At 34.5% G+C, this 72,089-nt stretch overlaps 5 protein-coding genes, 1 long non-coding RNA gene and 1 pseudogene across 7 annotated transcripts; 3 read left to right on the forward strand and 4 right to left on the reverse strand.

Annotated features, from left to right (window-relative positions):
* Positions 1–27,458: 27,458 nt before the first annotated feature.
* LOC133180393 (uncharacterized protein F54H12.2-like) lies at positions 27,459–28,775 on the reverse strand. Its single transcript, XM_061314930.1, has one exon. The coding sequence runs from the start codon at positions 28,773–28,775 to the stop codon at positions 27,459–27,461; it is 1,317 nt and encodes a 438-aa protein (XP_061170914.1).
* A 2,274-nt stretch (positions 28,776–31,049) lies between these two features.
* Positions 31,050–32,493, reverse strand: LOC133180529 (uncharacterized). Its single transcript, XM_061315026.1, has 2 exons — positions 32,406–32,493; positions 31,050–31,791 (listed from the first exon to the last, which is right to left on the reverse strand). Exon 2 carries the CDS (start codon positions 31,758–31,760, stop codon positions 31,053–31,055), a length of 708 nt encoding a protein of 235 aa, XP_061171010.1. The 5' UTR covers positions 31,761–31,791; positions 32,406–32,493; the 3' UTR covers positions 31,050–31,052.
* A 2,252-nt stretch (positions 32,494–34,745) lies between these two features.
* LOC133180530 (uncharacterized) lies at positions 34,746–35,431 on the forward strand. Its single transcript, XM_061315027.1, has 3 exons — positions 34,746–34,881; positions 34,983–35,113; positions 35,369–35,431. Exons 1-3 carry the CDS (start codon positions 34,746–34,748, stop codon positions 35,429–35,431), a joined length of 330 nt encoding a protein of 109 aa, XP_061171011.1.
* A 1,602-nt stretch (positions 35,432–37,033) lies between these two features.
* On the reverse strand, positions 37,034–37,726 carry LOC133180394 (uncharacterized; annotated as a pseudogene).
* A 255-nt stretch (positions 37,727–37,981) lies between these two features.
* On the reverse strand, positions 37,982–39,784 carry LOC133180396 (uncharacterized). Its single transcript, XM_061314931.1, has one exon. It carries the CDS (start codon positions 39,782–39,784, stop codon positions 37,982–37,984), a length of 1,803 nt encoding a protein of 600 aa, XP_061170915.1.
* Positions 39,785–40,721: 937 nt separating this feature from the next.
* LOC133180531 (uncharacterized) lies at positions 40,722–46,192 on the forward strand. Of its 2 annotated transcripts, XR_009720351.1 has the most exons (4): positions 40,722–40,850; positions 41,065–41,130; positions 45,629–45,748; positions 46,076–46,192. It is a non-coding gene; the product is annotated as an uncharacterized LOC133180531 (long non-coding RNA). The 2 variants fall into 2 exon arrangements; XR_009720350.1 differs by lacking the exon at positions 46,076–46,192 and having other exon boundaries at positions 45,629–45,997.
* An 8,377-nt stretch (positions 46,193–54,569) lies between these two features.
* LOC133180397 (uncharacterized) lies at positions 54,570–57,414 on the forward strand. Its single transcript, XM_061314932.1, has 3 exons — positions 54,570–54,723; positions 55,025–55,762; positions 56,405–57,414. The coding sequence occupies exons 1-3, from the start codon at positions 54,570–54,572 to the stop codon at positions 57,394–57,396; spliced, it is 1,884 nt and encodes a 627-aa protein (XP_061170916.1). The 3' UTR covers positions 57,397–57,414.
* The last annotated feature ends 14,675 nt before the right edge of the window (positions 57,415–72,089 follow it).

Consider the following 72,089-nt stretch of genomic DNA (forward strand, 5'->3'; position numbering starts at 1 on the left):
TCTTTGAAAATCTTCTTCTCTTCTCCTGGGTATTAAATAAACTAAGTACATAGTTATGAAGAGCAAGAGTGCCTCTTCCAAAATTATGAAATTCATGGCCCCAGGGTCAGGGGTTCTGGTGTGAGGGTGGGGCTCTATTGATTATGTAGTGAAAATGCATGAATTCTTTGAAAATCTTCTTCTCTGCTCTTGGGTATTAAATAAACTAAGTACATAGTTATAAAGAGCAAGAGTGCCTCTTCCAAAATTGTGAATTTCATGGCCCCAGGGTTAGGGTGGGGCTCTATTGATTACATAGTGAAAATGCATTAATTCTTTGAAAATCATCTCCGCTGCTACTGGGTATTAAATAAAGTAACTAAGTACATAGTTATGATGAGCAAGAATGCCTCTTCCAAAATTGTGAATTTCATATTTCTGGGTCAGGGGTTCTGGTGTTAGGGCGGGGCTCTATTGATTATATAGGGAAAAGACATGAATTCTTTGAAAATCTTCTTCTCTGCTCCTGGGTATTTTTCAAACAAAGGAAATGCATGGTTATGATAAGGAAGAATGCATCTTCCAAAATTGTGAAACTCATGGCCCCTGGGTCAGGGGTTCTGGTGGTAGGGGGGGGGGGGAGAGCTCTGTTGATTACATGTATATAGTGAAAATGCATAATTTCTGTTGATTACATGTATATAGTGAAAATGTATAATTTCTTTCAAAAATTTTTATCTACTACTGGTTATAAACTAAAGAAACAAGTGTATAGTTATGATGAGAAAGGGTGCTTCTTCCAGAATTGTGAGTTCGTGGCCAATGGGTCAGATGTTCTGGTGTAAGGATGGAGCTTTATTTATTTAATAATATGGTGAAAATGCATTTCTTTGAAAATCTTCTATGCTTCTCTGGATGTTCAAGGCAAACAGAGTAAAAGTTTTTATATGCAAGGGTATTTTTACCAGAATATTGAACACCTTGACCATTTAGTCAAGTTTTCTGGTCCTGGCCAGGGCTCTATTAACTTGTATTCTACTGAGCAAAGTTATTCACCTTTGATAATTAATCAATGTACATAATGTATTTGAAAGCTTAATAGAATAAGAGAATTATGCAAGAAAATTTATTGTATAATGAAAAAAGTACTTTCATAGTTTTAATGACTTGGAAATAATAGATGAATAAAAATGTGACAAAAATAACTTATCTTTTTAAAAATAGATGAATAAAAATGAGACAAAAATGACTTATCTTTTTAAATGTTCTTCAAAGGCCAAGAGAGGCCATTGTGAGAAGGAATAATATGGGGTTAAATAATAGACATTTTGTTAATAGTCTGCATGGGAATAGTGATAAATGGGGGGAGGGGGGGGGGGGAGCAGATAGATACTAGACCAATTATTTTGTTGATGCTAATCATACTATTTTTCTTGTTGTTGGACAACAAAGCTTCATTTATCAGTTTATGGATCCTCTAAATTGTTGTATTGTACTCAGGTGACCATTAAGGCCCTTGGGCCTCTTGTCTCTCTGTGAAACGGATCGTAACGAGCTCTGTAGTTTCCCAGATGCTGGAAGAGATGATTCTTGGAGCCACATTCAGGTACGGGACGGGTCATGCCCTTTTCTGGCCAATCATCTTCTTCCTCTTCTTGGCTGAACTCCCTGAATTCTTCCTCCTTGTATATAATTATACTACATTAAAGCTTAAACAAAACTTTTAAAATGTATTGTCTTATTACCTAGCCTAAGGAGTAAACCAACTTAAGAATTTATGCTTCCTTAATATTCCCATCTGGAAATACAAGTTTTCTAACAATTGAAACATATTTACAGAACACATTCTGCAAGTGAGTCCTGTCACTTTCTAAGATTAGGTAGTCAGGTATAACACGGGAAATAGAATCTTGGTCTAACTAACATCTACAACATACATATGTATAACTATTTTCATATCATGAAGCAACTCTGGAAATTTGCTGGCATCAATCTGAGCAGTCTTTTGCTTTGCCTCGCCCTCTTCTGTCACTTTTTGGTGATTTTTGTTCTCTTGTTGGAAAGACTGGTTTAAAATGGAAGATCCCTTTGTTCTTCTCTCTTCCCCTTCTACTTTCTCAGCCCAATTGAAGGGAAACTTTAGTATTTCTAATTTTCATCAAAATTTGTCACCCGTCCGTCGCCAAAATCTAAGAGTCGCTCTCTCATAATTTCCTCCTCCTTGATAATCTCATTCATCCTTTTCTTTCTTTTCTCTAGCTGGTCGTTTGTCTTCTGCATTATTTTTTTACAGTAAAATCTAAAGGTACACAATGTAATTAGTTTTTTGATAAACACAGAGTTTTTTTTTTTTAACTTTTAAAATATTTTTAAATTTTTAAGACCGTCGGATGAGACGTTAAATGATGCCCCGTGTCAAGGATCACAACCCCCTTGCATGCAAAGGATCGTTTCTCTGGTTTTCGGAAAAGAGTAGGCTCACTGAGGGCCGCCAGAGAAACCAAAAATCTTTCAAAACCGGTCATACAGAATTAATGTTCCGCCGAAATATTGCCGACTCGGCTTTAAACCCTAATCAATCAATCAATCTTTCTTGATTTCCCAATACGTTAATCAAGCTGAAGCTGAATTTCAGAATTTGTAGTTTCGTATCCACATCTTTGACCGCCCTGTCTCCGAAATCACATCCATATTTTTCTACAAACAAAAAGATATATAAAATCATAATTTTACTTACAGTTAAGAGGAAAGAAAGCAATAAAATTGCAATTTTAACTCTTGAATTTTTACCGCCAGTATCTCTGCAATATCCCATTTTTATTGTTGTGATCATTGAAAAGTCACATTTATTGTTACGTTCAAGTTGTGTGTGCTTTTCTGACGTCATACAGAATTCTGTGTGCCGTTCAGTCATAAAAGCATAATGTACCGGCGACGCCAATGTTGTGAAATAGAGGATTTTACTAAAGAGTCGCCTACCTTATTAGTATATATATATGTATGTTGTTTTACGTCCTATTTACGTCCCATTCGAGAATTTTTCACTCATATAGAGACGTCACCATATACTGGTAAAGGGCTTCAAAATTTGACCTCAGGGCCACTGAGCAGTGAGGGATCTTTATCGTGCCAACGCCTCGGTTTTTAAGGCCTCATCTGAAGGACCCGCAACTTTCACTTCAAAGTCCGAGCGCATGGCGAAGGAACAGTTGCTACCCATTTTTTATCGACTTAGGTCAGTCGCGGCCGAGATTCGAACTCACGACCTCCCGATCACGGAGCGAGCGCACTACCGACTGAGCTACCGTGAACGGTTCCTTCTTAATATAAGGTGATGACGAAACACTCAATTGTACACTGTAAAACACGGGTATATACAACACACAAAAGAAGAGGTAAACAACGTTGTGAATGTTTGACTGGTAGGACTCGACTGTTAGTGCCAAGAGTGGTATCAGGTAAGAGAGAATAAGCTTATTTTAAATGCCTACCCTAACTTCCGAATGCCTTAGGCTAATGCAGGGATTCTCAGAGCCTATGTCAATAAACGGTATTGTCTGTTCTTTCTAGACACATCCGTTCACTACCCCAAGGAATGTCACATTTGCACACAATTTTCATGGTCGTGCGCTCACAATGCAAATAATGGGTTTGGGAAATCCTTAAAGATATTATGTGCTGATTTGCGTGGTCCTGTCCAAGGGTGTGTTGGGAGATGGGGGTCAGCCAATCTCTGAATAATACGCAATAAATTCTGAAAGACAAAAAAATATAGAAATACTAGGGTAATTAAAAGTAAAATGTATAAACTTTATGAACAGCAACAGAAAACAGTAAACTATAGAAAAAATATGATGCTTTCAGAATCATCTAAAGAGCAGAGATCTCACATGTGAATAAAAAAAAAAGATTTCCGACCATCCACCGTACTGAATTCAAAATAATAATATCGGTAGCACCTGTTTATAGTTATTTACAGGGTTTTTTTGGGGGGAGGGGGGGACAAGATGTGCGCTTTGAGTGATAATGGACTTTGAAGTTTGCCTGAGTGTCTCTAGAATTTTCTTCAAGGAACTCTTTAATAACGAGGGTAACATTATAATGCTTTTATTCTCTCTCTCTCTCTCTCTCTCTCTCTCTTGTAACTTCTTTGCCAAGTGCTTATGAAATGTAAGAACCTTGTAACCTTGATCAAGAAAAGAATTACATAATGGCACAGTAGCATATAATGCAAGACCTTTTGCTTTGTCTGTAAATACTGTATTCTTCTTGCCCGAATATACAAAAAAATCGGAATATACAAAAAAGTATAACCAGTCATATTACAAGCTATAACCCAGAGTTTAATCCAAGATCGGACTGGATTGTCTTTCACAAACTGCTGTATTCAATAATACTTGTGTTTTGAGGCCACAATTTGCTAGTCAACAGCTACTTCTCGGAAATGCTGAAGCAATTCCTTTGACGTGTCTCGGACATTGTCAATTAGTGACTGTATTCCAGTTAGCTTCTCTCATGATGTGAGGAAATATTTTTTTTAATGTTATCAAATTCATTGCATAATTTAAAACAAATTTTAAGTGAAACTGAACATTTTAAAATGTAACCCCCCCCCAAAAAAAAATTGCACATCGACACCAAATGTAAGAAGAAGCTTTGTAAATATCTGCTGGTGGGGCTATTTGGAGAAATAATATTTGCCTCAGGGTTTGACAATGGAGATGATGACCAATACCTGTTCAGTGACTGGAATTTTACAACCGACATTTAAATGATGATGTCCAAGAATCTTGAAAAAGGGGCCAAGGAGACTTTAAACAATACATCAGCAGACTCCATTTCCTCCATTTCTTGATACTAATTTATAGCAATGAATGTTCAGCAAGTAACACATACGCTTACTTATTTTTTGACTGTTGATCTCGATCTTCATCAAAATTTTGTCAATGTAAAATGAAAAGAAGTTTGGATCATTAAACTTTTCTCAGATCTTTGAGTATGTTGTAATATTGGGCCATACATCAGGAGTGAATTTTTGTTTTTCAAAAAAAAAATATGCGGACAAATTCAGTACAATGTGCTCATTCGCTTCTTTTGTCCTTGATGGAAATGAAATCAGATTGATTGATTTTACGTTGTTTCACGTCCCATTCGAAAATTTTTTACTCATATAGAGCCGTAACCGTATGAGAGTTTTCGTGTGATGTACTGAAACTTGCGCTTAAAATTTAGAAAGTCTTGGTAAAGTAAATTTCGGTGTTCATAAATACTTGTGTTGTAAAGTAAACAGTCAACATTCATGAATAAAAGCATTCTGTATGAAATATTTTTCACAAACAGATACTTATACTTACAAGAAGGAAATTCCAAAATAAATCTGCTCCCTTGATCCCGATTTCTCATTGGCTGTCCCAAAATAATTTCCATCAATGTCGGTAAACATGACCGAAAAATCCAAGTCGTGATGTTGACATACACGAAAAATTACCGATATGTGGATTATCCTGTATATTTTTGGATGAGTTCATGTCTAACATAACTACGTTTTTTGAGGTCAGGTAAGTAATATTAATAAAATAGTCATTTACTGATGATTTGAGTAGTGGTATATATGCTGAACTACAACACACTTTATAGTTATTTATTTATATAATAAGATCCGCCCAATTTACTATATATTCTTACCAATTATGCTAATTAGATGAAAGGCTTTCTCTATATATTTATACCAAAGGCTCACAGCAGTCTCCACCCACTCAGAAGGCTTGCTCTATACATTTATACCAAAGACTTACAATAGTCTCCGCCCACTCGGAAGGCTTGCTCTATACATTTATACCAAAGGCTTACAATAGTCTCCGCCCACTCGGAAGGCTTACTCTATGTATTTGTACCAAAGGCTCACAGTAGCCTCCGCCTACTCATTGAGAAAAAGTCATTTTTTAATATATCATCCACTTATATAACTAAGACCACACATCTTAGTGGGTATAGACTACTGTCAGTATTTGGTATACATACATGATTTCATGGATGTGACAAAAGAACAACAAAATTGCAGAATAAATGAAATATATATTGCATATTGATACATACATCACCAAGATGAAAAAAGAAGTTATCCTATTAAATGCACATTATTTTTTAATTCTGGAAGTGGTCCACAGTATTCTCTCACTACGAAATAAAATTCGAAGTCAGCAGTTCAAGTTTTAATGTAACTCTGATCAAAGAGAGATAACTCTATACAAAATAAAATTCATCCGTGGTATAAATATATTCAGTAGTAGTGTGAGCATTACATCACCAGAGGAAAAAAAAAATTCAATTACATACACATTAACTCCTCATCCCAATTCTCCTCGGAGGATATATGGATTTCATTATAATTAGGGAGAGAAGTGTCCCCTTTTTTCGTACAAATTTTGTCACAGTTTTTTTTTTATATCTGGAACTAGTCCATGAAAGTTTTCACCGCAAAAGGGCTCCAACTCCTCATCCCAATTCTCCTCCGAGGATATATGAAATTCCTTATAATTAGGGAGAGAAGTGTCCTCTTTTTTTTGGTGATAAGTTTTTCTCGCTCCAAACAGCTGTCAAAACGTTGTTTGTCCTTACACCGTTTGTAATGCTCACAACCATAACCTCTTTTAATTTTATGGCTATGGTTATAATCACATGAAGTGAAGTTTTTTTAGAATAGATTTGTTGTTTTTTGCACATTTAATTAAATGGCGTGACAGTCTTTCTTTCCAGATCACATGTGTCTCATCATATGGGCAAATAACTATCTCATCTAAAGTTTTGTCATACAGTACCGACCAGACACAACCTAACAGAAAGCGAACCCAGAGCGCACCCCGGGTTCGCTCTCTGGGTTCGCTTGGGGTCCGCTAGTGCTGACCCCGAGCGAACCCAGAGCGAACGCTGAAAGCGAACCCCAAATTCAGTAGCCGTCCCAGAAATCGAACGCGCGTTCGGTGTTGCGTAACAGAGCTGTCAATCAGGATTAGCGATTAACTCATCAGCACGTCGACCAATCAACATGCCGAACAAGTCTGTCAATCAGGATAAGTGAAAAAATGCGTTGACCATCAGCGCATCGACCAGTCAACATGCCAGTTTATAACCTAAACATTGTACAAGCAAAGCGTGTGAATGTACAGTGTAAAAATATTATTAATATGATTTTTCAACATGATTTTACATTTATATATTTTAATTCTCCAGACAACATGCAATATTTACACATCTATTTTCATTATTTTTTATTTTTAACTGGTCTTCGATAAATTATAAAATTTTATTATCTCAAGATACAGTATAAGAACATGTACGTGCTTTGATTTAATTATTTTTCATTCATTATTTCAATTTACATGCACGTTTTAATTTATCCAGATCAACATAGAAATTATCGATCTTAATTATTGATCATGAAAATAAAATAAATAAATGTTCATTGTACAGTATAAATGTGCATTATGTCAATCCGTAAATTGGAGGGGAAAAAATCTCATTTTTTAACTACTATGATATTTTTTTTAAATTAATCTTTTGCCAAAATGTAATAAATAGCTTGATTTATATACATGTATATAGGGAAAGATTATTTTGTCAATTTTAATTATCCTACATGTAGACCTTACATTGTATTATTTTGAATTTTTGTAACTACTTCCAATTCAGTCCCCCCCCCCCCAAAAAAAAAAAAAATCGCAAAAATGCTTACCACTTTCCTTCGCGTCGACATATATAATTATACAGGTTTACATGTTCACGAACCTCTTACATGTACTACGTGTAATTTTCGAAATACTTTATATGGATATAAAAAAAAATACTAGACAGGTACGTTTTCTACTTGTGCATGAAAAGTACACGTAATTCCAACATTAGTAAATTGAACTTGCAAAGATACCTTAATACGAAAACGTACATATATTTTTTCATTACATAGGTACCTGTATTTGAACTTTGTAATTGTCATAATTATTTAATTTTAACACTTCAATAATTATAGTTTCAAAGTGATGCCAAGGTCATCACGGTCGGTAATCATCCACCTGTTTCGAAGATATTGCGGGTGCTAAGAGCAATTGCGGTGGGTTTTTTTAATTGAATTTTGCTAGCTGGATGTATACTGTCTCCATGGTCACGGTATACCTGAGTAAATACTCCCCCTACATTCGATGCCCCTTAAGTTACATGTACCTCGTCTGGGCACGTTATCAATGAGAAATTCAATTTTTATTCTTATTTTTTATTTTTTTTTTTTGATATTTGAATTTGGAAACGTCATAGTTCTTTGGTACGTTGCATGAAGAGTATATGTTTATGTAATTTGCTGCCACCTGAATGCTGAAAATCAGTAAAATAGCTTTACGAGAGAGAGAACACTGTATATTATTTGAAATTAAAATCGCAACAACCGGCTCATAGAAAACAATTCGAGTACGGAGAGGGGTGGGGGCTCATCGAAATAAAACAATAAAAAAAAACATCGGGCGTTATTATCTTAATTTCATCTACTTAATCATGCGAGTTTACAGTTATTGAATTCTTGTTTTGTTTGTTTTCTTTCTTGTTTTTATTTATTTTTAAACATTTAGAATTTGGTTTGTTAACATGCCGCTCCAGTATGTACATGTATGTAGTGGTGGTGGTGGTGGGGGGGGGGGGGGGGGGTGTGGTCATGAACCAGTAAGGAACACAAACTATTCAAAGGATCATTTACATGTATTTGAAAACAACTTAAATAAAATAATATATTCTTATCAGTTTTTGTTTGTTTGTTTGTTTTGGTTTTTTGATTGTTGTTATTGTTTTTTTTATAAGTCTTCCGTTAAACTCGCCTTATAAAACAATGATTTATAGTATGGAACTAAATTATAAATGATCTGTAAAACGAAACTCAAGTTACACTGTATGAGAATTTTTAGTGCTTATTACGACCTACATATACATGTAATGGACGACAACCTAGCTTAAATATAAACTGCTAAATTTATATGAAAACTTAGCGTTTTACGCGTACAGTATGTCTCAGCTATTTTATAGATAAGATCATAATTCAATTATTTGTCTTTCAAACATTTAAATTACGATTTAGCAATTGCAATTACAATTGGAAGTTCCAACTTATTTTAAAACGCATGAATAATGTAAACAAATGAATTTGAAAGTTTTTTTTTTTATTAAGATACTCTTATCAATTTCACTCCATCCGATACATCGAAAATAAATTTAACACCTTTTCTTCTTTTTCTTTCGAGATATACTTAGCTTGTAAGTTAAGAAAAATAAAAGTGATAATTCTACGTCGAATGTACGGTGAAATTCTTGAAAATTTATCAACGTTCTCCATATTGTCACTTACATGTACATGTTTCGATCGCCATAAAAACAGTGATGATCGATTTCACTACTGTATTTAGAATATACAAGGGGCGGGGCTTACTGGCGGCAAGATTAAAGCGGGGTCCGCTTCACGCATGAGTGCGTAAAGCGAACCCGGAAAGCGAACGCCGGGTTCGCTCTAGCGGACCCAGAGCTGACCCCGAGCGAACGCAGAGCGAACCCGAAGCGCACCCAGAGCGGTCCCAAATTTTCTGAAAGCGGACCCGCAGCGGACCCCGAGCGAACCCGGGGTGCGCTTTGGGTTCGCTCTGGTGTTAGGTTGTGTCTGGTCGGTACTGTAATCCATCTTATTTTAGCTGTATGTTATGCAAACAGGAGATGCTGATGCTTATAGGAAGAAATTTTAGAAATTTTGGGGGGAAAAGTCAAAATGGTTACTTATATATTTTCAATAATGGTAATGTCTTTTCAGTCAATGACCATTCAAGGACAGAAAGCATAATGTCAAGAACTGTTTTGGTTATAATGCACATTCATATATATGTCAGATACACAAATACCCTTATTAGCCTTTTATTTTTTTTTATCAGTCAATACCCCGTCAAATGTTCTTAAACAAAGGGATCTAGATTCTGATGCTTATAGGAAGAAATGTAGGAAATTTTGGAAAAACAAAATTAGAATGTTTACTTATATATTTTCAATAATGACAATGTCTTTTCAGTCAATGACCATTCAAAGACAGAAAGCATCATGTCAAGAACTCTGTTGGTTATAATACACATTCAGATATCAGATACACAAATACCCTTATTAGCCTTTTTTTTTATTAGATAGTCAATACCCGGTAAAGTGTTCTTAAACAAAGACCTCTAGATTCTGGTGCTTATAGGAAGAAATTTTAGAAAAACAAAATTAAAATGTTTACTAATGTCTTTTCAGTCAATGATCATTCAAGGACAGAAAGCATCATGTCAAGAACTGTTTTGGTTATAATACACACTCAGATGTCAGATACACAAATACCCTTCTTAGCCTTTTTTTTAATCAAATAGTCAATACCCGGTCAAATGTTCTTAAACAAAGGCCTCTTTCAAATAATTTTTTCACCAAGTATAACATGTCTACCTAACACACATAGTTAGCTCCACCCATCAGACTATACAACTTTATTGTTTCACAGTTATGATTTATGGGACCATCTCTATGTACCACCTGCATTATTATACTCATACTGTAATTTTTTATCAGATAGTCAATGACCATTTAAAACCTTAATTCCAGTATTTTCCATTCAACATATTTTCATCCACTAAACACCTTTCTTTTCACAAAGAATGTCTATATTATTTTAGCATTCTTTCATTTAGTGGAAACAGTATTTATAAACACCCTCATTATTAATTTGAAGAATATAGAATATATGTATATCATTTAAACATTTATTCAAAAAACTGATCTCATCAATTTGTCATATAAACTAAAAGAAGATTCAAAACCATCAAAAAATCACAGCACATGTATATGTTCATAAAATATAATTGGAATTCATCTTTGGCACATCTCTTTGTAAAAATGTAAATAAAAAATAATGAATCACATAAGTACAAATCTTGATCATATTGCAATATAAAAATCAATAACAAATCACAAGTACAAAGATTATATAAAATAATTACACAATGATTGCAATAAAAAAAAAACAAAAAAAACACCTGACTACATTTCTTGTAATTTTAAAAACAAAAGCAAAAAAAAAAAAAAACAAAAAAAACAAAAAAAAAAACAAACCAAAAAACGTATTCCAAAGTGTGACAAGATACACACACACACACAAGAAAGTTTTAAGGTTTTGTCAAAGGTCAACATGTCCAAAAATTTATTTTTACAATAGCTCCAAAACAATGTGGTTTATAAAGTTAAAATTTTTACAGTTTATAAATATATCATTGATTAACAGATAGAAAGTATCACTTGATAACAAATGTTAAAAAAAAATATTTATCGATAAAAATTCTTTCTAAAAAATGCATATATTTCTAAAAAATGCGTCTTCTAAATTCTGTACTTTTAAGTGAAAACCATCATTGCAGAAATAATATATGTTTATCAATGAAGGGCAAGTTGGACTTCGATAGCCTCTTGAAAGTTGTTTTCCCTGTTTATTTTGTCCAAATGTAAAGATTTGAAACCGAAAGTACATTGCAAATGGCGGATTTTATAGGGGTCTTGTCTTTATACATGTCATGCTTTTAATAACAGCCTTTCAGAGACCATTCACGTCCAACTTGCCCTTCATTGATAAACATATAGTATTTCTGCAATGATGGTTTTCACTAAAAGTACAGAATTATGCAGTTGCATTTTTTTTTAAATATGCTAATTTTTTGCATTTTTTTTCTCAAGAAAATATTTTTTTTTAATATTTGTTTTCAAGTTATACTTTCTATCTGTTAATCAATGATATATTTATAAACTGTAAACGTTTTAACTTTATACCTCACATAGTTTTGGAGCTATTGTAAAAATAATTTTCTGGACGTCTTGACCTTTGGCAAAACCTTAAATAACTTGTCTGAGAATAATGCAAAAATAGAATCAATAATAATCAAAATAAGAGCTACTTGAATCATTTTAACAAAATTGCGTAGGTTTAATGTAAATCAAACTATCCATACAATTGAGGGTATGGTAAATGGTAAACACCATAAACAGGTAAACAAGCATTATTGTTACTTTCACCAAGAAAAAAATGTGTTACCAGCAAGCATACCCAAAAAAAAAAAATAATAATAAAATTTAAAAGGAGGAAAATGATGTGCAATGATTGATGCTTATATTTTAAGCAAAGCAAGCATACAACTTATATCATTATTTTTTTTTTATTTTTTTTTTTTTAATTTTTATTTTTTTTGACATCTAAAAGGATACATATAAAGCAAAGAAGTCATGCGATTTTTTAAGCCACATATTTTCTATGTAAATCTCTAAAAGCACGTCACAGAGAAGTAGTGCACATTAAAGAGAAGTAGTATTAACCTCTTCCCCAAAGCCTAGATTGTTTCTTTCCATGTAATTTTGCAATTCTGTTGGGTCCTCTATGTAATAATATAAGTAATTTAACATCAAGTTTCTCTGCTGACGTTTGTAATTTTCTTAATGGCAATATATAATAATGAAACCCAAGCAAGTGATGAACACAACAATGACAACTGAAAATAAAGAAAAAAAATATTCTGCTTAGTATGTAAAGGATTGCAGCATCTTATTTAAAGCAATAGTAAATAATACAATTTAACTGTCATCCTCACCCCTTAACTTAAATGGCTTTGGTATATCAAGTGATAAGAAATTTTTTTAGCCACCCCATAAAAATCTGTCTTTTTTCTAATTCTAACTGGATATCTTCTTTGATCATCAAGTTCCTGTGTTTGTTTATTTACAGTTTCATTTTCACAATTTTGATTATGGAGGTGTACATGTTGCAGTATGGCTATTATTTTTCTCAGGAACAGTTCGACTGATACAGAAATTCTACTTAATACATCATACACACCTAAAAGTGTTCTTCTTATTATGTCAAGTTGTCTGTTTACATATGCGAGAAAGCCAACTACACCGACAAGGAATACACACAAAGTCACAATAAACTTTCATTTCTCAATTCTTGTGCATTGTGCTCTTCTACATCACTAAAATGTGTTTGTTGAATTCCTGTCCTAATTACACGTTTTTTTAGCAAGCAGAGGAGATAAATTCAGAAGCTGCTAATCGATAGACTTCTCAAGCAGATTGATACTACTGAAAGCAGAGAAAATAACACAAGAGTTATTTTGCAATATATCTTATATATAACCTGGAGGTGATCATGGGTACCTATAACAGCAATAAAAAATATCATGCAGGGGTCACATTTACATTGAATGAAATCCTATCCTGACTGAGCCATTCCTTTCACTTTAGTTTCTTTATATGTAAAAACCAATTTAATTGTATATGCAATTGTGAAGTCTCTTAACACGCTGGAGGTGGTAATTAAAGGGGTTAGAGAGGTACATAAATTAGAACTTACACACACAGAGTGTCTTATGATTAGCTCAGGAAGGTTATGGTGAGCTCCCTTCAGCACTTTCCTAAGATTGTCACAGTCATAGTCAATATAATCTATGTAAATCTGTTTAACCGTAGAGCATGATAGATCTAGCGATGACGAGAGGTCAAAATACGAAAATCGTAAAATCATCCAATCTATGCATCCATAGTATGCGCTGCTCGGATACCAGTCACAATTTCCGTGTTCATCACATGCATCAAAGTAAGGGACAGCAGCTTTACTGCAACATACCCACGTACATCTGAATAACACAAGGATCCACAATTTAAAATTACACATGATGATTGATAAACTTCTGTACACTTCTCGTGTTCTCAGTCTTCTAACTTCAAAACTGCGCTTTACAAACTAAAAATAATTTGTACGTCGAGCCCGATGTATAACGCAAAAAAAAAAAAAATAAATAACTGGTAATAAATAAATAAATAAATAATAAAGGAAAGGGTTGGCATATATGCTTTCACTAATATGCAGTATTCATTTTAATTTAGAATATAAAGTAAAATGTAATTTTAAAAAAAAAGTGAAATATTAGACTTAGATCAAATAAAGCTATTTTGTTGGGTTAAATTTTTGTAATGCATCAATATTTTTAATGTATTAAAATATAAACCAAGAGCAGCTAAACGAGTGTAAGAGAGGATAAATTGTAGACTGACACGTCAAACTGTGATGAGCATATCCTATCGCAATGGACTTCAAGATACGTTCAATCCAAGTATACATGTAACAATTGTTTTGAATTCATTTATTTTTCAGAATGTACTTAAATTCATAGGTAAGGTCGCCCTCGATGGATGAATAAAATTTGTTGTCTGAATGGAGGTTCATGACAAAGTTTCAGTCTGAGCACTGTTTATGTATGAGAGCAGTTGGTCAATGTGCTGCAGATGTACCTTCTCATATTTGGATGTTTATTTTTGGATGTATTTAAAAATGGCGGAGGGTCAATTATAGATGTATTTAAAAATGGCGGAAGGCCAATTATAGATATATGACGCAAGGTTGTGCAATTCATAAAATGACATTTGAGCATGCGCCATCTACGGAATCTATAATTAGCAATTCATAAAAAAAAAAATGACATCTGAGTACATGCGCCATCTATCAAAATAAAGTAGGCGTTTTTAGCAAGATTATTTGATTCATAAAAAATGACACCTGAGCATGCGCCATCTATCGGAGTAAAGTGGGCATTACGTTAGCATAAATTAACAAGAATATATAAAAGTTTCTACGGTTTGAATTATCAATGTGTTTAAAAAAAAATGGCCATTAAATTGACACTGAGAATCCAAGACGAAGAAATCCCACAGACAGAAGACTGGGATGAGGAGTTAAAATTTGTACAGCGCCCCCAGGAAGGATGGTTTGGGAAAACGGGGAAAACGTTTTTACGTTTTGTGTCCGGGCTTCGCCAGAAGAAGAAGAAGAAGTCAAAGAAATGTAATGGTGCTGTGTGCCATTACCAAAAAAAAAACCAACGGCCGTTTTCACGGCCACCTAATTTTTACGAAAAGATGCCGACTGCATGTACTGAGAAACGAAATCTGTATGGTCATGTGTTATTCTATATCTTTTATAATTTTATATATATACATTCTGAGAATGTCAATGTTTGTTGCAATACTTAAATATTTGTTATATTTAGAAATAATATCATCTGAAAATCACAGCGTAATGTTTAACTATAAATGATACCTCCCCCCCTCCAAAAAGATTCGAAGTATGCACAAGTATATATATTTAAAAATGATGATACTTCACACAGCTATATATATGAAAGTGGAAGGCCATGTGAATACTTGGCGTCCACAAATGTTCATCCGACAAAAAAAGGTAGGTTTATAATTTTTGCAACTTGTATATGATTAAAAAGGAAAATATAAGACAACTCTGTTTTAAACATATTTTATTGACAAGCAAAAAGAAAAAGGAACAAGCCCTATCAACTTACGAGTTCTTCTCCTTAATAAAACACACAATAATATTGCCATGCAAAATTAAAAAAATTCAAATAGTATATGTATCTAAATCTACAAGATTCATTTATGAATTAGTGATCAGCGACAAAAATGTCAATGTTTTACTAGTATGAGATAAATTTACATAAAATCTATATACAGGTATATTACATGTATTACGTGTACATCAAAAATATTATGAACATTTTGTATTAAGTTGTAATGAAAATTCAAGTGAAATTATGCCATAAAACTTGGAGTTATAATTACAACATCAACCTCTCATTAGTAAAGTGTACTTACATACATGTAGGCATAAAGCCATTTAAAATTTCCAAAAGTGTTAAAAATAATTATATAAGGAAGGATAACTCCTCCAGTTCTTCTTTAATTTGGAAATGTTTCATTTCAAGTCTAACTTGTTCTTTTATTAATTCTTTTTGTTCTTCTTCTAAAGCACGTCTTCGTGCCTCAAGTTTGTTCACAATCAATTCATCTTCATCTGTTTCCATCATTTCTTCCACTTCATTGTCACTAACACTGACGTTCTCTTCCGATTCTCTTTCCGATTCTCTTTCTCTTTCCGATTCCCTTTCCGATTCTCTTTCTCTTTCCGATTCTCTCTCTTCTGGCTCTTCTCTTTCCTTTTTTTCTTGTTCTTTTCTGATTGTTTCTTCATGTGGAGATCTTTTATGTTTACTAAAATTAAAAATGGATTACTGATAAACTTTGTAAAATGAATTGAACCTTTCACACCTAAAACAGTCTACAACTTGTTTTCCCGAGTGTCTGTTCATATTTCTTAAAACATGATCACTTGTAACACTTCTTTGGAAAAAAAAATGAGTTATCGAGTAAATGACCTCCAGTTTATTATGTACCTTAAGATTACTGCCACCCTAATTTCTTCATCCAAAAGGAAGTCGTTCGTGGTCCTGAGGAAAAAGAGAATAAAGTTTTTTTAACGATGTAGAATTATGCACATTTTTAACAAGTTACAAGTTTTACACGTTAAAGCAACTTCAAAGTTAGAAATATAATTTGTATTAAATTTGAAAAAAAATTAATGATCTTTTTTTAATTTTATTTTTTTCAAGTGACCTTAGCGTAAAATCCATTTTCTTTTACGTTTCTAATCTTCGAAGTTGTATCAGCAGAAAAAAGTGTTGTAGTAGAGGAAGAACTTGGTATATAATTTGGTTAAATATACTTCATGTCATAATAACTCCCCCCCCCCCTCTTTTTATTTTCTTTAATTCATGATTGAAAGAGTATTTGTTTCCTTTATCTTTTTTGAAGAAAGTTGACAGAGATAGACGTGCATAAATTTATTTATCATCAATTGTTGAATTTCCCTCCAAAATTATGAACTTCTTTTTTATTGGAGTAACCTACAAAGATAAACCAGCGAATAAGAAGTCTTTTACAATGTATGGAACCACCCATATGAAAAAATATCGGTCTCTGTTGAAATATAGGTTGTGAATCATACATACACTTTTTAAAGATGTATGTCATTGAATGACATAATTTTTATAATGTTCATTTTCACACAATATTTATGTAAATTTTATGAGTATAATGTGTACTTTAATAATAATAGAAAAAACTTGCGCTTTTTAGAGAATTTATGACGAAAGACATTAATGTTAAAACATCCGAAAGAAATATCTTCTTATATATAGAAGATAAAAGACATAGCACACATACCTGTAGTCATGAAGTATAGGAGTTTTTCTTTAAAATAGTATTTAACTTATCCTACGCCTATGATTTATATTTCAATATGAATTTAATGAAAATAACTTCTTTTTTGAAGATACATCAGCTTTAATTACATTTTGCATTATCCTTAGTAATAAAGTGAATGAGTTGGACGATATTCTTTTTTTCATTCATTGATACCAATGTATAAAGTGTTCATCTTTTTTTCCCACCTCTATCGTACTACGTATTGTAAAATAGAACAATGTTATCAGGGCAAGGTGAAATTTAAGGAATCAGTGAAAAATAAATAGAACAGAGGACAATCACCCCTACACGATAGGGGCACTTGCTACACATAATGATACTATCAACAAACTATCAGGTCACTGTCACTTAAATCTTTCACGTTTCGGTAAAAAATCAGGACATTCCCGAGACCGTCGTAATTGGACCACCCCCTTTTATCGTAAACTAAAATTCACCAAGGTTGACCTTATGTAAGAATTATGAGACAATTGTTAATGAGATTGTCTTGTACAAAAGGATTGATAAAAAAAAATGAAAAAGAAAAAAAGTCTTATTGCAAATTGTCTTAAATAAATATACATATATAGATATACATTTGTATAGGAAGTATTAGATTTTTTTTATCTATTTTTTTTTTAAATACAAGCACTGTGTTAAATTGCTATCTAAGGCGGGAAAAAAATAGGGTTCATTCACCTATGTTGTTCCAAAATTTACTGCAACAGGAGGCGATTTCATGGCACGATAACTGGGACCGGGTGACTATGCTTGTGTCAGGATTTTATTTGGATTGACATGAAGATGAAAAGTACACATTGTCTGGCCCACGTAATTTGCAAAATGTAATGATAGCAAGGGTACATTAATAATTAGAAAGGTTACACATTGAGCAATGATTTTTGTTAAAACAATAGTACCACCTATATTCACTGTCAAGATTACATAGGGTAATGAATGAGTAAAGGATGGAGATTAGGAAAATGACCAGAGTATATATAGGGATGCATAAGATTTGTTTTTTTTTTTTAGACATTCCTGAAAGTAAGTTAGTAAAAAATTTCATACAAAAAAATGTACTGCCTGTTGTGCGTTAGTGCTGTTTTTTTTTTACCAAGTTTGGTGTATCAATCGCTGTAATTTTCAACAATGCAGTTCTTTTTCGACGTGCTGTTCGGAGAAAACGTTGAATTATTATCAATATGTCTCACGTTGCGAGTGCATTGCATTAGACTGTACATTTAAACTGAGATCAAGTCGGATTGATATACATCATGATACAAGACGCATTCTTACAAGACTATCCATGAAGAGGCTGATGCTGAGTTCAAAGAGAACGATTGTTATTCAGTGTGGCGGATGTGGTAAGTTATGAAGAAAAAAAAAGTGCATGAAATGCTTTCATTATATTGTAATAATTAAGGATACATAAGAGATCCATACAGAGAAACTTTAAAATTGTATTTCCAAACCGAAAGAGCATAATCTATAATTTTAATCAAATGTAAATATTAAGACTGTATGAAAAATTTCACACAAAGAAACTTGAAAGAATATTGTTAAGTTATATTTATAATTAAAAAAGTTGAAAAAAAGTATGTTGTTTCATTTTTACAGATATCCCAACTTTATTTTCTACGACTAATGCTTTCGTCATAACGTCTTCATCTCCAACTACGTCTTCATCTCCATCTACGTCTTCATCTCCAACTACACTTACAGGGCCTACAGAGACTTCAGCGACGAACCCATTAACCTGGGACACCTTCAAGACATCTACATATACTCCTTCTTGTACAAATACGCCACCACAACATTCTACAGACTCATCATTAAATAATGGTAATTTGGGTTTTATTTGTTTAGATTTAGAGTTATCATTGTTTATATATTTTAAATTTTAATTAAATTAGAAAATGGTTTTATCTTAAAAAAAAAATGTTAATATTTTCTTTGATTCAGTGTGTGACATTAAATAATTTTGACAATGATAAGTTAAAATCTGAAAATAGAAACGTGCATAATATTATATATGCTTATATAGGGTGACTATTTAATCATCATTGGTTTTTAATTTTTTTTTTTTTACAGATTGGATTTTCATTGCCCTAGGCGTGTTTATTGTTATAGACGCACTGTCTGTAACAATATATATAATCATCAGGGTACGCAGACGCTCGCGGTATCAATCACCCGGCATCCCTCTTTCACCTCTTCATAGCCCCGACACAGCGACATTCGAACCAAGACATTCTACACCAACATCATCCTCAGAAGAAGAAATTTTTAACAACACCACACTTACATCCATATCGTCTGAATCAACGCCAAAAATATCATTCACACCTACAGATACATCGTCAAACCAATCTAATGTCCAACCCGATAGCACCGTTGCTGTTTTACCAGTTACCTCGGAATCTGTTTCAATTACTGGCGGAATTATCGTGACAAAACCTTTGACACTAGAGATTACCGAAGCAGTGGGTGTTACTACACGAGCCATGGCAAAACGTCGTGATGACTGTAAATATTTTTTTTTCTTTTGAAATTTGATTATAAAAAATGGTGATTTATTTTTATGAGACATATTTTATTCATTTTAAAGTTTCATTTCCTTTGGAAGACCTTCAATTTTTTTTAAGTTACCAAAAGATTTTAATCAACTTTTCTGAGTATATGAATGTAAAACATCTTATCATTTTTTAGGACTTATCTATGTAAATATTGTAGATAATTAGATATATTACTATATTACCTATTGATGATTATTTTTCTAATTTCAAGTTGTTAATTTTTTTAACAATGTAACAAATCATTGCCGCTTTTATTGTTTTTTATGAAATATTTTACAATGTAGAATATAATCGATATACATGTATGTTATAATATATATATATATATATATATATATATATATATATATATATATATATATATATATATATATATATATATATATATTGGTTTTAATGTTCGTGGAATTTTTTACAACAATTTGATCAATACGGCAAAGTTCAGCTTATGGATTTTTTTTTCCTATCAATTATAAAATATTACTGTAGTTAATGATTTTCGTAGATTCTATTTTTGTTTAGATTATGAAAGTGTTTTAAAATAATGTATATGTCATACCATTTTATTATTTTTTATTAATCTTTTTTTTATCATTTAATTTCTTCTAATTTAGAACAATGATCGATCAATTGTTTATTAATAAAATATTAATGCGACTAACGTGTGTTTGTCTTCGTTTTTAAATGGATTAAACAGTTTAGTTACACAGGGGCTAAGATTACAATGACATGATAGACACTCGGACATAAGTGAAACTTGAGGGTAGAATGGTGAAAAATAGTTTAGAAAAAAAAACGTGACAGTTTTAAGTATCCTTGTCAACTTTGGTATTGAATGATTGAGAGGCGTGATTTTGCTTTCATCAAGTGATAACATAGTATTCTAATATTCATGTGGGTCAATGAGAACTGTGTTACTAAAAATAAAAAATAAAAATAAAAAAAAACTAGGTCTCTGACACAAAACAGGCTATTGCAAAGAAGAGACGGTTTCCTTATGTGTAAAAAAGTATCAAATATAGAGCAGCAAATGGCAGGAAAAAACTCCTCAAAGTAAATGTCACGTAGTTCATGAGATGACGGTGAAGTCGTGGTCAGACGTATGAGTAGTGGCAAAAAAAAAGTATATAATATACTCTCGACTTCGCAATTAAAAAAATTATTGATATTTATATTTTCGTTTATATATATATATATTTTTAAAAAGTGTTTTATCTTGAAAATGAAATGGTTGCATATTTGGAATTCCATAAAGCAACAAGATTGGCAAATTAAAGAAGTTTTGAAACGAAAAAATATGACTATGCAGAGTACTTTCTTTGCAGATGTCTGACTTTCTTTGTACTTACTGTGGAATGCGGTTTCCAAATTATATGGAAGGCCTCATTCATGAAGATGTGTGCACGGGGGGAAAAATGATGACTCAAAATCATGATGAACATGTAGGTTAACTGCATATATTAACCATTTATTTAATTATTTATTCAGATTGAAATTCTAAATATATGTTAATGTTACATCCTCTAAATTTTTGAAATTATAAACTATTTTGCGCAATCTTAAAATTTTTGAGAATGCGAAAACGCAATTCTATAGTGAGGAAACTCTATCTCCACCTCAGACCGATTTTCACGTTTAGTGATCGATTTAGGTTTCCTCCTTGTTATTCGACTGTTTTGTTATTTTACTTTGTCAGAAGCCATTTGTATGTTGTCACTGCGGATTACAGTTTACAAACTCTACGAAAGGACAAGACCATGAAGATAAACATGAACAAAGCGAGGTAACTTTAAATTAAGGATGCAGTATTAGCATGTATCAGTGTATGTAAATTTATTGATAGTACACTTGATAAAAGATTCAATAAATAATGATACATATGTATCTAAAACAGATTGACTTTGAATTTATTATTTGTTTTATTTTTACAAAAAAATTACTATACATTTCAAAAATATCAGAATAATATGTTGAAAGTTTAAGGTTGTCATGGAAAATGTATGAATGTACTGATCAATTATTTTTTTACTTCAAAGATACAACAACAATACTTGTGTCCCAGCTGTGGTGAGATATTGAATACTGAATCAGACTTTAAGTTTCACGAACTGTTTCATGAAATGGACCAGATCGACTACAGTGATCAAAAACCTTGGTCACCCATTTCACTCGGGAATTATGAGCCTACATCTAATCAGACAGAAGAACTCATGGATGTAGACCCTGATCAGTGTGGAATTTCAAACATGGAAACAGATGCAGAAGAACCTGTGTATTCTCAACCCGGTCCGTCACAGACGGGGACAAAAGAACAATACCATACAACCTAAGACTTGTAGGCGAGAAAACTTTTAAGAAAAACAGTGCCATCGACAAAAATTATCAAGTTAGATTTGATGCAGACTCTGTGGAACAGGGCCAGAGATTGTCAGATCTGCATCGAGAATTATAAAACACTTTTAATGATGCTCTTTCGCAAGCCACGCAAGGACTCGATTCGTCAACAGACCTGGGACGTGTCGTCATACATCATGAAGGTTTGACTAATCCCGTATATGTCCCCCTTAAACCTCTAAAAGATCTCACAGGAAAAGTTGTCATGGGGCATTTGCAAAATGTATTGACCAGTCACGAGAATCTCTCTCTTGATCACAGCTTTTATCTTAATGTGGGTACCATTAAAATTCCTAAGGGAGGAACAGGAGCCAGACCTATCAATAAACTAGGTGATGGTAAAGACTCTATGGCAACTAAAAAGTCTTGCATCAAAATTTGGAAATCGGACGAATTATGCCTTGCCCGCAGTATCTGTATGGGGTTCTTAAAATTATGCCACATTCCTACTGCAGATTGGCGACCATTGATTGACCCTAATGATGGAAAAACAATGGAAGAAAGAGTGATGGAATTAAGAAAATGTCCAACATGGTATTACAAACAACTAACGACTAGAACAGAAAAGGGTGAAGAATGTCAAAAAAGCCTTGCCACTCTCTTATGTCAGAAAGCCAATAAAAGTACTGAGAGACGTTTATCGATTCTAGACATTGCAGCTTTTGAGAATGTGCTCAACGTGGACATTCTGGTCGTCAGTTCCACTGTCGGAAACAAATTCATACGCACCATAGCACATTCTGAAGAGGGAAAAACAAATAGTAGACAACGCCTATTTCTATATCACAGTGAAAGAGGTGCAAATGCACATTTTGACGCCATTGCCAATATCTGCGGGCTATTTGCACAATCCAAATTCTGTCATAAATGTTTGAAACCATATCAAAAAAAGCACAGTTGTGCATCCACATGCATGGTGTGTAAAAGAACTGATAATTGTTTCGTTGGTCAAGAAGTAAGCTGTCGACGTTGCCACATGACTTGCAGATCTTTGAAATGTTTAAAATCACACAAACTACAAAGAGGGAGGACTCAGGAATCTCAGTGTGATCGTTGGTGGAAATGTACAGTTTGTAAGAAAATTGTAGTCAGACATCTAAGAAGACCAGAAGATCATTTCTGTGGAGAGTGGCAATGTCAGGCTTGTAAGCAGTTTGTGAATGTAGATCATTTGTTTTACATGAGAGCCTTAGAATGCAAGGAAAAGAAACCTAGATATATCTTTTAGGTCACCTGAGTCACTCAGGTGACCTATTGCTATCCGTTTTTGTCTGTCGTCGTGCGTTAACTTTTGAACATTTTCAACTTCTTCTCTAGAACCGCTCAACCAATTTCAACCAATTTTGGCATATAGCATCTTTGGGTGAAGGGGAACAAAAATTGTGAATTTCATGGTCCCTGCCCCCCTGGGGCCCAAGGGGTGGGGCTAAAACCACCAAAATTGATGCAATCTTTAAAAATCTTCTTCTTTACTCCTGGACATCAAGCAGTCAAACTGTTTACATGATTGTAATAAGCATTGGGTCCTCTACCTAAATTGTGAAATTCATGACCCCAGGGTCAGGGGTTCTGGTGCTAGGGAGGGGCTATATAGATCATATAGTGAAAGTGCATTATTTCTTTGAAAATCTTCTTCTCTTCTCCTGGGTATTATTTAAACAAACTAAGTGCATGGTTATGACAAGCAATGATGCCTTTTCCAAAATTGTGAAATTCATGGCCCCAGGGTCGGGGGTTCTGGTGTAAGGGCGGGGCTCTATTGATTACATACTGAAAATGCATTAATTCTTTGAAAATCTTCTTCTCTTCTCCTGGGTATTATTTAAACAAACTAAGTGCATGGTTATGACAAGCAATGATGCCTTTTCCAAAATTGTGAAATTCATGGCCCCAGGGTCGGGGGTTCTGGTGTAAGGGCGGGGCTCTATTGATTACATACTGAAAATGCATTAATTCTTTGAAAATCTTCTTCTCTTCTCCTGGGTATTATTTAAACAAACTAAGTGCATGATAATAGTGCACAAGGATGATTTTTCAAAAATTGTGAAATTCATGGCCCCAGGTTTAGGGGTTCTGGTGTTACGGCAGGGCTCTATTGATTATATAGTGAAAATGCATTAATTCTTTGAAAATCTTCTCCTCTGCTCCTGGATATTATATAAACAAACTAAGTGCATGTTTATGATAAGCATTGATGCCTTTTCCAAAATTGAGAATTTCATGGCCCCTGGGTCCGGGGTTCCGGTGGTAGGACTTAAATTGTATGAAGTTCTACAGATGTTGGGCGAAAGGGTTTTGTATTTCGATACAGATTCAGTCATCTTTGTCAGCAGACCGGGGGATGAAGAACCTGAAGTCGGATCGTTTTTGGGACAACTTACTAATGAATTAGATCCCGGTGAATACATCACAGAATTTGTCTCAGGAGGCCCTAAAAACTATGCCTACCGAACAATAAAGGGAAAAGAAACATGCGAAATTCGAGGATTTTCACTCAATTACGACAACAGTAAAAAACTTAATTTCACTTCGATGTTGGAATTGGTAACCGGACCACAGAATGAAAACGAATCGAGAACATCAAATATCAGTATCAGCTACCCTAAGAAGATTGTTAGAAATAAGCAAAATCAAGTCATCTTTTCCGCAGAGAAGAAAAAGAATACAAACTTGTTTACGACAAAAGAGTGATTCAAGACGGTACTTGGGACACATTGCCTTATGGTTACTAAAATGTATACATTTTATAATAGAATGTAATTTTGTGTATGATTATATTTTTGTATTTTGGTGTTTGTGAACATTGTATGATTTGGAAAAAAACCATTATATTTTGTTGAAATTTAATGTTATAAAATTAGTTGTTTTTTTTTTAAACAATGTATTTCTTATGTTTCACCGTTCAGATGTTATCTTAAAACATACCTTGTACATTATTTTCAACACATTAAATCACTTCTTTTTGATATCTAAAACTTTACTGATGTTATTTTGGACACAAAATTTATAGACTTTATTTTGTTTAAAACAACTTTATTGATGTGATGATACATGTATATCAAATTGCTTCAGTTTTAAAAACAAGATCGTTGATTTCAGTTTGACAATACATTTTTTTTAATTTCATTGTACATCATATAATTCATTCATTATAACCTCATGTAAAGACTTTTCTTTGTATTGATAAACAATATGCATTAAAATTTTAGCCACTTGATATTTGATTTAGTCATTTTTTTCCTGGGAGGTTGATAACCCGGCGGTGCACCGTCTGTCTGTATTTTTACTACATATCCACCACCACTCTGTACCTCGGAATGATCCATCATTTTCTTGTTGTGAATGAACGACGTGGGGGTGTCGATGTCTTTCAGTGCTTTATAAAACTGTTGAAATCCAATAGGATTTCCTTTAACATTTGGACTTAATGCATGTTTTATAAGATCACTGATGTGAGAGCCATGAATGACGTCACCCTTGTAGATTAAATTTCCATTTCCTTTCCAGGACACCACGTCTCCTCCGTATCGTGATAAAAATTTAATTAATCCTTTCGCCTTGTTTTGATATTTCACTGGAATGGTGTGCTCCAAGATTTCTAGAATTCGAGATTGAGTAGATGGGTCTTCATCACTGGGAGGGTCCTTGGGTAGAGGAGGTTTCTCCTGTAGACTGTTCGACTTTTCCTCCGATTTCAGTAGAGTTTGGAATTTTTCTTTTGGTACGAGTACTAGTTCTCGAGCCATTTTGAAAGTAGAGTAGTGCTGGTTTAATCAAATGAGGTATGATCTTGTGATGCTTCAACAGTAACGTTTTACGTCGTGACTTGCTCACAGATCTACTGGTTAGAGTACGAATGGCGTTTTTGTGATGTAGCAAACTATTTATGTACTTTTTGGTGACTGGGATGGTTCCCTTAAACACGTTATAAATAACTTCGCAAAGTGTTTGCATTTGAGCAAACGTCATGGTTGTCAATAAGCTCCTTCTCTGCTTAGCGCTTGCAATACCCAACAAGTCTAAAAACGAGAAATGTGCTTTCAATCTGCGATTCATCTTGAAAATGATGCAAATTCGTAATTTAACATCACATTTATTTAGGCAGGTAGACGGTGGTATCTTCTTTGGGTAAAATATGCGTGCGCAATCTGTACTTGTCTTCCGTCCCAGGACTCATGTCGACAACCAAATATCCAAAGGGAATCATAGTAGCCTTATCGTAGGCATCTTTAAAATATTTCAATTTTGATGGAAACACCTGAGATCCAAAAGTTAATACTTGTCGGGAATCTCGTACATTTCGAAAGAGAATAACATAATGACAATTTAATGAGATGGTTCTAGCAAACTTTCCGGGCATGTACAGGTTTTGAGCAAGCATGAATACACTCACTCGGCGATGGTGAGCCGTCACACAATACAAATTCAAGGATTCTTCACTTTTGGTAACTTGCATCATCATATCGTCTAACACCAAGACGGTGTGTTCCACACCGTCACTCCATTCCTCGATTTGTTCTTTGGAAGGCAACCCTTGATGCAAGATCAAATTATCGATATTTTTCTCCATGTGCTCAAACAAAGGTTGATATTCTGTGTAAGCGATAACTATTCTTTCTGGTGGTTTCTGAAACATGTCATCTGCTTCTTTAAGAATTTTGTAAACTAGAGACGTTTTACCACTCATGGTGGGACCAACGATCATGGCTGTAGCAGGGGAATGAAAGGGTAAAAGCGATTTGCGTTCCCACCAATCCTCCATCATCACTTCTCAAATAAGACTGAATCAGGAATATAAGAAACTTCTAATTTTAATGTAAAATGAAACCAAAAAGAAAATGACATCATCTTTTTATTTACAATACACATGTTAATATAGTCTTTACAAACAATTGGTATAATCAGATACAAGACGATATACGAATAAATCTGGATCATCCTTCATGCTAACATATTGTACAATGTATGGTAGGTTAAATTTGCGACATCTCATCAGTAAAAAAAATAAAACATGGTATCCACACGTTCCGGCACTTTTTTTCTGCAATGGTTTGTTTGAGTAAATTGTATTCTCTGAATTGAACATTAAAAAAGTCTTAAATCGTTCATCATAATACTCTGGTGGTTTGCCCAGGCTGTCGAAAAATTCTTCTTTTTGCGGACTTTCCATCCAAAAGGCGATCCAGTGTTTCCCCGGGAGATGAGAGGATTCCGTGATACAAACAAAGGCTGATGGGTAAAAATCAAGTTTTGCTGGTAGTGTATCTGGTGAATATACACCTTTGACGAATGTGGAAAGCAGCTCGTCATCCCTAATGAAGCAACGAATTTCAGAGGCATTCATACTTTGGTGTATTTGATGTCGCGTGAATGATCTACTTCCAAGAGAGCCGGAAACTCTGCATAAGCCAAGCAATTTAGTGTTTCGACTGTATCGGCTGCAAACTTCACTTCTAATCTTACGTTTCCTTGTCTCACCAGGTTTAAATACTCCTCACCCAGATCGTCAGGGGCCAGACTAAAAGCATAAATGGCATACCCTTTTCCAAACATAAATCTTTTAATCTGTAGACTTGCATCTTTATTCCATTTCTCTGCCACTTCAAACAGATTGACAAAAGGCGAGATGTAGTTTTGATTGACTCCTGTATCAATTTTCATGGGTCTAGAGGGTAAGCTTTCCCCATTGACGTAGAGAGCTATTTCTTCTGCCAGATTTTGAAAGTTAAAGGGATTTTTCTCGTAGTTACCGTTTACGGCCGTCTGTGACACGAAACAGAAAAGAGCTTTGGTAGGTAGATTGTTGGACCATACGTTCTGCCAGATAAAGGAACCAGATCCCTTTGGACAGGTACTCATTATGACTTCGGTTCTAGTCAGAGGATACTTGGTCGTATTTTCCTTCAGTATCTCGGCATGATTGATCAGTACCCCAATGTCGACTTTAATCATACAAGCTTTAAATGAAACATCTAACAACTGTAAATTGTAACTTGGGCTTGCTTCTTTGCTCATAAGGATAAAGGGAGCGGTATTCCTGAACAATTTTAAGTGCAGGTCCACACCGTTAACCAGGTATTTGTCAATTCTAAAAACGTCCTCGTACAAGGGACCTTCCATATCAAATATATGACTCTGCTGTGTAAAGGAATATCGGTTAGCTAGTCCTCCGTTAGAACCACCGTAGGCGTCGGGGTTGTCCATGTCGTCGTCGTCCAAATAATTTAATTGGGACTGTAACTGCGATTGTGTGGCATCGCCTCCACTGGAGAGAAGGAGTTTCAGATAAGCTTTCCAGGGATAGTAACTGGTGTTGAGGGAAACGAGTTTTCCATTCATGTACACGTCGATCTGTGACCACATTGATTGCAGAGGTACATTGATAATTCCGGTCTTCTCCTGGGCGGCCAAAGCAGCACCGTCCGATTTAATGAGTTTACATTTTACATACAGTCGACTGCGTCTTAAATCTATGTACTCGTTTCCCTGTCCGGGTACCGAAATTTCGATGGGAGCATCCTCGGAATCGAAGGAGCTTACGGGTCTGCATTCCGAATAATAAATTTTTTCTACGGCTACTTGATTGGGAGGGACTGTAAATAAGGTTAATTCTGCTGGAAGTCCGATGTCGGTAATCTTGTCATTTAGAAAAACCATCCTTATTTTTTCAGTTTCTTGAATATAGTACCTTCCCAATCTTCTCCCTCAAGTTTTTTTCTCTTTGCACGCTTAGATGTTGTCGCCTTGACAGCTGATTTAGGTTTGATTGTTTTCTGTCGTTTGTCGGGTTTAATAGTCTTTTCTGACACGTGAGGAATTTTTTCCTTGATGGCTTCTTTTAGTTCCGATTTCGCTCTTTCTTCCACGGCAGCCATGGGAGTCACGTGTTTCCCCACGACCTTTTTGTCGGGTGATTCTGTTGAGTGGGGGTTGACGGGAATCATGTACGGCTTCTTGGAAAACATTCCTCCTATTCCACCACCCGTTTGACGACCCCTATATTTTCCAGGTCGAAACTGACCATACATCATGTTTCTGTAAAACGATTTCCAGACCCTAGGATCTGAAACGTAGGTTGAACCCATCATTGTATTTCAAACAAGCGTTTCTTCAAGAGGAGGGTTACGGTTACACTGCCTTTTAAAAATGAAGCTGCTTGATTAGAAGAGTTCCTTATATAGATCCTCACGTCTTGAAATTCGCCCAATCGAAGGGGTACTTCGCAAGGGTTAGTGTATATATTGTTCCCAGCCTTTTCTAAAAACACTCGTCGTAAGAGAGGTAACTCTCTCTCTCCCACTATGCTGTCTTGACACAGATTACTACACACGTATAATTCGCGCTCGGTATTACCCGAGAGCAAAGAAAATTCCAAAAGTGAAACGGTCTAGTGGCCTTGAAAGTACAACGGTTTTGGTATATGCACTTTAAAGTCATACAGAGTGTTTCCGGGATAAACGTTGTGACTGTCAGAAGATCTGAGAACCAATCTTATGCTCATTTTTAAAAAAAATGATCATCTATTCGCAAAATCCGTCTTATTTATACCTCCTGCAGGTCTGACTTCTTGATCCAGGAATTAAATTTGGCTGACCATTGGTGCCATGATACCAGTACTTCAGCTACCCCCTTTCTCTTTCGTTCCTTCAAAATCTTATCGATTTTCCAAATGGAATCGTCGTCCTTGTTAACTTTCTGCAGTTCTTGAGAGTAAAAGGTACCGGATATGGATTCGTCTGCAAAATCTTTGAGTTTTTAATCGGGAATGCCTTGACTGCGGAATCTACTGCTGACTTTGAATATTTCTCCTGTCCACTTTTGATCGTATTCTCTTTGAAACAATCGGCGCAAATGTGTTATCCGCACTTTATCGTTAATCTTAAACTTGTATGATTTCTCTTTTGAATATTTGGTACTTGGAGACTTGACGTTCATGGGACCTTGTGTTTTCTTATCAATTTTAGTTCTCTGTAAATAAGCACTATATCGAACTTCATCTTCGTTATTTTCAGTGATGTTTGCAGGTGCAAATCCTCCCAAAGGTCGGGACGGCGTATTGTTAATGCTCTCTGTGATGAATGGTAATTCGTTCAGGTATTTGTAAGATTGCTTATGAGCAAACATTCTGTGTAATCTGCTTTCTAAATTCTGTATGCTTCTCTCTGCAAAGTTACTTTTTGTTTCATTTTCCGTAAATATTTGATGTACACTTTCTCTTTTTAAAAATGCAGAAACCCATCTATTCTTAAATTCGCTACCCTTATCGGTTCTCAGCACTTTTGGCTTTCTCCCTTTGGCAAATATGACTTTTAAGGCATCTATCACGTTAGTGGCCGTCTTTTGTTTTAAGGGAGCCGTAAATAAAAACCGAGAAAAGATATCTTGTAACACCAGAATATACTGAACTCCATCGTTTTCCTTGGATATGTTTCTGACATCTTGTAAATCTCCATCCCAAATAGAGTCAACAGAATCGGTAAAAATGTGCCTTCGAGGAAACTTCCTACGAACCCTCTTTTGTAGAGAATACGATTCCAAGTCTGATAAAAATTGTTTTATGGCTTTCAAGCCGATTTTATGTTTCCCCTCTTTTTTAACGATCTGATAAAGTTTATAAGGACCTGCAAATGAGGCTGCCTTTTTAACATCAGTCCAAATGTTTTCCAAGTACGTCTGTTGTTCTTTTGTCAACTTCATGTTTACATATGAATGTAAAAATCAAAATTAACACATTATATAAAATTTATTAAAATCGTTTTTAAATGTAATTGACATCAAATTAAAATAGAAATGATACACACATATATAATAATATTTATCATACATAATATTCATTATTTATGTCACACAAAACAATATTTACAATCTTTTTGTTTTTTGAACACAGTATATGAATACATAGTCATTCAAAAAAAAGTGTAACAATCTCCCTCTTTAGTAAGTATTTTTAGTGTACTCGTTGGGATTGCACCTGGGGCATTGAAGGGATCCCATTTGATTTTGATGGCTCTCCGAATTTTCACAATACTCCACGCTTCTTATCTGGTCTCCAATCTTTTCTTCTACGCGTGGTATTAAACATTTCAATTCTTCCCATTCATCGAATGTAAGCGCCGCTCCACGTCTGGTCGGAACTATGTCTTTTTCATTTGGGGGCATCCACCATTTCCTTACGTTGACCAAGGAAAACCCCGTTTCGACGGTGACATAGAAATTTTCTCCTAGATGTTTTTTATACGAGACGGGCATTTCCGCCTCGTGGCGTTCAATGGCGTCGTCTATCTCTTCACTGTATAGTTCTGTCAGCTTTTTCCATTTTTCTAGATCAAGAGATATTCCCTTTTTCGTAGGATACAAGGTCTCATCTTCTTCTCGTTCTTCATACACTCTCAAGTGAACTTTTGTTTCCCCTTGAAACTCGGCAATGACAAGATACCAGTTTCTGCCTAGATTTTCTCTCAGAAGTGGTTCCTGCTCTGCTTGGTCAGCGTCAAGCTTTGGTTTCTTTGAAGGAGGAGACTGTTCAAGTGAAGTCTTGTCTTCGTTTTCTAAGTCAACAAACAATCGTTTTCTTATACGACCGGGTTCTCCAGGAGTCTCTACATCTTTGCATTTCCACTTGGTCATAGAATTGACAGCCATTCTTGTGAAGTTTGACGTGACGGGTAGCAATCTGAAGCGAGTGTGAAAACACAAATTATTTCCATCGTTTTTATACATAATATGTGTCGTCATTTTCTATTTTTTGATATAAAAATCATCATATACCAAAAATACAAAAATACTGTCATCACATCTAAAAAATTATATAACTTCATTTCAAAATTTTATATTTTTTCGTTTTTTTTTATTATTTCAATGGGTTGTGAAATACTGTTGACATCTGTATCCGACAAAATCATCATATACCAAAAATACAAAATACTGTCATCACATCTACAAACTTTATATAACTTCATTTCTAAATTTTATATTTTTTTTCGTTTTTTTTATTATTTCAATGAGTTGTGAAATAGTGTTGACATCTATATCCGACAGACCTTAAAAAATGTCTACTTTCCCGTCAATGAAAATGTGTATCCTGAATTATCAATAGAATTTTTTTGTCATTACAGGTATTCTTAGTAAGTCATGGTATCTTAACTTTCTTTATTTCATAAGAGTGGTGAAATAGTCTGCCTCACTGATTTATGTCTGAAAACACGATAATTTTCATTTTTGTGAAGCTTCATGCTACATTAAATTGTCACAATAACAGAAGGTAAAATCACTCAAAAGTCATTCTACCTTGACTTCAGTCCGTCCTGTTCTGGTATCAATATCAATACGCTTTTCCCAGACGTTATGGTAAAATGGTGAATGTGATTGTTATACACTTTCCCTCCTGCTAATCCACACCCAATTTTGAATGGAAAAGCTAGTCTTCTGTGAGGAATATTTCTTAATTTGGAAAGACTTTGTGCAAACCATTGCTCTCTGTTAATTTGAGAATATTTGAAAGGAGGGATATTTCTCCGACTCCTACGACCATAGTCCCACTGTGAAAATAAGCAAATGACGCCAGGCATACCGATCTCAGGGGATTTCATGATCTGTATAGTTCCAGGTGTACTTCTGTCATTTAGAACAGCTAAGTTTCTTGTACCTTGTGGTCTACGTGTTTTGTACACATCACCCCAAGGGTACGTTTTGCTCATTTTCTCACTTAGTCCGTGAGGTTTAACAGTCAAACAGTTACACTGATGAACGATTCCATCAACGTCCGTTATTTCCAATAAACATCCATATCTATATTGAACAGTCATATCTTGTACTGTCTAGTTTCTTTTGTAAAATAGGTGAAATTAGACTCTCTATTTGTTGAATTCTTCTCTTAAAATGTGCTCTGTCAATGGCATAAGTCATCCATTCACCCTTTCTATCCTCGACAGGAATGAAAAAAAATTCTGTATTGTCACTAAAGTGAACATGTTTTTGAGATGTATGTATTTTTTTTACATCACTAGGTAAATGCTCCATATTTTAAAAAATATCACTCTAATATGGAGAATATTTTTTCGGCATAACCCTCCGTTTTAATAAGTATTCCTCTGACCCCCAACTGTCAGCAATATCATAGCCGTCCTTAATCACAGTCTGAAAATCTTTGATACAATCTGCTTTGCGATCAAACCATTGACTTTCTTGTAAAGTCCAGGTTTTCTTTTCAGACTCTTTCGATAATCTTAGTGCACTCCAGGCTACAATTTTTCATTTGTACTGTGTCCTTCGACTGTCCATAGTGAAATAAAAAATTTAAGCCAAAGGAAAAGATATTTATAAGTGAAAAAACCCATTTTCATTGGACTATAAGTGTCAAAAAATAAAAACAATTAATTCATTTAATATTATGAAATATGGAGATTAAATTCAAACTTGCACACGGATCAAATGAGGGAGTTTTAAAATGGAAGAGTCAATATGTCCAACAGATGCTTTCAAATATTGCCATTGCATTTTATTCATTTGTATTCCCTCAATAGTAGGTAACCCGTCTTTAAAACGTCGAATATCAATCAAACTGTTCTGGTTCAAGCTACATATAGAAACATAAACATCATTAGTTAGGGGAAACTGGTCGGTATACGGACACATTAGAGACGTTTTGTTCTAATTTTTCCATTCTATGATATCCATCGCTAAATCAATACCATTTTGTCCTTTCTCCAGCCATAGGAGATTGACACAAAGCAATATAAGAACGGCCATTAAAATGATAAACATTGGAATCATCCACACTTTGTCCCTCCAGCAAGTACGTTTGAGTCTTGTTCTACACTCTTCATCACAAGTGTTTTCAATCAAATTTGTCATAACCGCAACACTCTCCATTTCAATGTATTTTTTTTCTAGCCAACCTTTTCTTGGTCAGAACAAAGATTGAATGAAGATTCGGTCATCTCTTTTATTCTTTTATACTCCCCCCCCCCTCCATTAATAGTTACATGGGTCATAAACAACGACCAATTATTTTTGGACACTAGATCTATCACTTTTTGCTTTACATCTGTTTATTTTAAACCATACAAAGTTTTCAATTATAGATTTAGAACATACATCTCTAATTATACATTCCTCACATTTCGCATTCCTCGTATACATGACGCATGCTCAGATGTCATCTTATGAATTGCACAACCTTGCGTCATAAATCTATAATTGGCCCACCCACCATTTTTAAATACATCTATAATTGACCCTCCGCCATTTTTAAATACATCCAAAAATAAACATCCAAATATGAGAAGGTATATCTGCAGCATCAATGATCTTAATTTAACTCAAAGACAAGTTCCCCGTTGTTGGGGAATGAAGTTCGTCGTTCATGATGGAGTCTTCTAAAACAGTGAACTATATATTGTTTATTCCATAAAATGACACTAAATTGTTTACTCCATGAAATGACCAAGAAAACATCTCGGGTAGAGTTCATACAAGTATTTCTCATTTTATTGGTAAACAATTTTTTTCAAAAACACTTTTACCAAAAAAAAAAAAAGTTCAGGGGCAGTTCATGTTCATATACTATATATAAAGAGGCTACATTTTCACAATTTTCATCTTGCGATCATTTTGAGATTCGACACCATGCAAACGTTCGAGAAGGAGGAGAAGAGCAATGGGAGTATTCAATTTGTTTTGAAAGAATCTAACAAATATGTTAGGGGGCAATACGCAGTTCAGATGTCTTATTACAGAGGCAAGGTTTACTTGCATCTGCAGGGTAAGTGATATTTGAATCAAATAACGTTATTATGTCTTTTACGACAATACTGGATAAATACATGTATATTAAGAGTTGTCTTTCTTTTATCGTTCTCTTAGACAACAACAACGGGAAAAAGGCTTCGTTTCCTGATGATGTGTTTGAAGCTATGAACAATCCGTACTACACAATCAAAAGAGCGGTGGAGGAAGTTAGGAAGACCAACGAAGGGCCACCTAGCCCGGAACTGGTAAGTTGTAATTAATTCAGTATCATAAACGTTACATTCTATTTATTTTCAACTTACTAGATATATAAGGGTACAATGAGTTTTTCAATGAATAGCTTATGATCACAAAAGAAGCGTGTAGCTGAGTTTGATGCTGACGATGAGTTCTAACTAACGAAAAACGGGGACACTGACATTAATTAAAAACATATGATAGTATTCATGTAATGTGTAAAATGAAACGATTTCTATCAAGAGTTTTATTTTAATCGATAGCTCGTGGTTGCAACGCGTAAAAAGAGGAGGGTGGTGGACCTGGAGGGGGAGGATGACTTTTAACTCCCAAAAAAAATAAACGACGCGGAGACACTAAATATCTTATATTCCACGTAGTTTGTGATATGAAACTTTTTCTTACATCTATAAATGTTTAATTAATGATCTTGAAAAAAATTGTCATGCATTTTCATGTGCAACAATTAATTGAACACTTAATCTCTTCCTTAATGAATGTAAGATTATACATTATTAATGTTAATATTACACCTTAGTATGCTCGTAAAATGCTTTTAAGAAAAAAGTTTCATTGTTTGCATATATTACATTGTATAGATAACTTGTGTGACATTTAAAATAGTAGAATGTTCTTCTTGTTATTGATATCTAGAACAATTTACTTTAGATAAATAATGAACTATGTACATTCATAATAATTTTCAAAACTTTAAGGTGTATTTTTTTTAAATATAGAACTGTACATGTGGGAAAAAACACTTGACTCTGAACGAAAAACAAGACTTTGAGAATGTTTTTGACCATACCGTTGAAATGTCTGATGAGGTGTACAACAAATTAAATGAATTTATGAAAATGAAAGAGCAATGTATTATAATTCAAAATTATCTGGAAAATTTTAAACAGAACTGTACATTTGGGAAAATTCACTCGACTCTGAACGAAAAACAAGACTTTGAAAATGTTCTTAACAATGGTCTCGAAATCTTTGATGAAATGGACTACAGTTTTAATGAATTTATGAAAACGAAAACCAATTGACACTTTCGTTTAAATTTAGAATTTTATACTTAGCATTTTTTATTAAAATGTAGAGCTGTTACTGTGGAAAAGTTCCATTGACGTCTAGCGAAAAAGAGGACTTTGTAAACGTTCTACATCATTACTATAAAATGGCTGATGAAATGAACTATTTGTTTAGTGAATATATGGCACGAAATGATCAATGTGAAATAATGATAAATTATTTGAAAGACATTGTATTTAAACTCTCCGGAAATGTTCAACTGGTGGAAAACGTACAAGACTTCTTAAACGTTGCGATGAATTTCATTGAGACGATTGGTCAGTTGGACTTCTTGCATAAAAAATGCATGGAGGCACGAAAACAACATAAGATAATTTACAATTATGTACAGGATGTTGTGTCTAAACGCTGTAATCATATGTACATTTAGATCTCTCCCTTTCCTGTTTTCAGAAACTTAAGGAAGAATGGCGCAATTAAAAAAATTGTTTACTTTATCGATGAAATTAAAATGCATTTGGTAATAAAAGTATTATCCAATCATTCAGAAAATGTACACATGATATATAAATTTATATGTGTAACAATTTATAATTAAACACTTGTATGACTCGTATCGATTTAGATTTCTTAAACCATTATTGTATTTTAAACCAACATCTGAAAAAGTAAGAAACGTAACGTTTATGGTTTTATGTCCTGTGAAAAGAACGAATGACTATTTTCTTTCAAAATTTTAATTATTTATCAATTAAATTACATTAGTAAATTGAGAGTCATTTATTCTTTGGAAAATATTTACATCATATATAGATACATGTAGTGATTTATATACGCAAGTGTCCCATTCATACTCTTTATTACAATAAAATAATACATCAAATACAAACATTGTTATTTTAAACTTTTTCATATTCATCAATTTTATAATGTCCATAAGAATAGCTATGTACTCCAAATGGAGCTAACCACCACCGCTTATCATCAAAAGGTGACAAAGATATTTTATTGATGAATTATAGATACAAGACATGATTGTCACTACAAATGTTCTGCATCTTGTGACGTGAGCGTTGCTTTTCAAAGAGACAGTCCTTGTACTGGAAGTGATTAAGATCTTTGATCACCACTGATTAAGAAATCCCTTTTGCTTTCTTCACCTGGGTTTCCTTATCGTCATGAATCAGGAATGAATACATTTTGGCTCTTAGTCCAACAAATTCTTTCACGGGATACCCTATCAGATAAAGATATTACGATAAGTTTATTCTTGCAGCAAACATTTTATGAACGACTGAATTCTCTTTACTTATTTAAAAGTAATAAAAAAACATACCTCCGGTTTCATCTTTCATTTTTCCCACGACTTTCTTGTTTATTTCACTGTATAGGAAATGATTTTTGGGGTAGTTAGATGTATCAAATAGTTTTCTATTTCGAACCATGTCTTGATATAAATCCTCCGTTTGGAACTTGCAGAATAATGAGTCGGTGTCTGTCATCGGCAAGGTTGCCCTGTTACCATATTGTTTCTCGACATATCCATAATGGAATTGGTACATGAATAATTTAGAAAGGTCCAAGACAGTCATTCCCGTGTAAATGGGCTTATTTAGTAGTAGTTTAACCTTCTTGCTTTTCACTCCGACCAGGTGTTGGTTAAAGATTGTAAAATTTTCGAAACTTGGCTTGGCTACCAATTTTTGTAATCTTTTTTTGTTATTTACCAAATTAAAATTCATCCTCATGCGGATATTTTCCATTGTTTTCCTGTAAAGAAAAGAGCACATATAATTACAGAGATTCAGTAGACATGGAAAAGAAAAGGATAATGAATTTCAATTTACTTACCCAAACACTATGTTGTTGTAGTCTTTGTATAATTTTACTTCGAAGTCACTCTTTGCCTGTCGTCTCATATTGGTGTTGTATTCTATGTAAGGTTTCAGCCATGCTTCCTGTCTAAATCGAATAGCTCTATGTATTTCAGTTAACACGAGTCCTTCCTGAAGGTAAAATTGCAGATTGCGATAGTGTAAAACATATTTCTCCTTTTTGCGAAGAGTTGGTATCAGTTTTTTTGAAACTACGCCTTTACTTTTTTTGTTAATGTTCTGGAACTGTTCTCTACAATATGGAGATAAATCATCCAAAAGAATTGTTACCGACTCTGGAGCTAATGGTAAGTCTGAATGATAATCGTGTAATTTGTCTGGATAGCTCAAAGTGACTTCTAGAATATACCCAATGTCACTATTTTTCTGTATATTCATTACGTCGAGTTGAGATATTTCATTGTCAATTAACCAACCAAAGTCTCCAACAGACAACGGTTCTAGCATGGCACCCCCATAAAGATTATTCATGTCAAAGTAGCCCAAATACTCTCTTGGCTTATTTTCATCAAATGTTTCTGGTATGTATGGATTGTTGGCCTCAGCATGTCGAGTTGCCATCATAGCTACACCCCCTCGTATACCTTTTTCGATCATTTGGTATTGATCAATATCCGTCAGTAGTTCCAACTCCACTTTTGTCATTTTTAAACAGGCACTCCAACACATACCCGCCAATGTAAAGTATTGTGCAGGATCTAGGTTAAAGCTCTCTATTGATACTTCTCTAAACCTTTCAAAAACATCAACTAATAAAAGGACATCACATAGTAGGTATAAATCATGATAGTCACCCATTGTTGTCATTCTCATTTCATTCCATACTAGCTGTGCATGTTCGTATTCTTTATCGGATATTTCAGCTTTGCTTAAAGAGTTGTAAAATGCCGATTTAGGAGGTAATTGTTTAGTCATAAATTTTGTTGCATCGGTGACAAAAGAGTACGGGTAAACACCTTTTCTCAAAAGCAATGTCTTTTCTTTTTCGGTTTTGAAATGTCTGTTAAAGTATTTAAAATGTGCATCTCCACTTGATTTGAGTTTTTGAACTAAAGTGTCTAAGGAAGACGATAGAAATTGGAACGAATCAATAAATCGCAAGCTACCTAAGCTAAAAGTTACATATCTCTCGTTCGAATTAGCAATGACACTAAGCTTTTTATTCTTGAATAGACCCAATTTCTGCATGATTAAATGTCCATCGAAGCCTCTCAGGTTATGCAGAATAATTGGTATGAATTCTACCTGTTTAAATTGCAAGTTACAGTCACGGTGTGCAATTCCAAACACACCCCCACTTACGTGATCATGGCTTCTAACCTTGGTTGAATTACCATCAAAAGCTAAACCGAATATGTGACAATTTGTAGCTTCTTCAAATTGTTTTTCTATTTCATCGCTTATTTTCATGGGCTCTATTCGTTTCAGTAACTTCAGTATTTCTTCCTCTTCTTTTAAAATCATGTTCAGAAATGTCTCTACTACATTTTCACCGCGGTATACAACTGGCTTTTTGGTATATCTAATGTCGCTGGATATTACTTGATAAGCGAAACTACAGGGCTCGAATTCAGACAAATTGACAGTATGTGATGAAATGGGATCGAGATCACACGTCTGAATGGGTTTCACGTACGTTTCAAAATCGGCATATATTGTAAATGGGACTTTTAACTGCTTTGCAATTTCGGTGAATTGTAAAACGTCATTTTCGCCTGGTATAGGCATCTCAATCTTTTGTTCTCCAAGAGCCATACAAAAATCGACGCGTTTGTTCAATGTATGTCGTTTAACAAATCCATGTAAACAATATGGACAGTAATGTCTTGAATGGCGATTAGTCTCTCCAGATGTACGGAACAAAAACCTGTTGAGATTTTTTATCAGACAGTAGTGAACCTGATCCTTGTTTTTTAAATAAAGGAGGTCTACGTGTGATAGTTTTTTTCTTTTTTGTAATTCGCATTGGAAAAATCTCTCGATCCTCATAACCAAAAACATTAACTGACACATGATTCTGGTTTTCAAATTTTTCTATCTGCGACAATTTAACAGGATAGTGTATCCCTTTCATGTTTAGTCTGTTAGCGTATTGAAGATAGTTGCTCACTCTTGACGGGTTATGTCTTGCAGGGTAAAGTTTTGCCAAAATCGAGTAAAGAAAACATTTCTGATCCCGATTTTCAACGTTAACTAAAGACTTGCTATGTTGCAATTTGGGTGGTGCAGCAATGTAACTACCACCTTTTAGAGGTAAGTAATGAACAAAACACACTTCAACGAAGAGAACTTTGGAAAAAAACCCAATCCGAGCCTTTCATAATGAATTCTTCTTTGGAAGTGAAAATTTTTTGAAAGGCTTCGTTTAAATGGTGTATATTAAAGTCCTCCGCATACAAGTGAAAGTCCTCCGCATACAAGTGAGCATAAGTAATGCTCCGAAAATGAGGCTTGGCAATTTCATGCACGCCTCCTTTCTCACTCGAGTCTCTACTCGAGTCATTAAATACCATTTAATTCCTTTACGGAGTGGGGTTGATGATACAAATATGTCCTGAACTTTCTCTTTAATATTACTATAAAACACAAGCATGTCAAATCTTTCCACGTCTCTTGGGTATATTTTAATACAATTAACAGAGCCATTCAAAGCACGTAGAATTTCATTATTGTTTTCAGTTTGATTTTCATTCCTTAATTGTTTTTGAGAGTCTGTTTCAGTCGATTCAGAACCTTCACCTATTTGATACGATGTCGATGGTGATACGTTGAGATCTCTTCTGTCAGGATGGGATGGCGTATTATTGTGAAACCGTCGCTGGTGAGTAAGAAAATTGTCCTTCCTGTTGAATACATGGTTACATACTTGACACACGTATTTTTCTCTTTTCGATCTAATGTGTCTGTTTAGATCCGATTTTCTTTTATAACTTTTACGACATTCAAGGCATTTGAACGTTTTTTCGTCCTCTTCCATAATTGAAGTTATCAAAGCTTTAACCAGGTTTTTCGAGTCATTTTTCTTCTCTCCTCAGGTCTTTTGCGGGCTTTAGTAATCTTCGAAATGGATTTATATACAGCGAAATCTGGACTGACATCAGGTGGGTTTTTTAATTGCGTTTGATTGCTTACTAAGATTACATTGTCTTTCGTGTCACTTGAGGGTGAGATGACATCAGGGTTGGGTCGCGTTTCTTTTGACTCCTTTGTGTTGAATAATGGATTTAGGTCATTGTCCTTCAAAGAATTTTTTTCTTCAATGGTGGTACTGTTCGCCTCAATTGGATTTTCATTTTTCATGTCGGTAATATTTAGGTTAATAGTTCCTTTGCTATGAATATGATCCTTCTCACTCTGATTTTGCATCGTTTTCTCGTAAATTCCCATCAATTTTGTGTACTTTTCTCGTGGGACCATTACCACTTCCTTTGCCATCATGCGAAAAGTATCGAATGACTGGTCTTAGCAGTTCTGGGATCAGGTTTGGAATTTTATTTAGAATCAATATTTTAAATTTCCTGCTTAGTTTCGGATCAACTAATTTCCGTAAAATCGTTTTATTTTTACTAAGTCTGTTCTTGTTAACGTTAGACAGTGGACACACTCCCTTTAACACGTTAAATACGGCTTCTGATAAAACAGATAACTGCTCGTTTGAAATTGTGTTGATTAACTGTCTTCTCTGCTTGGCATGGGTTGAAGTTAAAAGTCTTAAATAGTCTAAATGCTTTTTAACTTTCGTAGTCATCCCTCTACATAGGAAGGTAATATACAGTCTCTTCGTTTGGAAGAATATTTGTAGATAACCTGTGTTTATCGTCAGTACCTGGATAGAGTGTAATGCACAAATACGAATGTGCTCTTCCCGTTGCTTTCTTATAGGCATCCATAAAGTAATTCGATTGGCTGGGAAATATTTGTCTTCCTAATGTTCTGACTTGCTGTTCGTCTCTATTGTTTTTAAAAAGAATTATGTAGTGAGCATTTAACGATATAGTTCGCATACATTTCCTGGTGGGAAAATGTTTTGTAAGAGAAATAATACTGTTATTCCCATGTGATGTGAATACGTAGTAAATAAATTCATCACCTCTGGACTGCTCGTCCCTTGACTCATAACATCATCAAGCACCAATAGAACGTTTGAATAGTCCTTTGAAAAACTCTCTAGAACTTTCTTGTCTGGAATACCGTTAAAAAATGTAATGTTTTTAATTTCCATTTCCATCTGTTCAAACAAAGGTTGCCACATTCCGTATGCGTAAAGAATATGCTTAATGTTGGATTCAAACACAGTAAGATTCTTCATTAGAGAGAAAACAAAGGTAGTTTTTCCAGCGTGAGATTGTCCGCTCACAATGATATTACTGTTAGCTTTAAATTTCGCTATGTGTTCCATTTCAATACTTGCCATCATCAAAAGAATCGATAAAACTAAATACTTTTAATAAAAAAATACCATTTTATAGTATAATTTATTTATTTTGATACACATAAATAAAGACGTTGCATGTGATTAATCAAACATAAAGGAAATTTTCGCTTCACAAATTCAAGCACAATCGCATCATTCACTTTACATGCGTTGGAAAATAAACTCAAAAAATCTTCAAAAGACATATGTCTTACTTTGAAAAATAGAAAAGAAATACAATAATAGCCACATAAATATGAATCTGTACATTGTATTACACTATTGTTCATGACTATAGGAATATCGCCAGCTAAATGTTTGAAATTTATTTGCTTTTGCAACATTTTGTTATGAAGACTATCAAAGATTTCAATATGTTTATTATTCACGTTGTACGCTGCTATCCAATGATGTCCTTCACGGTTATGATGATCTGTATTAACAATCAATCCTTGATTAGTGTGTAGTTTAGTAATCCGATCAGACGGGAAAACACCAACAATGTCAGATTTCATTAATGGATCACATGTGATCATACACTCCAACTGAGGACTTGTAAGTGCTGTCGTTGTTTAGTTCATTATTATGTCTCTTGCTTGGTTAATTTCATAGAGAGCAGAGTACTGTCCCCAAACGATCACCGTCACTGTCTCAGGCAGTGCTGTTCCGAACTGTACTTAAAGGCGTACGTTTCCCTGTTTAAGTAATGTGAGGTATTCACCCTGCTCAAAAGTAGGTTCTAGATCAAAACAGAAGATTACATTTCCTCCTTCTCCAAATTGCTTTCTAGATATCGCATTTCCTCCATCATACAGCCATTTCCCACTATTATCAAACATACTGACGTAGGCGGAAACAATGCTATCGTCATTTATGGTATCAAATTTGAGCTTCACTGGACTATTACCCACCGGGTTTCCATCATTATAGAGACCAATTTGTCTGATGTCGAAAATTGAAAATTAAATGGATTTTTAGAGAAGTCTCCAGCTACTGCTTGTGAAGATGCAAAAGCGACGTAAAGGCGATCTGGTCTTGTCTCAGAAAATAAGTTTTTCAAGGATATATTGTGAAGGCCTTTGGCAAGATTGTACATCTTCACAATGCTTTTCTTGTAGGGATATTTGACTTGTAGTTTCCAACATTTTTGCATGACTCAGTATAACTGCTGGATTGATTTTGCATTTGCATACGCGCAATATGGCATCTTCTAACTTGATTTTATAATTTTTGCCTGATGCAGTTGTCGATAAGAGACAAAACTCCGGTCGAGATTGATAGAATTTTAGTGATATACCGACTTGATTTAAGATATATCTATCCATCTGAAACAATTCATGCATGATAGGTCCCTCCAGATCAATACTTTTACTGCTCTTGATGAAAGCAGCACGTTTTAAAAGGCCACTATTTCGACCAGACTTTGCATTGACATCGTCAAATTCTCCTGGGTGATCGCTTTCCCACAACTGTGAAGTTAATTGCGAATTCTTGGCGTCACTTCCGTAGTGAATAAGAGAATTTAACATGCTCAAGTATGGGTAATGCGCACCGGAACTGGTTGTTGGTTTGTTTTGCATAGAAACATCAACTTGACTGAACAACGACTGCAGTAACAAGTTTACTGGACCAACTATATCTGCAGCTTCTAATGCGCTTTCTCCATTCATGACCTTTAGCTTGATGTAAATCCGGGTTCTCTTGAGGTCAATATAGTCCATCCCATTTTGAGCTGATAATTGAAATTCAATTGGTGAACTGTCTGAAATCTGAGATATAGGTAGCACATCTTGAAAGTAAATGTTTCCACGGCTGTCTGTGTGGGTGGCATATCAAACAGAGAAAGTTGACTTGGCATTGCTTCCCTAAACGTTTCCGGTGATAACACTGACATTTTGTTTTAATAAACTCCAAAAACGTCTGAATTAAGCTTTACAATTTTTTTCTTCTTCTCAGGACGTTCTCCTCCTTTGCGTGTCGATTTCTCACTGGAATGTTTCTTCTGCTGTTTACGCTTTTTGGTCTTTTCTCTAACTAGTTCACTTTAGCTTGTTCAACCACCTGTTCTGAAGGTGATGTCATCTGTATTTTTGGTTTTGCCTCTCCGTCAAGTGACTGTTTAGCGTATTTGTCAATGGATACCATATATGGAGATGTATTGTTTCTTAAACCACCTCCACGTTGGTAACCTTTCATGGTATAATCTGTGTAAGGATTCACGTTTCCCTTGTTTATCTGTGTGTAAAATTTTGTCCATTTTTGTGCGTCTGGCAAATATAATTTTCCAGTAGAATCCATATTCAGAAAGGATATCTATGCAAATGAAGTGTAACCCAAACGTCTGAGTCAATAAATGTCGCCAGTGATCCAGAATCATCCTTTAAATATATATGTATATCGGATATCTCTGGAACTCCGACAGGAAAATAATAAACCGAATCAAATTTATCATTCCATCCGTACGAAGCATCTGCATGAATGATTCGCAATAAAGGCTGTTCTTGTCCGTGTACACTCGAAAAGCTGCAAATGTTTGTGTATACATAAACTGGTTTTCTGTTAAATGTGGTAATGGGTTTTGCAGTTTTGTCTATGATTGTCTTAGTCGCACTTGCCGTTGTAAAAAATTCAGTTATTCCAACTTTCCAATAGCCTTGTAAATTTATTGATCTATCAAGATGTATCTTAAAATCATAATACCTGTTGTCTGGAAAATATTCCCTTGAATCAGAAGATTTTGCAAATATGAACTTCTCCATTATTTTGTGCTTACGTCTACGACGTCAGACTCCTTCACCCACTGATTAAATTTATCAGGCCAAGACTGGAATTTCACAAACCATTCAGTTTCTCCTTTTCTTTTCCTTTTTTTAATAAACTTCTCCACTAGCCATAAACTGTCTTCTTCTTTGTGCACTTTTTGCAAATCATTTTCATAAAAATCACCTTCGATTATTTCATCATTAAAGTCTTTTACTTTGTATAGTGGTATACCCTGCAAGTGAAATCGTTTTGCAATTTTAAAATATTATCCTGTAAATTGTTGGTTGTAACCTCTACGAAAAATATGCGTCAAATGAGATAATCCAGGTCGTTTACTTTAAATCTAAACTTAATGTTTTTTCTGTTTTTTTCTTTTTTACTGGGTTAACACGTTTGTTTTGATTTTTCTTTTTCAAATAAAGTTGAGCCCAAACATCTGCTTCGTTGTCAGAAGTGACTTCCTTGGGTGCTAATCCTCCAAGACTCCTGTGCGGTGTTGAGTTATAATTTTCAACAATATCTGGAAGGACATCTATATATCGGTAAGTTCTGTTTTTTTGAAAATATCTAAACAACCGCCCCCGTATGGTGCGTATAACTCGTTCTGCTATTGACGCCTTTGAATTTTGATTAGCAAAAAAAAGTCGTACTCCTTTTTCTTTTAAAAACTTTTGAAGTAAACGGTTTTTGAATTCTCCTCCACGATCACTTCTAATAGAATTACTTTTTACTCCAGATTCAAATACCAATTTCATGGCATTTAATACATCTTTTGCACTCTTTTGACGTAATGCAACCACACGTAAATATTTGGAAAGAGTGTCAATCAAAATTAGTAAATACTTAATATCATCATTTTCTTTTGACAGGTTCTGCACATCCATAAGATCCATGCTCCATTGAACATTCCGTCCACTAACTCTAATGTTTGGAACTCTAGTCGGTCGTCGAACTTGTCTCTGTAATGTATAGGCGTCTTGTTTCTGTAACCATTTTGTAATAAAATATTTACTAAATTTAAACTATTGGATTTCAAAGCGGTATAAAGTTTGGATGGTGTGGTGTAAGCTGCTGGGTTAGAAATATCATAATAGTATTGTTCTAAAAACTTCTCTAAAAACTGTAGTCTTTTACGTCGTTTTCCAAATTTGTGAACAAAGACTGCTTCCACATGTCCGTACAAACGTAGACGTTCATGGTATTCCAAAAAATTATGAGTTCTTCTTGATCACATTTATATTTTTCCAGCAAATCACTATAAATTTTCTCTGGGTCCAGCTTGATGAAGGCCAATTCAAAGTATAAAATTAGTTTGATATAATTAGAGTCCATCAAACATGAATGTTCAGTTTGTGATGGGTGTCCAATTTCACATCCATTACATCTCTCGAGGGACAGCTCGCTTACATTTTGCCATAATTGTTCAATGCAAAGTTGGTTAAATAATTTAAAATATCTGTTTTCTTCATCCATCTTGTGAAGTGTCAGCATTATGAGTCATCACAAAAAAAAATCTAAGCATATATACTGTAGGTGTTAGCGACATGGTTGACTAAGTTTCATTATCTCAAAAATATGTATTTAGGTCAAAATTTTTCTCCTGACAATTACTTCTTTCGTAGAAAAACAATCGATGATATCATATCCTTTCTTCATGTTTTCTTTATAGTTTAACATACAATCAGATTTCTTGTTAAACCATTCAGATTCCAACAACACAGAACATTTATCATCTTGTTTTACAGAGGAGTAGGTTATCACTTGCCATTTATATTGAATGGTCCCAGGAGCTAATTTACGCATGTCGTCACTGTCTGGTTCCATGGTTTTAAATGATAAATTGACAGATAGTACCTATTTATAAATTAAATACTCGAAGTGGATGGGACTATTATATTGATTGATTGATTGTATATTGTTTTACGTCCCATTCGAGAATTTTTCACTCATATAGAGACGTCACCATATACCGGTGAAGGGCTTCAAATTTTGACCTTTACTCGGCACTCAGGGCCATTGAGCAGTGAGGGATCTTTATCGTGCCAACGCCTGCCGTGACACGGGGCCTCGGTTTTTAAGGTCTCATCCGAAGGACCCGCAACTTTCACTTCAAAGTGCCGAGCGCATGGCGAAGGAACAGTTGCTACCTATTTTTTATCGACTTAGGTCTGTCGCGGCCGAGATTCGAACTCACGACCTCCCGATCATGGAGCGAGCGCTCTACCGACTGAGCTACCGTGAACGGTGGGACTATTATAAGCCTTTGGTATAAATATATAGAGTTAACCTTCTTAGTGGGTGGAGACTACTGTGAGCCTTTGGTATAAATATACAGAGAAAGCCTTTCATATATCTGGTAAGAATATATAGTTAAATGGGTGGGTCATATATATAACAATAAGCCTTCCGAGTGGGCGAAGACTATTGTAAGCCTTTGGTATAAATGTATAGAGTAAGCCTTCTGAATTGGGTGGAGACTGCTGTGAGCCTTTGGTTTAAATATATAGAGAAAGCCTTTCATCTAATTAGCATAATTGGTAAGAATATATAGTAAATTGGGCGGATCTTATTATATAAATAAATAACTATAAAGTGTGTTGTAGTACAGCATATATAACACTACTGATGGGACAGTTAAATAATTGTATTTTCTCTCTGTGAAACCGATCGTAACGAGCTCTGTAGTTTCCCAGATGCTGGAAGAGATGATTCTTGGAGCCACATTCAGGTACGGGACAAGTCATGCCCTTTTCTGGCCAATCATCTTCTTCCTCTTCTTGGCTCAACTCCCTGAATTTTTCCTCCTTGTATATAATTATACTACATGAAAGCCTAAACAAAACTTTAAAATGTATTGTCTTATTACCTAGCCTAAGGAGTAAACCAACTTAAGAATTTATGCTTCCTTAATATTCCCATCTGGAAATACAAGTTTTCTAACAATTGAAACATATTTACAGAACACATTCTGCAAATGAGTCCTGTCACTTTCTAAGATTAGGTAGTCAGGTATAACACGGAAAATAGAGTCTTGGTCTAACTAACATCTACAACATACATATATATAACTATTTTCATATCATGAAGCAACTCTGGAAATTTGCTGGCATTAATCTGAGCAGTCTTTTGCTTTGCCTCGCCCTCTTCTGTCACTTTTTGGTGATTTTTGTTCTCTTGTGACGGTGCACATTTTAATGTTTTGAATTCTGACGTAATTTTATATAAATCAATGATAATCAATATTTATTTTATTCTTCTAGCTAAATTTTAAGCAATTTTTATTTAAAAGTTATGATTTTGAAAATAGGAAATATTTAGAAGTAAGTATACCTGCTAAATAAATAAATTAGTTTAATTAGTTCGGATCAACATTCACGCATAGGTTCTCTTTATTTCTTGATCAAACATATGTTACAATTTATTTTAAGTAATACTTTCTCACATATCGGCAATTATCAATGGTAAAGTTAATTTGTAATATAAACATTTGCCTGTCTATCTATTCATCTGTCAGAACATACGTATTTGAGTTAATTACTATCACTTCGGGATTAACTCTTAACAATAGATGCCAGAATAAGTGAGAAACTCTTCGGCAAGTTAAATCAAACTCTAGGTAATAAGGGACGCTATCCCTGTGAGGCTCCGTTAGGGATATCAATTAAATTCTAATAATGACAATTATAATTAAATATAATTATTCCCCTTGAGTGACCTCTCAAAGGACAGGTTGAAGGTTTAAGTTTGTTCTCCCGTCACTTACGCTCGGGACACGAGACAATAAACATTGTATAACCTCAACCTTGTCGTATTTTTAAGGTCAGTATTGAAACATTTACTTATTTATATTTATAACAAATGTTGAGCATTCTTAGTAATGAATTCAGTTTTATTCTAAATTAACAGTTAGAATTATTAATTGTGAATTAAAGTTAGGATATACATATTTACTGTAAAAAGATTAATTATTGGTCATCATATTATTAGGTATAAATTCCTTTAAAAGGTTAACTAAGTCAGGAAATAAATATCGTACTTCGCCGCATTATTATTAAAGTTAAGTATAATGTTCTATATTCCTTCTATAATATTTTGTTCCATTTTACTTTGTTAAAATGATGTCACTTTTAAAATTGTATCGGACGCCATAACTTTTGTGTAATTTTAGCACCGGAAATGTAACCGGAAGTAAGTTTTCAATATGGCCGCCAATGTTTAATGACGGACCACTGTATTGTTTCTTTAGTATAAATTTAAGTACTTGATAAATTAATTCAATATTTCATGTTTGTACATTAATATCAATCAATAACATCTTGTAAATTAATTGATCTTTATTATGTTGTAATATACTTCACTTACGCTCGGGACACGAGACAATAAACATTGTATAACCTCAACCTTGTCGTATTTTAAAGGTCAATAAGGATCATCCAAAGGGGCAAGGACAAAGGTATTGCTGGGCGTAAGGCAATCCCCAGAGCTAATTCCCAGGCGGCTAAAAGCACGCCGTAATACGTGGTGGAGAAAAAGACCCGGATCCTCACAACCTCACATGCCAAGACCGCACAATTACTATCTGCGAACAACGTTCTTGGAAGACGACAAGGACTTCGACTTCGACTGTGAAGAACAAGAAGACGAGGTAATGTCTTCCTTTTCGTTTGAAAAGTTCGGCGGTGGCGATGAAGATGCTGTCGCATGGCTGGCAAAATATCGCCAGTATTCAATATTTACAAATTTGAATGATGATAGACAAGCGGCCGGTTTCCCGCTCCATTTAACAGGTGCCGCTTCTCTCTGGTATGACAATTTAGATCAGAGAATTAAGAACAGAGGTTTTGAAGAAGTTGCCGCAGCATTCTTAGATACATTTAGAGTTCAAAACAACGCTTATGATGTGTCATTGTTCAAAATACAGCAACTGCCAGCTGAATCAGCTGAGCAGTATGTGGCTAGGTTTCTAAAACAGGCTCAAAAGGTCAATTGGCCTGAAAATCTTCAAGTAGGTGCTTTGTTAAATGGGTTATCCAATAACATTAAACAAAACGTAACCATGAGGGAGCCTGAAACAGTTGATCAGGTTCGTAGACTTGCAGTATTAGCGGGAAAAAAATTGTTCCTCTACTGACAGTATTCAAGTTGAATCCTTACATGCTAAATTTGATCAAATGTCTGAACAATTACAACAGTTAGCTTTAGCTTCCGCGAATGTTAGCCACGTTGAAAGGACTATGGGTCCAAATCAAAGGAATTTTTCTCAATTTAGGCCAATTCTGGGTAGAGCCTCAAATCCCAATCAGTCTAGGTCACACTATGAGTGTTCTAGATGTGGAATGCATTTTAGGGATAGGAGGAACTGTCCAGCTCTAAATCAAAGGTGTAGGAAATGTTCCAGGCTAGGTCATTTTCAGAGAATGTGTAGATCAGGTAATCGTAAATAGGGATTCGAGCCTGTCTATAGATCATCTATAGGTGGGCACAAAGACAAAGAATTGATAAAGGCTGCTGTAAGTGCTAGGGATAAGACTCTTTCTGAAATTAAGCAAGAGCTTTCTATTCAAAAATCAAAACTAATCAAGAACAAGTCTAAAAAGAGTGCTAAATTGCCAAATAGGGGAGATCCAACAGTTCTTAGTCTCAAAACATCTTTACATAAGAGTACAGTGACTGTTAATGTAGGGAATGTTAAGACAAATGCTTTGGTAGACACAGGTGCTGACGTTAGTTGTATTCACTCAAAGTTGCTTGTCAAGTTAGATCCTTCGGATGTTAAGATCAATTCATCCAAATTCACGCAAATTTACAGGTGTAGGTGGAGAATGTCATAGTGTCAAAGGGGAAATCACTCTTCCATTAACATTTAGTGATGTTACATTTACTAACACCTTCCTAATCTTTGACAATCTGCACCATTCACTTATTATTGGTAGAGATTTTCTTGTTACGAACAAGGTAGAAATAGATTTTGCATCAGAGACCATGACAATTCCAGGTAACAAACCTTTAGTCTGTATGTTACATACAAATTTAGGATTAGTTAGACCATTGCATGCTATTGTTATTCAGCCAGAAAGTTCAAAAGTTCAGTACGCTTGGAATGTATCGGTCTCAAGACAAACTTCAGGTAAGCCAGTTCTATCGGAACCTACATCTGCCCTTTCAAATCGACAATTGCTAGGAGCGCGTTGTTTACTTAAAGTTCGCAACGGTCGCGCAGTTATGGAAATAATGAACCCAACTAAAAGCAAACGCTCTCTGCCGTCGACATTAGTCATCGCTACAGTTTCAGAAGTGCATCAAGAATCAGTTATAGGCTTAGACTCAAAAACTCTTGCAGAAAAACCTATGGTCGCGAACATTAGTACTGATAATTCTGAATACATTGATTTTGATTTGGCAAATTGCGATTTAACATCTCATCAAGAACAACAACGTATTTCTAAATCAAAACAAATCAGTTTTCTCATCTGATCTCTCACAAATAGGCAAAAGTACGACTTATCAACATCACATTGACACGGGCGATGCACTTCCGGTTCGCGGACCCAATTACCGCACATCACCCGCGATGAAGAAAGAAATTGAGCGTCAAATAGATGAAATGCTTCAAAATAATATTATTGAGCCCTCAGATTCCGATTGGTATTCTCCCGTTGTTTTAGTTCCGAAGAAAAATGGTGAGTATCGCTTTGCGATAGATTATCGGAGATGAAATAAAGTAACAAGACCAACTTCATTTCCGCTTCCAAGATTAGACGACGTCGTAGATGCTATTGGAGAAGCAGATGCCAAAATTTTCTCTGTACTTGATCTCGCCAGCGGATTTTGGCAAATTCCGATGGACCCGTCCTCAAAACATAAAGCTGCTTTCATCACCCACACAGGAATATACGAGCGGACACGTATGCCCTTCGGACTTCGCAACGCCCCTATTACGTTCCAAATGGTCATGACGCAAGTTCTGAGAGGTCTTCACTGGAAACAAGCACTAGTGTATGTGGACGACATTCTGATTTACAGTAAGAACTTTGAAGCTCATTTGCATCACCTAAAACAGGTTTTTCAGAGATTGATGGACGCTGGACTTACACTCAAACCATCCAAGTGCCAATTTGCCGTTGAACAAGTATCATACCTCGGACACAGATTTTCCAAAGACGGTATCATGGTAGATCCTTCTAAAGTTTCATTGGTCGGAATTACCCCGTTCCCAAAAATCAGAACGAAATAAGAAGTTTTATGGGACTCTGTAATTATTACCGTAAGTTTGTTCATTCTTACTCGATTATTGCGACCCCACTTAATCAACTTCTACAGAAAAACGTTCCCTTTGAGTGGACAACAGATTGCCAAAAAGCATTTGACACTCTAAAGACTGCGCTATCCACAGCACCAGTCCTAGCGTACCCAAACATGTCAGAACCGTTCATCTTGACCTGTGATGCTTCATCATCAGCTTTAGGATTTATCCTTGGACAGATACAAAATGGAAAGGAACACCCAGTAGCTTATGGTGGTCGATCGCTAAACAAAGCCAAACGGAAATGGGGAATAACAGACCGAGAATGCTTAGCTGTCATAGAAGGTATCAGACACTTCCGCGTCTATCTAGCAAATAACCATTTCAAAGTCATCACATATCACAGAGCTCTCAAATGGCTACAAAATCAGAAAGATCTCACGGGCCGACTTGGACGTTGGGCATTGAGATTACAGGAGTACGATTTCGAAGTTTTATATCGCCCTGGAGAAACTAATGGAAATGCCGACGCTATGTCCAGACGACCATATCAAGATACTGAGGACAACGCCGTGAATAAGGAACCGGAACTAATTGTAAGTATTGCCGAAAGAAAAGCGCCAACATTCAACGACACTTACCGAGCCGTGTTTACATACAACGACACCCTATCTGTAAACATGATAGAGACAGAACAAAGTCCAATTTTACCCGACAAAGATGATATTGGTCAACTTCAACGAGAAGGTGAGTCAAAAATGCAACATCTTATCAAATACTTGGAAACCCAGGAGTTACCCGATAACGAAAAGCTATCAAAGTCGGTCCTATATATGGAAAACTATTTTGTATTAGACAATAGAGTTCTCTATTACCTTTATGAGCCACGGACAAAAGGTAAGACTGAAAATGATAAAGCAATAAAACTTTGGTTACCCGAGACATTACGCATTGCTGCCCTGCGAGCCTACCATGACAACTTAGCAGGAGGATGTCACTTAGGCATAACCAGAACACATCGGGCCTTACAACAAAAATACTTTTGGCATGGTATGTATCAAGACGTTTCAAATTACATTTCTTCATGCGATGTTTGTCAGAGAATCAAAAGGCCTATCAACCAACCAAACGCACCTCTTCAACCACTACCGATTTCGGACAGATTAGAGACATGGCACATTGACCTCTTGTCCTTTAACAAAACAACCGAAGGATACCAACATGTACTAGTGGTCACGGACAGTCTTTCCAAATGGATTGAAGCCTTTCCAACCAAAACACAAGAAGCTTCCGAGGTAGCCAGAATCCTTTATGCTGAGGTATTTGCCAGATACGGAGCGCCAATGACCCTTGTTTCCGATAGAGGGAAGAACTTTATGTCAAAACTGGTAAGCGCTCTATGCGAATTTTTCAAAATCAAAAAGATAGCCACTAGTCCATACCATCCGCAGTCCAACTCACCAGTAGAGAGGTACAATTCAGTCATCTCACAGTGTCTTCGTGCCTACATTGACAAAGACCAGAACAACTGGCCAAAGCTTCTACCAAGTGTGTTAATGTCTCTTAGAAGCTCTCCGTGCACAGAATCAACACAGTTCTCACCCTTCAAGATCCTATTTGGTAAGGAAATGAATCTTCCTTTCGACACGCAAGTCATTCCTACTGAAACCATGGGTAAGGAAGCCAAACAACATTTTGATGAACTTCTCGTCGAACTAAAGGTAGTTGAGAAAACGGCAAAGCACAACGTTTCTTAAAAACGAGAGCAGACAACAGCTGCAAACAACTGAAAATCCAAAGATCCATCATTTCGTATATATCAACAAGTACTTGTCAAAGTTGAAAAGACGCCAGTTGGGTATTCCAAAAAGCTCCATGCAAAGTGGGAAGGACCTTACGACATCGTCAAAATCAATGGAAACAACACGTACTGCTAACGAAACTGTTCGACAAACAAACTCTTGAAAGCGTCTATACATGCCAACCGATTGAAGCCGTATCACGATCCGCAAGATCGACGATTACAACCTATAGACAATCGAAATCGAGAAACAGGTACGTCTGAGAATACAAACACTAATCAAGACGCGCAGATACGTAACCAAACTCAAAATTCAGAAATGGCCGACACCGTTTCACCTCAAAACACGCAAAATGCGCATGATAATCAATCCGCGGTGTCGAATGATCCTAGCAATAACTGGTTTCCCATAGAAAAGATTACCAAATCAAAGTATGTACAAGGTAAGCGCCAGTATTTAGTCAAATGGGAAGGTAATTATCCAAAAAGTTGGTTACCGGAAGACGACCTTGGGTCTGGACTTGTACGTGAGTACCATGCAACAAAAACAATGTCAGGTAAAAAGCGTAAGCGCAACACGACCTATTTTAAAATGCAAAAATAATGCAAGCAAGAGTATAACAATTGCATTCTGTTAATGAGATCCAAATTTATCCTCTCAATTAAGGCTTCTCTGATGTTTGTTTCCTGAGATAATTCTCGTTTAATAGTGCTAAGTGTGGTGGCCAACACACAATTAAAACACAACTTAGAATCCTTTATTTTGTATTTTAGAATCAATTATGATCAGAATGCGGTTGTTCTCATTCTTCTGCATCACCGTTGCTTATTTGGTCATACCTGTGGATGTTGCAAACAAAGTTCGACTGAACTATGGTGTCGTATTTCAAGAGAAAGCCAAGGTACAGTTTTCCAATGATGTCTGGTTACATACGTTTGCAGTTGATTTACCAAAAACAGTTCAATTAGATTCTACAAATGATTGTGTGAACTGTTCAAACTTTAACAAGGTTATTGAAACCATGAACAATATACGAGTTAGATGTCAAGCTAGACTCAATGCTACCACTGAGGAAATTAAAACCTTGATTCCTGAAATAAGGAAAGAAACAAGATCAGGAAAATCTCCTAAAGCTTTATTGGGTTTTGTAGGAACTATGTACAAATCTATTTTTGGTTTAGCCACTGTTGATGATGTTAACATTTTGGCTCAACACATTAATCGAATTACTTCTACAGTCAACAAGGTTACAGAAGCTTTAGCACGACATGGACGTCATTTTTCTTCATTTACAGCAGAAGTAACTCGTAGATTAGACAATATGGTATTGGGTCTTGAACAAAATCATAATGCATTAATGTCATTAAGTAATTCCTTAGAGAAAGATGTCACTTTACTTAGCAATGCTATTGACACGGTCCCCACATTTTTGGTCAATCAATTAAGTAATGCTGAAACTTTAGAAACACAGTTGGAACAATTTAAACTTGGTGTTCAAACATTAGTTCAGGGTAATCTCTCACCAATCCTCATAACTCCCAAGCTCTTACAGAAAACCCTGCATGACATCCAAAACATACTAACAAAGAACTATCGACGCATGTTTGTTTCTTCAACTGACCCACAAGTGCATTATACTTTTTCTAAGTTCTTTTTCGCACTTCACCGTTCCACTCTCTACATTACGGTAAAAATACCTTTGTCAACCTTTCGATTGCCATTTACCTTGTATAATATAATATCACTACCCGTTCCTATTAATGCTTCGTCTAACCATGCAACGGAATTACTAAATTTGCCAGATAACATTGCCATTTCTAACAAGCATGACTATTTCGTTGCTATCAGTGACTCTATTATTAATTCATGTGTAGGTGACACTCTTAAACATTGTTTTCAAACAATTGCTTATACATCGACTTCTAACAAGTCTTGTCTCATGTCACTTTTTAACAACAATAAGGAAGCTGTCAACGAAACATGCAATTTTAGATTTGTTCAAGAACGCTTACTGCCCAAACTCATAGAATTAGATAAGTCTTCGGTTCTTGTTTACAATAGTCAAAATATTTCATACAAGTGTCAAAACAAAGTTAGGCAAGTACCAGGTTGCAAATTCTGTTTAATCAAAGTCCCTTGCTAATGCTCACTAGCAACAGGTGATTTATATTTCCCTGCACGCCTCACAGCTTGTAATAAGAAACCCCAACCAAGGCCTACTTATTACCACCCTGTTAACCTTGCACTTTTGCAGCAATTCTTTAATGCATCTTCCATAACGGGAATCTCCGGATATACAATGTTTCCAGAGGAAGCTATCATAGATATTCCTGCTTTTCGATTTTATAATGACTCAATGTCTACAATATTGGCTAAGGATCAAAAAGAACATTTAAGTTTGAAGAAAATGTTTAAAGCTTCAAAACGTGATGCTATAATTTTCCAGTCATTAGCTGAACCACTTGCAAATGGTGATCTCACTGTGCCAGAAACAGATATTGATACTTTCAATGTTTTAACCATTGTTTCTTTATGTTTATCAATCCTTTGTGCAGTTGCCATTGGATATTTAGTTTATAAACTTAGAGCTTTGTCAGCAGCATTGTTGTTAGCATCTAAAGCCACGTCAGTCAAAGCTTCATCTGTCCCAGTTTTTAGATACAGACCTGAAACTATCAATGTTGAAGAAGAGCCTTCAATGTCAGATTATATTCAAAACATCTTAACTTGGGATCACGGCATTTTTCTTATGGTTTCAATTTCAACCTTATTTATTATGATATCAGTTATAAAGTACTTAAGAAATCGTAATAACAATTGCAAAATTGTTCTTGAAGTTACGTCAGGTTCCTTGTGCACTTTCATTCCTGTAACGTTCTTGTCTTTGTGTCCTTCCTATTGGGAAATCACTCCCCCATCAGATGTAAGTAACATTCAAATTTCAGGGTACATTAGGCCAATTTTGACTTTAGAATGGGATAATTTATCAATCAAAAACAAACTCACTTCAAAAGAAATTCAAGTCAAATCTACACTTTCTCTGTCGTATTGGCAAGCTTACAAACTCCGCAAAATTCTTAATCAACCTTTTTGTGCATATTTGGTCTTGATTCATGATAATTACTACTACGCCTTATCAAATTAGAGCCATTCTCGATTATCATTTTTTTTCTTGTCCATAGCTTCTTTTGAGGTTAAAGGTATTTTAATACCTTCTACATGTATGTATTTTTTTTTTGTATTGTATATATGTTGAATATTGTTGCCTCTTTTCTGTGTGGTTTTTCTTTGTTTTTCCTCTTTTCTGTGTGGTTTTTCTTTGTTTTTCATAGTCCATATGTATTGCAAGAACTGATGTAAAGAGACCTAGGAAACAGCAGGCAGCAACACACACAAACACCTCAAGTGATGGCACATCCTTTTCCTGTCCGTTCACGTGACTGATTTACCTTAACGTCAATAAGGACCAATTCCAATAGACGCCATATGCCATTGTGCAGAACTGTAACCGATTCGCGTGAATGACTTTAGTGTATTGGACTCCACTTTGGAAATTATTAGCGTGTGCAAAATTAACAAACATTCGTTGAATGTGAAAACATCTTCACCGGATAACTGTTCCTAAAGACCTTTGTTGTGACAATGATTATGTTCCATAAAAGGTGTTTGTTTAACTTTGAATTAATGTGTATTAACAATATATGTGTGTTTTTCTACTATGGTATAGTGTGTTGCTTGTCTTTGCTGTAGGTTCTCCAATTATTCCTTTTGTCATAAGTAGATTTAGTTTGTATTATTTGTGTGTGTGTGTGTTTCACTGTCTTCATTTACAATCAATTTGTACTTTATTTTTTTTCTTTATCATGTGTATATTATGATTAGTTTTTTTTTTGTAGTTATGTATTTGATTTGTTTTTTTTTTTCTTACATTCATTTTTTTTTTTACTTCAGAGGACTGAAGTTAGGCGAAGAAGGGGGTAGTGTGACGGTGCACATTTTAATGTTTTGAATTCTGACGTAATTTTATATAAATCAATGATAATCAATATTTATTTAATTCTTCTAGCTAAATTTTAAGCAATTTTTATTTAAAAGTTATGATTTTGAAAATAGGAAATATGTAGAATTAAGTATACCTGCTAAATAAACAAATTAGTTTAATTTGTTCGGATCAACATTCACGCATAGGTTCTCTTTATTTCTTGATCAAACATATGTTACTATTTATTTTAAGTAATACTTTCTCACATATCGGCAATTATCAATGGTAAAGTTAATTTGTAATATAAACATTTGCCTGTCTATCTATTCATCTGTCAGAACATACGTATTTGAGTTAATTACTATCACATCGGGATTAACTCTTAACAATAGATGCCAGAATAAGTGAGAAACTCTTCGGCAAGTTAAATCAAACTCTAGGTAATAAGGGACGCTATCCCTGTGAGGCTCCGTTAGGGATATCAATTAAATTCTAATAATGACAATTATAATTAAATATAATTCCCCTTGAGTGACCTCTCAAAGGACAGGTTGAAGGTTTAAGTGTTCTCCCGTCTCCCTCCCGTCACTTACGCTCGGGACACGAGACAATAAACATTGTATAACCTCAACCTTGTCGTATTCTAAAGGTCAGTATTGAAACATTTACTTATTTATATTTATAACAAATATTGAGCATTCTTAGTAATGAATTCAGTTTTATTCTAAATTAACAGTTAGAATTATTAATTGTGAATTAAAGTTAGGATATACATATTTACTGTAAAAAGATTAATTATTGGTCATCATATTATTAGGTATAAATTCCTTTAAAAGGTTAACTAAGTCAGGAAATAAATATCGTACTTCGCCGCATTATTATTACAGTTAACTATAGTGTTCTATATTCCTTCTATAACATTTTGTTCCATTTTACTTTGTTAAAATGATGTCACTTTTAAAATTGTATCGGACGCCATAACTTTTGTGTAATTTTAGCACCGGAAATGCAACCGGAAGTAAGTTTTCAATATGGCCGCCAATGTTCAATGACGGACCACTGTATTGTTTCTTTAGTATAAATTTAAGTACTTGATAAATTAATTCAATATAAATATTTCATGTTTGTACATTAATATCAATCAATAACATCTTGTAAATTAATTGATCTTTATTATGTTGTAATATACTTCACTTACACTCGGGACACGAGACAATAAACATTGTATAACCTCAACCTTGTATTTTAAAGGTCAATAAGGATCATCCAAAGGGCCAAGGACAAAGGTATTGCTGGGCATAAGGCAATCCCCAGAGCTAATTCCCAGGCGGCTAAAAGCACGCCGTAATACTCTTGTTGGAAAGACTGGTTTAGAATGGAAGTTCCCTTTGTTCTTCTCTCTTCCCCTTCTACTTTCTCAGCCCAATTGAAGGGAAACTTTAGTATTTCTAATTTTCTTCAAAATGTGTCACCGGTCCGTCGCCAAAATCTAAGAGTGGCTTTCTCAGAATTTCCTTTTCCTCCTCCTTGATACTCTCACTCATCCTTTTTCTTTCTTTTCTATAGCTGTTTGTTTGTCTTCCTGCATTATTCTTTCTTGATTTTCCAATACGTTAATCAAGCTGTAGCTGAATTTCAGAATTTGTAGTTTCGTATCCACATCTTTGACCGCCCTGTCTCAAGAATCACGACATCCATAATTTACTACAAACAAAAAAATATATAAAATATTAGTTTTACTTACAGTAATAAAAATTGCAATTTTAACTCGTTAATTTTTACCGCCAGCCCCATTTTTATTGTAGTGATCATAGAAACGTCACATATATTGTTGCGTTCAAGTTGTGTGTGCTTTTCTGACGTCATACACAATTCTGTGTGCCGTTCAGTCATACAGTCATAATGGCCCGGCGATGCCAATGTTGTAAAATAGGAGATTTTACTAAAGAGTAGCCTACCTTATTAGTATAAGGTGATGACGAATCACTCAATTGTACGTGGTAAAACACGGGTATATACAACACACAAAAGAATAGGTAAACAACGTTTTGAATGGTTTGACTGGTAGGACTCGACTGTTAGTGCCAAGAGTGGTATCAGGTAAGAGGAATAAGCTTATTTAAAGTGCCTGCCCTGATGAAAACTTCCGAATGCCTTAGACCAATGCAAGGATTCTCAGAGCCTATGTCAATAAACGGTATTCTATGTTCTTTCTACACAAATCCATTCTAAATAGCAATACATAGAGTTGAGAGGTTAAATCGGCGTCTTAGGCGTTCACTACCCCCAAGGAATGTCACATTTGCACACAATTTTCATGGTCGGGCGCTCACAGTGCAAATAATGGGCTTGGGAAATCCTTAAAGATATTATGTGCTGATTTGCGTGGTCCTGTCTCAGGGTGTGTTGGGGGTCAGCCAATCTCTGAGTAATACGCAATAAATTATAAAAAAAAAAAAATATAGAAATACTAGGGTTATTAAAAGAAGTAAAATGTATAAACTTTATGAACAGTAACAGAAAACAGTAAACTACAGACAAAATATGATGCTTTCAGAATCATTTAAAGAACAGAGATCTCACATGTGAAGCAAAAAAAAAATGATTCCGATCACCCACCGTACTGAATTCAAAATAATAATATCGGTAGCACCTTTTTATAGTTATTTACAGTTTTTTGGGGGGACACGAAGGCGCTTTGAGTGATGATGGACTTTGAAGTTGGCTTGAGTGTCTGTAGAATTTTCTTCAAGGAACTCTCTTATAACAGGGTAACATTATAATGCTTTTATTCTCTCTCTTTTGTAACTTCTTTGTCAAGTGCTTATGAAATATAAGAACCTTGTAACCTTGATGAAGAAAAGATTTACATATTGGCACAGTAGCATATAATGCAAGACCTTTTGCTTTGTCTGTAAATACTGTATTCTTCTTGCCTGAATATACAAAAAAAAATCGTAAGTATAACCAGTCATTTTACAAGCTACAACCCAGAGTTTAATCCAAGATCGGACTGGGTTGTCTTTCACATACTGCCGTATTCAATAGTACTTGTATTTTGAGGCCACAATTCGCTAGTCAACAGCTATTTCTCGGAAATGCTGGAGCAATTTTTTTGACGTGTCTCGGACATTGTCAATTAGTGACTGTATTCCAGTTAGCTTCTCTCATGATGTGAGGAAATATTTGTTTTTGAATCTGTTATCAAATTCAATGCGTAATTTAAAACCAAGGATGACTGCACTTAAGGTCATGCGAAATTTGCGACAAAATAAACTTTCAACACAAGCATTTTTCTTTTCATTGCAAGAATGGTCAACATCCAATCTACAACTTTATGTAATTACGTTTAATAAAAGTGTGTATTTACGAAGTTTGAATCTGTTTTCAAAGGCAGGGGTCATCACAATTTCTTGAATCTCCGTTCGATAATGAGGACGCCCACTTTCTTTTTTTACTGACTTTATACATAGTCAGCGCTTGTTTGTCTATTGTTCTACGTTTAACAGTAGTTGTATATTTGCATAAATAACAATGTGTCAAAAGGAGATTAATAGACAAATATGCGCTCATGGTTAAAAAGAGAAAAAACTGCTTCTTCTTACATTCCTTCTCTGTGTTGTAACCAAGGATTGTGACTTGTTGAATATTATAATTCACCACGTGATTTCTTACCTCAGTTAACTTTGTGAATACTAGATTCAGTCGTGACTTGTAAGGTAGCATGTTTTGTGCTAACTAGGACATTGTGTTCGATTACGTTAAGTCATCTGGCATTGATATAAAATCTGCTTTAATGACATTAATGTGCTCATATTGTTATTTTTGTTTTGAAACCTTTGTCAGAAGTGTATTTGTGCCATACAGAATGGAGAGGGAGATTGGAAAGAGTGATCACGTTCTTTTTTCCAAACAAGTCATTGTTATTTATCAAGTCTAATTTTAGACACATTCTTACAATGTTAGCTCTACCTCTCATGCATATCTAATGTTCAATCAAGGACAGTTAAGTGTAAATTCACTATTTTTTGAAAGCATAAAGGACAAAAAACATTGAATCATTTAATTGTATCACAGTCTAAAATCATTTTAAGATTTAAATTTGGTTCCAAATTGACAGGATTCTTTCATAAACATACAAAATTGAAATAAGGTTTAGATATAAGAGCAACAGAAGCAACCGAAAAGGACCCAAAAACAGGCGTTAAGTGCAGTCATCTTTTTACGTGAAACTGAACATTTTAAAATAAAATGTAACCCCCCACCCCCCACCACCCCCCAAAAAAATGGCACATCGACACCAAATGTAAGAAGAAGCTTTGTAAATATCTGCTGGTGGGGCTATTTGGAGAAATAATATTTGCCTCAGGGTTTGACAATGGAGATGATGACCAATACCTGTCCAGTGACTAGAATTTTACATCCGACATTTTAATGATGATGCCCAAGAATCTTGAAAAAGAGGCCAAGGAGACTTTAAAACAATACATCACCAGACTCCATCTTCTCTATTTCTTGATACTAATTTATAGCAATTAATGTTCAGCAAGTAACACATACGCTTATTTTTTTGACTGTTGATCTCGATCTTCATCAAAATTTTGTCAATGTAAAATGAAAAAAAAGAAGTTTGGATCATTAAACTTTTCTCAGATCTTTGAGTATGTTGTAATATTCGGCCATACATCAGGAGTGAATTTTTGTTTTTCCAATATATATATATATATATATATATATATATATATATATATATATATATATATATATATATATATATGCGGACAAATTCAGTACAATGTGCTCATTCGCTTCTTTTGTCCTTGATGGAAATGAAATCAGATTGATTGATTTTACGTTGTGTCACGTCCAATTCGAAAATTTTTTTACTCACATAGAGCCGTCACCGTATGAGAGTTTTCGTGTGATGTACTGAAACTTGCGCTTAAAATTTAGAAAGGCTTGATAAAGTAAATGTCGGTGTTGATAAATATTTGTGTTGTATAGTAAACAGTAAACATTGATGATTAAAAGCATTTTATATGAAATATTTTTCACACACAGATACTTATACTTAAAATAAGGAAATTCCAAAATAAATCTGCTCCCTTGATCCCGATTTCTCATTGGCTGTCCCAAAATAATTTCGATCAAGGTCGGTAAAATTGGCCGAAAAATCCAAGTCGTGATGTTGACATACACGAAAAATTACCGATATGTAGATTATCCTGTATATTTTTGGATGAGTTCATGTTTAACATAACTACGTTTTTGAGGTCAGGTAAGTAATGTCAATAAAATAGTCATTTACTGATGATTTGAGTCAAAATTAGTGCGGGATCTCCGAAATGCTGCAAGTGCGGGAGTGATTTACTCCCCACTTGCAGCATTTCGGAGATCCTAAGGAGACAAACGTCACGAACAAATGGGAAATTTACAACACACATCTTTACATATGCTGATTAATCAAAATCAAGAGTCACGAAAATTTGTAAGACTATATAGTTGTTTACTTCTTTACAAGACAATAGTTGTTTGGTATATTTTGAACTTAGATGTTTGCTATACATGTATTTTGAACTTCTCAACCAAATTTATTTATTGAAAGGGTAATTAGAGGGAGTATATACACACATATATTTATATCATATGCTGCGTAATCAAAATCAAGAGTCACAAAATTTGCAAGACTATAGCTGTTTGCTTCTTTACAAGACAATAGTTGTATGCTACATTTTGAACTTTTCAACCAATTTTTTTTTTACTGAAAGGGTAATTAGAGGGAGTATATATATATATATATATATATATATATATATATATATATATATATATATATATATATAACAAAGTTCAACCACAGCGCATCTAAGCAGTCATGACTTCGAATGTTAAAGCCGAGTTCTCACAACAAATTAATGATGATGGTGAAACGCCGATGTTTGTAATAGAGAAGAATGATACTTTGAAAATAAGGAAAGGACAGTACTCCATCAAGATGTATAACAACAGGAAGGTCTACTCCCACATTCAAAGTAAGTTTTAAACCTTATTAAATGAAGCTTTGTTTTATGGTAATTTATCCAGAAAACTTTAAAACTAAAAACAAAATTTCAATTTGTCAAGCAAAATTATTAGGTACTTTAATACCCCCTTTTTTTCTAAAGTATGGATCCGAAACCGTGTAAAACATTTACGTTTACGTATTATATCATTAAAATATCCATTCAGATTAAAGTGATATTACATTACTGGTCATGCTTTAAAATGGAATTTTAACAAATTTCGTTTTTCTGTTTCTCCCTGACAGATAAGGCAAGGGGAACATCGACTTCCCTTCCTGAGGAGGTCATGCTGGCAATGGCAGGTTTGGGGGAAGAGATTTCAGCAAGAGACTTTGTAAAAAGTCTACAACCCCCGAGTCCCCCAATGGTACGTTTTCTTACATTTTGTCTTCATGTTTAGACGATGATATAGATAGCCGTTTAGATAATTCATACAGTTGATATACATGTATGTCGGATAGGCAAAATTCCACAAGTTCTATCCGTTTTTTAATATAGCTCAGAATCACCGCGCCAAAAAAAGGAAAGTAACAATAATTGAATCAGACGATAACGAAGATGGGGAAACATTTTGAGATACATCTGCTGTAGATAGAAATTATTTACTCAAGAATTTATGTTAACTAAGAGTATTGAATACTCGACCCAAGAAGCGAAAGAATTTAACCTCACTTTATTTTCAATTATTTTAACAAGATCCAATCTTTGCAGCATTCCTGCGTGGTGGAATTCCAGAATGAGACGGTTAAACGTAAGTCGCCGGCAGATGTACTTCTGGAAGGAATCGATAAAAAAAAAGAGAAGTTAACATAGACAGACAACAATTAGAAATAATCACAAATCGTATGGCTGACATTTATTACATCCACTCTTTGCGACATTCCTGAGTGGTGGAATTACACAATGAGACGGTTAAACTTAAGTCGTCGGCAGATGTACTTCTGGAAGGAATCGATCCAAAAAAAAGAGAAGTTAACATAGACAAACAACAATAAGAAATAATCATTAATCGTATGGCTGACATTTATCACTATCTATGTGTCATGGAATTTCATCGTTAAGCTTTTAATATGGTCTAAAATCAAAAAAAAGTTTGTTTGCAGTTGCCTACCAACCCACTTAAAATGCATCCGACTTAAATTTTTTAAAAGTTTTTTTTTTTCGTGATCGGGAGGTCGCGAGTTCGAATCTCAGCCGCGACTGACCTAAGTCGATAAAAAATGGGTAGCAACTGTTCCTTCGCCATTCGCTCGGCACTTTGAAGTGAAAGTTGCGGGTTCTTCGGATGAGACCGTAAAAACCGAGGCCCCCTGTCACGGCAGGCGTTGGCACGATTAAGATCCCTCACTGCTCAATGGCCCCGAGTGCCGAGTAAAGGTCAACATTTGAAGCCCTTCACTGGTATATGGTGACGTCTCTATATGAGTGAAGAATTCTAGAATGGGACGTTAAACAACATACAATCAATCTTAGACGCTTTTTTCAAAGTATTAGTATTTTGTCTAGAGAAAATTGTTAGAATAAAGGTTTTATGTTTATTTCAAATACAGAACACTGATTTGTTTCAAACTTCTCTATCTTAATTATATGTTTACTTTCCATATGCTAATAAATTTAATCAAAATATTGTACAGTTTATAAATGGATTTGACCTTTGATGGTTGCATAGTGTCCATAAGAAAATCCTTCAATACTGTTAGGCTCCAACCACCATCGTTTATCATCAATTTTATTGATGGCTTTTAAATACAGATTATGGTTTTCACTTCGAATAGAGTTCATTGTATATCTATCTACTATACTGCACAATAGGCAATTCACACACTTCTTTGTTTACTACTGATTTGGAGATTTCTTTCGCTTTTTTCACTTGAGTTTTTCTTTTCTCATCGTAAACAATGAATGAATACATTTTGGGTCGTAATCCAACTAATCCAAGGATTGGATGAGATGCAGTTTCATTTTACCAACAACCTTCTTGTGTTTTTCACTGAACAGGAAATGATCTCTTGGATAGTTTGACGTATCAAACAAGATCTGACTCCATCCATTTGATAATTAGCAGAAGGATTCAAAGCTTTTTCTTACAGAAGGCTCAAGATCTGACATTAATGTTTGAATGATGAAGAAAATGGTGTCGTTAGTACGACCTTGAGCAGTATTCTGATAAGTAAGTAAATTTCATTTCATTATATGTTCCCCAAACGAAGTTTGGGAACATATTGTTTTTACTCTGTTTCTTCTTCTTCTTATTATTATTATTATTCTTTTTTTTCTACTTTCTTCTCCGGTACTTTTTTGTCCGGGAGTGTTCTCATAGAACCACTCATCCGATTGACATTAAACCTTTTTAGGGTTAATAGGCATGTTGTGTAAGTGTTCGGAACGAAGGTCATTTTGCGCGCGTGCAATGAGTGAAATGACTGATATACTTGATGAAGCCGTAACTTTTATATTTCTTGATGAATTGCTTTGAAACTCAAAATATAAAAGATATATAAAGATATATAAAGATATATAAGTAGTCTAGACAAGATAACATGGTCAAATTAGCGTGAACTCACGCGCATGCACGTGCGCTCTTCTCTGATTGGCTGACACAAAAATCTCAAAAATTTCCTTGTTTTTTGACAAAATACTTTGAAATTTAGAATATAAGTATATATTATAAGGTGCTACAACATGTTATATAGGAAATTTCTTGAAAACACGCGCATGCAGGTGTGCTGCAATGGTTGAAACTTTAAATGTCTATAACTCCCTTGGTTTTCAACAAAACAGGATGAAATTTACGACACGGATAGGCACTTAGAGCTCCTACATTATGATACTATCAAAAATGAATGCAAAGCCATGCATGCACGTATGCTGAATTCTGATTGGCTAATACTAAAAGGGTTACAGCTCTCTTATTTTTCAATGAGATTCTTTAATATTTAACACAAATGTATGTATTGTGAGACACTATAAGAAAATTAATGTGAAAAATGTAGAAAACATGTGCAAGCACATGCGCTGAAATTTGATTGGCTAATACCCATATGGCTATATCGGAGTAGTTTTCCAATGAAATACCCTTAAAAATAAAGTGTCCATCTATATTACAAAAGTATTGTCTAATTTATTGAAGCTTGTAGGGAATGGGGCATCATAAGGGATTGGGGAGCCGTTTGGGGAACATCTGTAACGGTTCCCGTTACAATTAGCACTAGTTTTTTTATTTATTTAATATTTTGAAGCATTAATTATGATTTAAATGTATATTTTGCAGATAACTTATGAGTTACAACTTTTTAAAAAAGTAAGATCATTCATTGTTTGCCTGGCTTGTATTGTATTCACTGGCTGCTTTGTACTTTTCAAGTTGTGCTTAATCTTCCATTGCTAGTGTTGTAAAATAGCATTTTGTTATATCTATATGTATTCATTTTTTCAGCTGCTTCCTTAGTTTCCAGCAGCCTTGCAGTCATTTATTTCTCGTATCAATTTTATTTACGCATACGCTATAGGAACCCCCCCCCCCCATAATTTTGGAACTAAGGAATACATCGATGAACAGTTCCAAGATTGTGAGGCCTTTAGGATGCGAAATCGTCTTGCGGGCTGCGAATTGGGGAGCGAAGTTGAATTGTAAAATTAAGAACTATATTTTTTGTAGGTATTGCAGTACTTCTAATCCATATTTCAAGAGAAGTACGTTTTATTTTGAGATATATCAGAATTATATACTTTAAGGTGCTTGGACACAGATTTGAAGTTAATATTTTCTCAAATTTTCTGTATAATTTCATGACTTATAAACAGCTATAGCATTTCATACTAAAATATAATAAAAATCTTATTTCATCTCGAAGTTATTAAAACTTCGAATTTCTGGAGGCGTTGGATTGACACATCATAGCGCTTTCACATATTTTAATTTTATTCTTAATACTTAAGAAAAGTGGCAATTTTGTTGTGTATTAATGAAAAATATTAAAACTATAACCCAGAAAATTCAGAGTACAAATGTTCGAAAGCAAACCCCACTCACAGTATTGTAAGTCCGTGCTCAGTGGTGTGTGCAAAGTTTAACAATTGAACACACCCAATGAATCGTAAACATTAACAAAAACAGAGCTCCTGCCCTGTTTACAAAAACAGTTTACGTTTCACGGTTGTGTTCAATTTGTTAAACTCTGTACACATCACAGAGCATGGACTGACAATACCGGTGAGTTGGTTTTGCTTCTGAACTTTCTACTCTGAATTTTCTGGATTAGAGATGTAATATTTTTCATTAATACATAACAAATTCGCTTCTTTTCTTAAATATTAAGAATAAAGTTAAAATTTGTGTAAATGCAAAGATGTATTAATCAAACACGTCCCGGAATTCGTAGTTCCAATAATTTCAAGATAAAATAAGTTTTTTAATTATATTTTCGTGTGAAATGCTATTGCAATATATAAGTCGTGATATTATACAGACAATTTGAGAAAATATTAAGTTCAAACCTTTAAGTTTGGTAAAAAATGGTTTTGAATGATTAAGCACCTTTAAGTTTGGTAAAAAATGGTTTTGAATGATTTTTTTTCTTGTTAATGTACAATTTAACATGTTGGTTGTTATGTGAATCAAGTTGTAACAATATTCCAATCACTGTATATACACTTTTGATTTTAAATGATTATTAATGATTTTTATTACCTATTATTTTTTACTGTGGATTTACACTGCCATACTATACTTTTGGTAACTTTTATTGTTATTTTTGTTCTTTTTCATATTTTTCCAACAATGACATGTTTATGTTCTAACTGTAATAAATTAATTCATGTTTTACTTCTTCAATATTTCTTCAAAGAAGTGCAACACATACTTTGGAAGGATGGCAAAAGGGGGGGGATGTTGATTTGATCTCATTTATAGAATGTCTAGATTTTTTTTTGTTGTTTTTGTTTTTTTTTTTAATTAAATTTGCCATTTAGCAGGATAGTGCTTATTACAAGAAAGGTTGATGGACTAAAATCATGATCAGTTGGGAGGAAAATTATGAGGTTAACTTTTTGCCAATGTCCTTAGAATGATACATATACTAGCAGGATTTATGACAAAAAAGGTACGCAGCTAGGTTAAGGACGCCCATGAAATATACGCCTTAATATATTCAGGGAAAATGAATACAATTTTTATATATTTTTTTAACAGCATTAGATTTCATAAATGTGACTTGTGGTGTTTGCACTTATATATATCGGGTCTCTGCTAAGTTCGGCCAAAGCGACATCGCTTACATCAGCTGTTTGTCACGTGACAGGATTAAAATTAGAACATATATGTACTGTTACAAAGATCGTAAAAGTTCAACGATATACGGGCATCTTTCCGCTATAAAATTTATTCTGTTTTCATTGAGACAAATTCCTTAACACAAAAAGTGCTGGGAGCAACTTCCTCATGGTCGGGAATTGTCTAAAATTAAGCCGTCTTTCCATAAACTCCAGACGAAAATGTAATGCGCATTGAAATAATGTTACATTACGGAATAAATAAACAATGCACAACCAGCTCCCAGCACTTTTCAGAATAGTAGGAATAATACCTACACCTGTTTAAAAATTCAGTATTCATAGTGAATCGGATATCGTTGAACTTTTGATATTTTCGAGGGGCTGAACCTGTCATTCTAGCACGTTATTGTACAAATGTGCTCCCTACGGCTTTATATAAAGTCTACACGTTATCAATTTAGTTTGACAATTAAATGTGGATTGATATATTTCAGAATATGTCTTTCTTTTGGTCGGATTACGCGTGTTTCGTATTTATTTTTATTTTTATTTTTTCATGCTACGATAAAAGCTTGATCCACGCCTCAAGTACAGAAAAACTGCGTGTCAAACTAAGAAATGACGTCATCTCAGTAAGTACAGCGAGATCAAGCTGGCTTTCATTCTACATATGTGCTATTATGGCAAGATAAGTTGCACATCCATTTATCTTTATAATATTTATTAGAAACGAAAGTATTTAGTGTGCTTTAAAAAGAACATATAGTATTTATTCATCGAGATTCATTTGTATTGTTTTAATGTGACGTCATAATAGCTTTCCCGAACCTCTGCATAGGCTGACGTATATATGGGAGTCCTTAACGTAGCTGCGTAGTTCACTGACATTCTGACATTTTAAAATAATTGATAAATGGAGTATCGTCTTTTTAATGGAGGTGTTTGTGAATTTGCAAACATTTTATATAATATATAAAGTAAATCTTTCTACCCCAAATATGTGATTCCTTAGAATGATACATATACTAGGAGGGTTAATGACAAAGTAAGTAGTTCATTGACATTTTAAAAAAATAATAAATGGAGTATTGTCCTTTTAATGGGGGGTGTTTGTGAGTTTGCAAACATTTTATACAATATATAAAGTAAATCTTTATACCCCAAATATGTGATTCCTTAGAATGATACATATACTAGCAGGGTTAATGATAAAGTAGGTAGTTCACTGACATTTAAAAAAAAAATGGAGTATTGTTCTTTTAATGGGGGTGTTTGTGAATTTGCAAACATTTTATACAATATATAAAGTAAATCTTTCTCCCCTAAATATGTGAAAGAATCGGAGGAGCTTCATAGAAGTCGTTACTTATTTCCATTGATATATTTAATAATTTAAGGAAGATGGCTCAATACAGGGAGAGCTGTGATTTTGATTTTGTCATTTGCTCTTATGATGAAACTCATATTATCCGGAAGGAAAGACTATCTCGTCACCTTATTAAGTGCCAAAAGAACAATGTCTCCATCAGTAAAAAAATTCACTTCTTGTGAATATAACTTTTTCCCACAAGATGAAAAGGGGTGAAGGTCATAAACATCATAGTCACTGCATGGACAAAGTCTGGATGGAAAGTGGAAGAAACTATGTACAAAACAAGAGGCCCAAGGGCCTTAACGGTCACCTGAGTATGATAAAACAATTTCAAGGATGCATAGAGTATAAAATGAACTGAAAGGTGAAGCTTTGTTGCCCAAAAGCAAGAAAAATAGGGTGATCATGATCAACAAAATAATTGGTCTTAATATTCATTAACAGTTCATAAATTAGATTCTAATCTGTTCCCCATTTATCACTATCACTATACAGTATATTAACAAATTATCAATGCTTCTGTACTATTTTAATCCTTTGTTGAAATCTCTTACATTGGCATCTCTTGGTCTTTGATGAATATTTAATAAGACAAGTTATTTTTGTCTCATTTTTATTTATCTACTACTTACAAGTCTATCTGATCATTAAAACTATGAAAGTACTTTTTGTATTATACAATAAAAGTTTTTGCAAAATTCTCTTATTCTATTTACCTTTCAAGTACATTATTTACAGTGATAAATTATCAAAAGTAAATGGTAAAGGGGAATAACTCCTCTCAGTAGAAAACAAACTAATAGAGCCCTGGCCAGGACCAGAACACTTGACCAAATGGTCCAGATGTTCAAAAATCTGGTAAAAATTCCCTTCCTTATAAAAACTTTTACTCTGTTTGCCTCAGATATGCCCAGGTGCGGAAAAGATTTTTTAAATAAATAATGCATTTTTACTACAGATTCACTATATTATCAATAGAGCCCCCCCCCCCCCCCCCAAAACACCAGAGCTTCTGACCCTGGGACCATATGTTTGCTCATCATCACTTTGTTTATCTGCTTAACACTAAGGAGCAAACAGGATTATTTAATAGAATTAATGCATTTTCACTAAATTATCAAGAGCCCCACCCTCACACCAGCACATCT

The sequence above is a fragment of the Saccostrea echinata genome, unplaced genomic scaffold (genome assembly GCF_033153115.1).
Source record: "Saccostrea echinata isolate AGI-Se365-2 ecotype Australia unplaced genomic scaffold, CSIRO_AGI_Sech_v1 ptg000006l, whole genome shotgun sequence".
Taxonomy (NCBI): domain Eukaryota; kingdom Metazoa; phylum Mollusca; class Bivalvia; order Ostreida; family Ostreidae; genus Saccostrea; species Saccostrea echinata.

Excerpts from the sequence above, each read along its gene's own strand:
- LOC133180530 (XM_061315027.1), top strand. The coding sequence starts at position 34,746 with ATGCAAACGTTCGAGAAGGAGGAGAAGAGCAATGGGAGTATTCAATTT. Across the intron at positions 34,882-34,982 it reads GGTTTACTTGCATCTGCAGG|ACAACAACAACGGGAAAAAG; the intron begins GTAAGTGATATT and ends TCGTTCTCTTAG. Across the intron at positions 35,114-35,368 it reads GGCCACCTAGCCCGGAACTG|CTCGTGGTTGCAACGCGTAA; the intron begins GTAAGTTGTAAT and ends TTTAATCGATAG.
- LOC133180393 (XM_061314930.1), bottom strand. The coding sequence starts at position 28,775 with ATGGTTTTTCTAAATGACAAGATTACCGACATCGGACTTCCAGCAGAA.
- LOC133180529 (XM_061315026.1), bottom strand. The coding sequence starts at position 31,760 with ATGGCTGTCAATTCTATGACCAAGTGGAAATGCAAAGATGTAGAGACT.
- LOC133180397 (XM_061314932.1), top strand. The coding sequence starts at position 54,570 with ATGGCCGACACCGTTTCACCTCAAAACACGCAAAATGCGCATGATAAT. Across the intron at positions 54,724-55,024 it reads GTATTTAGTCAAATGGGAAG|AATCAATTATGATCAGAATG; the intron begins GTAATTATCCAA and ends TTTGTATTTTAG. Across the intron at positions 55,763-56,404 it reads TGTTCAAACATTAGTTCAGG|CAACAGGTGATTTATATTTC; the intron begins GTAATCTCTCAC and ends AATGCTCACTAG.
- LOC133180396 (XM_061314931.1), bottom strand. The coding sequence starts at position 39,784 with ATGGCTCTTGGAGAACAAAAGATTGAGATGCCTATACCAGGCGAAAAT.